Consider the following 72,089-nt stretch of genomic DNA (forward strand, 5'->3'; position numbering starts at 1 on the left):
TATTTCTAGTAGTGTTCCATGGTTGATTTAACTGTTTTAAGGGTGGGGAAATGGGGTCGTTTTACGCAGTGGTGGCTAGGGTAGGTTGGAAGGGAGCGCGGGCGGTTGAGCTAGGGTTGTGCGTAAGCGCGTCTAGGCTAGGATAGAGCGTTGGCGGTTGGGGTAGGAGAGGAAAGGAGGGCCGATGACTGGGGTTGGGATGTCGGTAGTGGTGGTGGTGCGGTTGGGTTTGTTTAATTTAATTTGGGGTTTATTTATTTGTTTAAATTTTTTAACGAATAATATAGTGACATGTGGCAATGTGTACCCCATTTAACGGATTCCATCCAAAATACATTAAGTGGTGGAAAAATCAAATTTTTTGATTTTTTGTGGTGTATAATAAAAGATTCAAATATTTGCTAGTTACTCAATCAGAGGCTACTTGAGCTATCAAGAGTTACTCGATTAGGGGTTTACTTAATCGATCAGTATCCCTGACCACACGGTGTGGCCAGCCACAAATAAGAATTTGTGAATTTGTTTATAAGCATGGTAAATTACTTCGTGACTTGTTTCCAAACAAAAAAGTGTTCCATGAATTCTTTTTTTAGAATAAAATAAACTACTCATGTATAGTACAAGTGTACAACTACAACGAGGTAAAACAAACTGGTGAAAATGTGAATTGTAATTTAAGTGGTTTGTGTAATTGTGTTTATGATACGTAGGTAGCTACTTTCATACTCCCCCCCTTTCTTGGACTTTAATATACTTGCTGTAATTTAGCTTCTTTTTTTTTTTTCCCCTTTTGCTTTTCTATTTCTTTTCATCTCTTAAAGAAGAAGAACAATAAAAGATTTCAAAGAAGTGAGATAAGAACAAATTAAATACTACTTTCGTTTCATACTTTTCAATGATTAATTATTTTTTTTTACTTACACTTTATATCAAATCGTTGCAAATAATATAAAAAAGTACAATAAACATAACAAAGTTTAAATTTGGGTGTAAATACACTGTTTTTGAAGCCACATCATATTAGCAGCCCTTGCACCAGCATTCACGGGTCGCTGGTATTAGGGGGTTAGGGTTTGGTTGGGTGGTCGCGCGGTGAGGAAAGGAGAGGATCGAGTAATGTGAAAAGGGTAGGGATGGATCTCAGCCGGCATTGGAGGTTGGGGAGGCTAGTCGCCGATGTTGCCGGTCGCTGGGAGAGGTGGCGCCGAGAAGGGAGGTATGGCTTGTCGGGGGAGGGGTGGTGCTTCTAGTTTGTTAATAATTAATTTTTTAAAAATATTTTCCTTTAATTTTGTTTAAAATTATTATTTTTTGAACCAATCATTTGCTGACACGTGTCAGGTTACTTGAAATAACAAGCTATATAACTGGATGAGACCATTCGAAGCAAATTCAGATTAAAGTTCGGATTAATAAAAAATAATTAAAAGTTGGGATTATATATTTTAAGCAAATCGAGCAAAGTTGAGATTATTCTTGTCAGATCAATATTTCCATATTACTAACCAAGTATGTAATTTGGGTGTAAATACACCACTTTTGAACCCACCTTAGATGATGGTGGAGTTGGATGTATCTGGCCCACCGCCGATAACTTCTATGACTTTACCTTCTAATTAATCTAGATCTCTTCTTCCAAAAAAAAAAAAGGGTTACTTAACCTCGGCCTTATGATGTGATCGGCCACATATAAAAATTTGTGAATTTATTTATATATACATTGTAAAGTACTCTGTAATTTGTTATTTTTTTAAAAAGTACTCCGTCATGTTTGTTAAAAATTTTAAAAAGTACTCCGTTTAAGATTGAAGATTACCAGTGTCATGATGCGTAAAATTTTAGTGAAAATGTGAATTGTAATTTAAGTGGTTTGTGTTTGTGCTACGTAGTAGCTTAGCTACTTTCATACCTTTTTCTTTTTCTCTTTTTTTTTTGGCTTTAATTTACTTGCTTTAGTTAAGATTTTTTTTTTCCTTTTTTCTTTTCACAACTTAAAGAAGAATTGCAAAGAAGTGAGAAAAGAACAAATTAAATACTACTTCCATTTCATATTATTTAATTTGCAATGATTAGAAATTTTTTACTCACACTTTAATTTATATCAAATCGTTGCAAATAATATGAAGTACTTTTGTGAAAACTACCTTATAAAAGTCAGTTTTTGTGTAAAACTGTCTTTCTAAATAAATGTTGTCAGAAACTACCTTTTATACAACAAATGTTATAAATAACTACGTTATAAAACAATTAATGTTGTAAAAATTTATCTTTTGCCAAATTTTTGAAATTGCATAAGAGACGTTTAATGTCCCATTTTCAATCATTTCATCCAATTTCTCCATAGCCCCCTTTTAACCCCTAATTCTTCTTCTCTTTCATTATTAAATTAAGTACATGATAACAATTTACAACATATATTATTTATAAGGTACTTTCTTACAACAATTTTTTTTATAAAGTAGTTTTTTCACAAAATTTGATGTATATAAGGTATTTTTTCACAAAAATCTATAAAACAATACAACAAACATAACAAAGTTTTTGTTCCATAATGGTTTGGGTTCAGCTAATTTGAATCGTTATAAGAAATAATTTATAAGCTGAGAATTAAAATAGATCATATTAAGGTAATTGATTGATAAAAATTTGTTTAAATGACAAACTTGTTTAAGTGTGAATAACCTTATAGTCAAAAATTGAAGATTCTTATTCTTTTGATGCATTAATTTGTACTCGTAGTGAAAGTGTGAATGAACAGTATGTGGTTTGTGTTTATGCTAGCTATTATTCTACCTTTTTTTTTTGCTTTAATTTCCTTGCTTTTAAGTTTCCTTTTTTTTTTTTTTTTTCTTTTTTCTTTTTCTTTTTTTCTTTTTTTGTTTTTATATTCACTTGAAGAAGAAGCAGAGCAAAAGCTTGCAAAGAAGTGAGGAGAAGAACAAATTAAAGAAGAAAGAAAAGAATAAAAAAAAAGGTTTGAGCAGTGGAGTAGAAGTAGAGAAATCATAAAATTCTTTCTATATATCATTAGCAATCATTTTCTGAGGTACGTACACAAACTACATATCCATAGCAAATACAAAGCATAGAGAGCGAGTGAGAGTGAAAGAAATAATCAATGGAGGGATACATGGATTCCCTCATGTTCCGGGCAGCCGTGTTAGGAGATACCAGCGTGCTGGAGGATGCTGAACAAGAGGAACACAAATACCTCCTAAAGACACCTGATCTTGGTAACAACATTGTCCACATTGCTGCTCAGCGTGGGCACACGAACTTCATCGAGGCGGCTCTTACAAGGTTCCCCGACCTTGTTCGACAGAAGAACAACAAGGGTGACACTCCGCTTCATGAGGCTGCTCAGTTGGGAACCAAGGATACCATCAATGTAATCATTTCTCGCTTATCAAAAGACAAGGACGGTGTTAGCAGTGGTTCTGCTTCGGGTGACACAAGTAATAATACTAGTGTGGCGTATTTGTGGGAGGTGAATAACGAGGGAGATACGCCGTATCATTCAGCGCTTAGAAGACGGAATATGGCTGCAGCTGAGGCCTTGTTTGCATCCGTTAAGGATCACCCACAACTACTGCTCATCACCAACAATTTTGGGGAGACTCCTCTGCATATTTATGTCCGATATTGCGCTGGTAATTCAATTTAACTACTCATTTTTGTTTTTGGTGTTTCAAAATATTGTAATCATTGACGGATCTAGGATTTTCTATCAAGGGTAGCACGTACGAGTAGTTATTTAAGAAATTTAAAACTGAAATTAATACCAAAACAATGGGAAAGTCCAGAATAGGGGTTCGAAACCTGACCTGTTGGCTGCTTTACAATCAAATTTTACGCTAAATTTCCTTTAATCACTAAAGCAATAGTAGACATCTTGCGTTGTTTGCAGTTTAAAACTATTTATACCAAATTTATAGGGGCGCCACTGATTGTGATTAACACTTACTTTATTACATATCCATGGTCATTAAAAATAACTAGATGAAGCCCGTGCAATACACAGTTTGTTTGAATTTTTTTTTTATTTTAAATTTATGTGCTACAATTGGTTATATATTTTAGATAAAATTCTTAATATCTAAAGATAATATTTTATATTTAATTAATTTAAATTTAAAAATCTCATTCGCCAATTTTGCTTACGTGGCATCTGAATTATTTAATTATAAAAGTTTATAATAATCTCTTATTTAATTGGCTATTACTAAGATTTATAACCCTACGTGTCGCACTAAGATCCTACGTGACTCTCTAAAAACTCGGGAAAAAACTCCCCTTAGAAAATCTGTAATTAAAAGAACAAATATTAGTAATTCGGTTAATTGTAGATCAATAAAAGCAATTTATGTTTGACGAAAATAGTATAAGTTCATAAAAAATGATTACTCTCTCTATTATTTTATTACATGACTCTCCTAAATCATATCTGCCATAGTCTGACCATTGTTATTTGGATTAATTTATTTTGGGCCACTAACCTAACATAAACCTTTTTTATGAAACCACTTTATAGATTGGAAAAGAGTATCAACCATTCAGTTTTTCGTGCGTATTAATGACTAATGAGTAGTGAACTTTGAACATTAACTTGTTAAATTGTTTGCAGGAGGAAACTTCCCAGAAGGCTTAGACCATGATGACAACAATAATGCAGTTGGCAAGCCAAAACTTATCGATGAAATGATCAACGCAAATCCATTGGCAATATTTGAACATGACTCACAACGCATGAACCCTCTAATGACAGCAGCTAAGTATGGTCGTGTCCTTGTTGTTCATCAAATTCTAGCTAATCATACACATTCAATTGAATGTCGTGATCAGAATGGAAGGAACTTTTTGCACCACTTGCGGCTACGAATGGCTGGTCTTAATGCAAGTGATAAAGATCATGCATTGTGGATCTGTGTGAAGATCCTTGAAATACCTGGTGTTGATACTCTTACAGTCTCATGTGACCAAGATGGAAACACCCCATTACATAAGGCTATTTTGGATCGAGATTTTGATCTTGCATATTTGATCCTCCAATCATGTGCTGACTATATAACAAGTGGTGGATATACATATGGAATGGGTCGATTAATAGAAAGGAAGGAGTTGATTTTGACTACAAAAAATAACGAGGGGAGGACAATCATCGATTTGATTACATCTAGTTCAGACATCCCTGCAAACCTAGTGAGTACAACTCCCCTTCTATAATTGATATGTTGCACTTTTTTTGTTATTCATGTATTAACTTTGACTATAATTTTATACCAACATAATAAAAATATAAAATTTGTTTTTTAGATAGGTATTAATATAAAGTTTCATGATATAACTTTGTTTATACCTTTCATTGATATTTAATTATATATATAAGATAAGTCAAACGTACTAGTGCACCGACATGTGTGAAAAACATGAACGTGCTAGTTGTTGTAGGACAGAGCTGAGGGAGTACATACTCTATATCATCTTGTTTCAACTTTTGAATATATATATATATATATATATATATATATATATATATATATATATATATATATATATATATATATATATATATATATATATATATATATATATTTCTTTTTTAATCTTATTTGAAAGGAAAATTTGTCTAGAAAGGACTTATATATTCACTATTTTGTCTGGAAGGAACTTATATGTTCAAAGTGGTCTAAAACGACCTTATAAGTTTGTTTTGTTGTCTAGAGGGACCTTGACTCTGGATTCTGACGTTTGACTTTTTTACTTTGGCATTGACTATTCACATGACTCTCATGTGACTTAAAAAATTACCCTCCCTCTTATTTTTTTTTATCCCTTTTTTCCCTCCATTTCTTCTTATTTGCCCAGATTTTTTTCCCAAATTCCTTCTCTAGTTTCTCCTCACAAACTGGGGTTCATCAATTTAATCCATTGTGTTCCTTAAGTTTTTGAAGAAATTCTAGCAAGAATCTTTTGATTAATTCCTTTTCACATTAGGTAAGAATATTGCTTACGGGTTTTTTCCCCAATGCCAATCTTTTAAGATTAAGTTAAGTTGTTTGCAAAATTCAATTCATGAATTCAATTAAACAAATAATTTCCCAGAATTCAACATTAAACAAATATTCAATTCATGAATTCAATTACCAACAAGTAATTCAACATACACGCATGCAACCAAACAATTTTCGTTTGCAAAAACCAACAGCGCAAAATACTCTTAAAACCCTAATTTTCGATCGCCATTTACAAAATTAAGTTTAATTTAGTTGATTTACCTAGTTTTATAGATTTTTTGGACAAAGAACATAAATTCCTTGCTAAGTTTTTTCCCCTTTTTCCCTTTCGCCATTGGAGACCAAAAAAAGAAAAAAAAATTGAAGTACAAATGTGCAACTGAAAATGACATATGCGAGAGAAGAAGATATTTAAACCTGGGCCAAGTAAGTCCTCTCTTCTCTGACTCGAATTCAATTAGGTGGATGAAAGTAATGAATTTTGGACTTAATCTTCAGTCCTTCATTGATTATTCCTCAGAGAATACAAGAGGAGAGAGAAATTAAGGGGATTAGAAGAGAGAGAAATAAAAATGGAGGGAAAAAAAAGAGGGTGGGTAATTTTTTAAGTCACGTGACTAGTCAACACTGGAGTTAAAAAGTCAATCACCGGAATGTGACGTCAAGGTCCCTCTAGACAACAAAACAAGTTTATAAGGTCCTTTTAGCTAGACCACTTTGAACATATAAGGTCCTTCCAGACAAAATAGTAAACATATAAGTCCCTTCCAAACAAATTTTCCTATTTGAAATAATTCAAATACTTTGAAATTGTTTATGAAATAATTTCTTGGAAAAAAAATATTTATTTTATCTTATCTTAAATAAGATATATAATAAAAATAAGATGAAACAAATAGGACCTAGAGATTACAATTATTTACCACCTCTATTTTATTTTTCAATTTCTCATCGCGAGTGTGTTTATTTCATCTTATTTAAAATTATTTTAACAAGTTGTGAGACACAGGCAAATTGCGTGTGCAACATAAGAAATTTATATGCATGGCTCGATTCCTTATTTTGTTTTCTTGAAATATTATCTACCTTATTCTGATAAATTGATGAAATCATTGAGGTTAAAAGGTAGGATATGAGTACATTAGAATGTTCATGCAAAATATGATTTCCCTAAAAATAAAATAAAATAAAGGTTTTTTTATATATATTTTTTTTAATGGTAGTTATATTTTAAATTATGGTAGTTTTTTCTTGAAAATTATAAAAGATGAAAGGGGTATTTAGGGAAAGTGAAATTTATCACCCAAAACTCCCTTTCACTTTATATATTACTATAGATTATATACACTGACGCTGACTGGGGAGGTAGTCCCGATGCCCGTCGTTCGACATTTTCACTTTATGGTAATATAATAAAATAAAATTGAAGTAAAACAATTTTTGACAAAATTAGATGAACTAAACATATCGTTAGTCTCAAATTTTCATAGTAATCAATCAATTTGGACAAGTATAAGTGGTTAGTGGAGCATTGAATAATTTATGGTGTTTCATTATTTTATGTAGAATTAGTGAGTTGTACAATAATGAAGATTGTCTTTTATAATTTGCATTCAAATTCTAGCAGTGACGAAATTTAAGCTAACTTGTACTTTATGCTTTGTAGAAAAATATGATGGATAGGGTCAATACGGGAAGAATTACCAATGGCGACAAATATGAGCTTGCTAGAATACATGATGATGATACTTTGAATATAAGCAAATTGATTTCTGAAGGAAATGGAAGCGATGTCATTTATATAGCCTTACTTCATGGGAAAGAAAAGTACTTTGAGAAAGCAATTGAAAAAATTCCAAATGTGATATACCAGAAAGACTCAAATGGTGATACTCCACTGCACATTGCTGCCAGGGTACCATCGGATGTAGCAAGGAAAGTGTTGATGTATTCTCTCGAGCATTGGATTGATAACAATAGGCAATCTCTAAGCATACCGCCATGGAGGGTGAAAAATTCGAGAGGCCATACAATATTCCATGAAGCCGTACGCTCCAGTAACTACTATACTCTCGACGAAATGTATAAGTTATTAGATGGGGAGACTGATCCTGATCTCCAACGCAGTCGCGATGAAGCACTGTTAGACATAAACGAGAGCGGTGAGACTGTTCTTCATTTGCTTGCAAAATACTGCTATCGTATGGAGGGTAAGTTTCTGTTCTCTTACTATACCAAACTGATGGTTTCATATACTCTACTCCCTGCGTCCCATAGCATAATGTCCATTTCACATTTTAACAAAAATCAAGAAAAGTGCAGAATAAGATATTTGTTCCAAAGATTGGTCTATTAAACGTTATTTGAGGTTACTTTGGTGGCCCTTTGATGTCAAAAGACCAAAAATTTATCGAAAATGCGTCATCTTAAGAGTTTGACGCAAAGCAAGGTATTTTTTTTCTTTTAATTTTGACCTCAAACTAAATCTAAAGTGCTAAATTAAAGTGACCTCTCGAATTTTTAACATTTTAACAAAAAACAAATGCTAAATTTTGACCAAGTTTTGGGACCAAACACGATTTTTTTTTTTTTTTTTTTTTTTTTTTTTTTTCCTAAATGGTACTAAATGTGTTGAGGTGGTGAAATTTAATATTTTGCATTTTTGTAGATAGTTATTTAAAATAGCTAAAAAAACGGATGGTAAAATCAAATTTGTTTTTTTAAGGGGTTTAATTATAATTTTTCCTTGGAAAATTTGTCAATAAATATCTTTTAATTTACTATTTTTACGAACAACTACCGTACCTTTTACTTTAAATTTTATAAACAACCACCTTATATTGAGTTTTTGTTTTCGTACCACTACCATTTGACGGATTCCGTCATAATTTCTGTTTGTGAAAAGGTGGCCTGGTATTTTATACATCAAAACAGAGTGTAAAAAATATGCAAGACAGTGCAAGAAAAGGACAGAAGGTATTTTTATACATGAAATTAGTGAGAAAAACTAGATTTATAGTAATATTTAATGTTATTTTGAATTCAATAAGTAATTATCAATTGTTAATGAGATAATTGATAAATGAAAAATATAATCTAATTGTTATTAAGGAAATTTTGATATAATTGATTTGAGATTAAACGATTTATTAAAATCATTGATTAAAAATTTAGAATTATTTGATTTAAAAAGTTGTATAATTTGTAATAGAAGATGACGGGGTACATTTATTTGTTTATCTATAGTAATATATAAAGTGAGAGGGGGTTTTGGGTGATAAATTTTGCTTCACCAAAATATCCCTCTTTTTTTTTTTTAAGTTACCATATTTTTTTAAACAAAAAAAAAATGTAACTACCGTCTTAGTTCAAAAAAAAAAAGAAAAGAAATTCTATCTGTTCTTTTAAATTTTTTTAAAGAGAAGTCAAATTTTATTATTTAGCCTACATGAAATCATCAACATTTTTTTATTATAATTTTTATCAACAATTCTTAAACCTACTAATATTTTTATTTATTAGAATAATTAAAGACATGATATTGCGGAAAAAAAATAACAAAGAATCAAGCCTGATAGATTACTTTATATTGCGTGCACACGTACGCATTGTGTGCGTCTGATCTCTTAGCTTGTGTAGTACAAAGCAAGAAGGGTATAAAGGTCTTTTTAGGTGGACATCATAACCTCCCCATATATTTTGATTTCGGGAAGGTGTTCCATATTTAAAATCTAATCTAATATATCATATACTAATAATTAAAGTCAGTACGTCTCGCACTCATGCCACGAGACAGCGACATTTGACATTCTAATTTTATGCCAATTGGACGCCATATAGGCGACAAATAGGTATTATCGTGACACATAAGATGCTAAATAATGTCGTACAAACTTTTATTATTGATATACTTATAATATTTCATATATTCAAACTTATTCATAAATTTGAATAAATATCTTACAACTCGATACTATTTTCATCATAAAATTTGTTTTTAAAAGTTCTTTAAATTAAGATCAATATATAATATATTTAATTTATTTTCATATATAATAGAGAATCGGTGAAAACTTTTATTATTGATATACTTATAATATTTCATATATTCAAACTTATTCATAACATTGAATAAATATCTTATAACTCGATACTATTTTTCATCATAAAATTTGTTTTTAAAAGTTCTTTAAAATAAGATCAATATATAATATATTTAATTTATTTACATATATAATAGAGAATCAGTGAAAACATGATTTAATAAAGAAAAATAATGTTAGGTTTGGTTAAAAAAAAAATTAGTTAAGTAAAATTAGTTAAATTCAATAAAATATAATTTTTGTTCCTAAGTCTAGATATCTTGCATTATTAAAAAGGGATAATATGACCGTATATAACATAAAATCCAAAAAGTTTATCCTAAACTTTATCAACCATTTGGGCATCGCCCTTTCCAAGTTCTTAGAGAGCTACGTAAGATGAAATTTTCTTAACCCGCCATGCAGGACTATAAACTTTATTTTTAGACACATTTGTTTTGAAAAAAAGTTTTAGACAATTAAATAAGATTTTATTAATTTTAGAATTAAATAATTCAATTGTTACGTAATCAACATTGCCGAATGAGATTTTTAAGGTTTAAATTAATTAAATATAAAATATTACCTTTGAGAGTAGCAATTTTATCTTAATATATAACGTGTGAGAGGAAATTCACAATTTATTTTTAAATAAAATATTAAATGATTGCTACGTAGCAGGAAGAAAATAAATTTTTCAAACAAATAAAAAAAAAAATTTATTTTTAAAAAATAAAAACAAATCCTACATAAGACAGGTTTCATCTAGTAGATAATAAAGAAAACTTTTCAAGATTCACATTCCAATATACAATGATGAACGCAAAAAAAGGCGGATTTTTGATGGAAATTTTTATCAACGGACAAGTAACTCCGTCAAAAATCACATAATTTCATGTGGATTTTAAATCGGTCAAAAATTATCGATGAATTAAGGAAATTTTCGACATATTGCAAATTAGAACCGACGAACAACATTTTAGAAAATTTCCAACATATTAAATCCATTGGAAATTTCCGATGGCCGTCGGAAATTATCTAAATTCCTTCGGAAAATTAAAAAAAAAATTTAAAAAAAAAACACTAAATGGTACCAACTTTCCCCTCCCATTCCTCATTTCTAACTTCTCACTTTGCTTGAACTTTTCTTCTCTCTCTCTCCCTCTCTCATGTCTCTCGATGCTCTCTTTTTTTCCACTCCCCATCTTCCTTCCAAATTGCCACCCCGCCTCGTGTAGTTGCCTCCCTAGTCCCTACCCCTACGTTGTTGCTTGCCACCCTGTCTTACTGCCTGCCCCCATCTCGTCTTCATTCTCTAGCTTTTTTTTTTCCTATTTTTACTGTTATCTTTATAAACAACTTAATGGTTTTAATTATGGTTAAATTTAAGAATTATATTGTTTTACAAAAAATTTATAGAACTCTATATATAGAATTTACATGGTTGAATTTGGCCTTAAAAAACAAAAATTATGGCTAAAATTGGTGTATTGTGCTGGAAGGTGTGTTCTTGTTTCCAAGGCAACATGCCTCGGAAACAACATTTGTGATGTCTCTGCATGTATTCAGCCTCTGCACTTGATTTGGAAAGAGTATGCTGACGCTTAGAATACCAAGAAATAAGATTGTCACCAAAAAACAGCAATATCCAGCGTCAAGTGTCTATACTAGAAAATAGGCAAGTAACGATGGAACACCATTTTTATCCATTGGAAATCTGGTCAGAGCCGGTTATCGGAAATTATTTTGTAGGAAAAACGGCCTTTTTTGACGGAATTCAGTATGTCGGAAAAGATTTCCTAGCCCAGAAAAGTCCATTGAAGATTTCCTAGCCCGGAAAAGTCCATTGAAAATTTCCTATGGACTGTATCCCGCCAAAATTTTCGACGAAAAATGCTGAAAAAAAACGCCCAACCACCAACCCTCACCACCAGCCACCACCCTACTCCACCAACCCACACCAGGCCCTTTAGCCTGTACCACCACTTACTACCCAACAACCATAACCTCCACCATCCCTTCCAACTAACCAAACCAGGCCCACCCCTAACCCTAAACAACTAGATTCCGCACCTTAACCTACCTCACCTAACCTTAATCCACCCAAATCCAGATCAACATACTACCCAAACGAACCCAAATTTACAACCCTAACCCAAGAAAATACAAACGAAAATTAACCCAAAAAAATACAATTGAAGATTGAATAAAAAAAATACAAACAACAATAAACCAAAAAAAATTACCCTAAGAAAACCAAAATTATAACAAAAGAAAAATCTAGATGTAGACTTTCACCACGAAATTGAAACAGGCTTCGAATTATATTTCACCACGAATTTGAAATACAAAACACACCTTAAATTAAAATAGGCTTCGAAATTCACCATGAATGGTCTAATTCGGCCTAAAAAACCTTTGAAAAATCAAAACCATGTAGAATCGGCCCGACATTAAGCACGTGGGCTTATCGGTGGGTTTATCGTCATAATCGGTTTGGGAGATAGAAAGAGCCCGACACTACACCCTGAAATGATGTCGGTGTTGATGTTTGTGGTTGTAATTGGTGTGAGATAGGAAAAGGGGAAAAAAAGGAGAGAAGAAAGAGGGGAAAGAAGAGAGAACAAAACAGAAGAGGAAAGATAAGAGGAGAGAGAAAGAGAAGAGAGAAAATTGGAAAGAGGCGAAGTATAGAGACAGAGAAGAGAAAGGGGAAAGAGAAGAGAAGGAAAAAAGAGAAAGAGAAGGGGAAATAGAAAAAGAGGCGGAAAACTATAAGGGATGGGGGGGGGCTTCGTTTTAGAGTTAAAGGGGGTTTTTAATTTAATTTTTTTAAAAAATAAATATTCTAATAAAAATTCCGTCGGAAACTTAACTTTCTAACGAAATATTGAGTCAGAAAGTACAAATATTCCAACGGAATATTTCGTCGGAAAGTACAAATATTCCGACGAATATAAATTCCATCGGGTATTTCAATTCGACGTTTAATTAGAATTCGTCGGAAATATCCAACGAAATATAATTCCGTCGGAAATTTCGGTTTTTCCAGACGAATTACGTGTTCGTCGGAACTAGTCTGTCATAAATAGACCTGATTCTTGTAGAGTGTCAGGACAGCTGCCCCAATCTGCATCAGTATAAGTAATCAAGTTTGTAATAGAAGGTGAAGGATATAGATGTAACCCATGATCAATGGTACCCTGAATAGGAGACATGCTAGCAAATATATTCTAATAGCACAAAGGGTTGTGCTACGTGGGCACAAGAATTAGTGCCAAGGGAGAAAGCCTGACTTTTCTTACGACGGATTTTAAGCGGGTGGCGCACGGTGCGTGACTAGGGCAAGGTAGTCGACACATAACAAGTTTCTCATACTAAGGCTATGATTGTCGTGTGGGATCAACGTCGTAAATTTAAGGCGATGTTGTTCGAAGTTACGAAGGGACAATAGCTTGGCAACAAAGGTACGTTGCTTCATTCTTATTGTGGATATAAGTATGGTTGGCGACAAATAGGCTCAAGCAAGTCAAATTGTGCAAGAGAAAGAGGATCTAACAAGGAGGCGTAAGAAGTAGGGTAGCACGAGGGGTTCGGCGAGGGATCCATTGGTGCCTAGAATCTTGACCTTTGAATTGGAATATAATCCTGCCTAATGAGGGTAGAGTTTACTATGGATGACATGCGTGATGACATTACACAAATCCCGGAATCCGAGGAGGGGTTTGAAGTAAAAGTTGACGCTGCAGACACTACAACCCAAGATCTTAGGGATGAGGCTCTAGGGCTCAACAACAATTTAAGGAGGAGTTGCTTGGGTAACTAAGGGATATCCGAGCCGAGGTGGATTCGGTAAATGAAGATGTCATTTATGCAAGAAAGCAGCAGTGACCGGGGGTGTCACTATCGAAAAGGTACTTTGACGCAATGAAGTTGAATAGCAATGCATCAAAGATCAACACTACCACATTGTATTTAGGCGAGGATGATGTTCATTGGTGGAGGTGTCGAGAGTTGGTCATCAAGAAGGGGACTTGTTTCGTCACCACATGGGATGAGTTCAAGAAAGATTTCAAGCTTCAGTTTTACCCGAAGAATGCTAGGAAGGTCTCCATGATGAAGCTACGTGACTTGAAATACACTAGCACTATCAAGGAAGTACATCAAGAAATACACATTATTGCTTATGTTTGAGATCGACGAATTATCGAAGGAAAACCAACTCATTTACTTTATCGGAAGACTACAACGATAGGCTCAACAAGAGGTGGAACTAAGGAATGTGAAGACACTTGCTAAGGCGATAGCAGCGGCGGAGCCCTTGATCGAGATCCCAAGGGAATCCAAAAGGGACAAGGGCAAAAGGGTCGAGGAAGGCGACCAAGATGATGAGGAGGCATCGCATCCAAACGCCAAGCATGCGTATCATGGCAAGGAAAAGTTCATATCTAAGTGGGAGTCCAAGGGGGACGATGGACACGGAGGTAAGCCCTCAAAACCTTCCAAGTGTTTCCTTTATGAGAGTCCTCATCTAACATTGGATTGCTCGGTGCAGAAAAAGTTGAATGCCATGATCGCAAGTGAGGAGGATCCAGCTCCGGAAATTAGTATGGGGGCAATGGTCCTGAACGAGAAGGCCCAACTAGCCCGCATGAGGCTTCTCAATGCAAAAAAGGTTGAGGAAGATGCGGCCAAGGGTGAGGCATCCTCAACAACTTATGGGATGGGCGTCAAACAATTGAGCAGTTTGATGGTCGTAGATGGCAAAGTGAAAGAGGTGTTGACAAGGCTTCTCGTGGACACGGGAGCGTCGCACAATTTCATAGCTAAGGAGGAAGCCAAGGCCTTAGGGGTGAAGTTCACAAGAGTTGATGGCGAGATGAAGGCCATCAATTAAAGGGCTACGCCGGTGTATGGAAGGGCGTGGGGAGTTCCCGTCCGCTTGGGGAAGTGAAAGGGAAAGGTCGACTTCTTGGTGGTTGACATCGATGATGAAGACGTGGTGCTACGCATGGATTTCTTCCACAAGGTCCTACCTTTTTAAGTGAGTGATGACATGATAACCCTCATATCAAAGGGGAGCGAGATAGGGACCAAGCTCGCTCAACTCAAGGAGCGGGACATGAGGGTTTCGTCCTTGAAGGCTTGGTAGGCGTCGAGGTATAGACGTCAAGATGCGGTCCATGGGAGGACCATGATAACAACGATGCTAGGGACAAGGCATCATGGTGTTTCGAGTGATGGGACAAAATGGCTCAAGTGTGGAGTCAATAGAAGAGATGGAGCAGCGGCGCAAGAAAGCATTCAAGGATCGGGGTGGTACGCTAGACCGGGTCGCGGGCACATACTCCATAGTGCGAACTTGCCGATGTCGACAAGAATTTGGGTGGGGGAGAATGTCACGGGTCATCTCCCTAGCCAACTATGGGCGTCATTTGAGTCACTAGGAAACAGGGCATAATTGTGGCTAGGGGGCTTGCCCTTGGTGCCAAACTAAGCACTCCCTCCTATAGAGCTTTATTTAGCCCATGTGGTAAAAACTTAATGAACACCAAAGTGACAATAATAAAACAATAATGGGCCATTTGGATGGGCTAATGGGATGCAAATGGGCCTTAATTTGGGAGTCTACTATACTTTGGGCCAGGAAGAACATGGTGGTGTTGGAATTCCGAGATGAGGTCCCGAAGTACAAGTTTTGATTACAGGTAGTCCGGAAAAATGCGGGAAGCTTCTAGAAGGTTCTGGAGCTATCTACAAGGTTCTTTGGAAGACTATTCTAGAGTGGATGATTCTAGAGTAATCAACGAAGGTCTGATACGTCTTATAAGTCTTCTAGGTTCTTCTATGTATGTACACAAATATGTAAAGTTTCTAGAATGTTCTAGGGTAGTCCTTAGCATTCTAGGAAGGGAGTGTTAGAAACCTCCATGTATGTATGTTCCTAAGGAGGTGAGTACTCTCTAGATACTTGTAGCCTAGAATCCTCCATTTGAGGAGGTTAGGAATATTCTAGATAAAGCTTGTAAGTAGGATGAAACACTATACATAGGCTCCAAGGCTCATTTGTACATTCAAGTTGAGAGTAATACAAAAAGCATTCCAAAAGCACTTGTGTTTTCTTGCAACTCAATCATTTCCTCCAAACACTTAGAGAGTGTGAGAAAAACCAAGGCATGAGGGTGCCAAGTGAGTGATTGGACATACTAACAAGGGAGATAGCTTGTGTGCTCAATTGTCTATGACACTTAGTCGTAAATTCAGACTAAGGCACTAAAGGTGAGTACTTAGTTCAACCAAGGGGAATTGTTAGCACCAAGGGGACGTGCTGGCAAATATGTTCTAGCAACACAAAGGGTTTTGCTACTTGGGCACAAGGAGTAGTGCTAAGGGAAAAAGCCTGACTCGTCTTACGACGGACTGTAAGCGAGTAGCGTACGATGCGTGACTAAGGCAAGGTAGTCGGTACGTGACAGGTTGCTCCTAACAGCAACAGGGCGCTCCTCATAGACAATGCGCTCGCTCCTAGCGATTAGACAAAATTGCTCATTTCAGATCAATTGATTGTATCTCTCTTATTTTACATTGAAATTGGTTATATGACCTATCGTTGGAAAGCTCTTGAGGTAATCTTTCAAATCAAGTAGAATCACTCCAAAATGTTTGTAGGTAAAAAGATATGGTTATTTGAAGCTTGATCTTGCAAACTAATCTGAGTGCACTTTTTGTTCACAATTTGTTCTATAATCTTTTATATATATCTTCAGTTTTAAGCAATTAACTTCTCCAAATGTTCCTAAATACAAGATAAACTAATAAATTTAATATAATGCAAGAAACAATCAAAATATGCAAGAAAAAAACAAAGTCGAGCAATAATGACGTTCCGCACACAGACACAACAAATATGAAAAAAGTAATTTGAATTAACCAAAAAGTTAGCAAAACTATGTAACGAAAAATAATATTTATGTCACTCATCACAAATACTACACCCTCTGTCCCTAATTTACATTCCTATTTCTAGCATTTATTTATCACATAATATAGGAAAGTAGGAAAATAAGAATGTAATTTAGGGACAAAGTGAGTATTTTATATTTCATTCTGCTACCTCCGGTTCTTGTTAATTACTTGCAACGTTGCAGACTCCTAGGCAAAATATCTTAAGCATGGTTATTGAAAAAATAAGGGTGTATACTTAAGTATTAATCCAACCCCCCCCCCCCCAAAAGAAAAAAAAAAACCAACCAATTTTAAATTAAATAACCCACCACCACCGGCACCACCTAGCTGTACAAAAATAACCTAACACCACAACCTACCATCGAACCAGCACCGACGAACCTAGCAACCACCGAACCCAACATACCAATAAACCTAGCAAATGCCGAGCCCAACACTAATGACCCTAGCAACCACCAAACCCAAAACCGCCGTACCTAGTAACCACAAAACCCACCAACCTTGTGAACCCAAAACTACCACACGCATCAACCCACCAAACCACAAACTGTCAAACCCACTAAACTCGCCAATCTAAGCCACGACCACACCAAACCCACCACAACAACTCACCGCTCTAATACACGACCACCCAAACCCACTGCATTAGCCAAGAAACCCATCGACCTCAGCTAACCCACAAACCACCCATGAACCCATCGATTTGAACCCACCGATGTGAACCCCATACTTACCACCTATGAACCCCACGATGTGAACCTACCTACCACCCAAGATTTGAAACCACCGACGAAAACACGATTGGAAAACTCCGACAAAACCCATTATGAGAATGGGGTTGGATGGAGGAGGAGAAAGAAAACTAATGGGGATGAGAGTGGAATTAATTAAGCTTGGGATTTAATCTAATGACATCAAATTTGTAGTTTAATAAGGTGATTTAAATAAAAAGTAAGGGTATTTTAGTCTAGTTCCACCTAAAAACTTAAAGAGAAAAGAAAAATAAGTGATGCAAGTAATGTGAACCATCTATTCTAGGATATTGTTGCAAGTAACAAGAAATGGAAGCAGTATAATAATTTGGTAGCCATTGTATCAAATTTAATCCGAACCCTTGATTTTCTAGCTAGATGTAATCATATCCCTTTATTGTTTTGAATGTTTATCTTTTTAATACATTGTATTAACTGTTAAATCAAAATTTGAATTAATATCATCAAAGAAAGATAGTAGAATTGATTAGCGCTTTTCACCTACATACATATGTCATGATACTTTCATTTTATTTTAATTTTTATTTTTATTGAATCCATGTGTCTTTAGTTTCTCCATCTTTAATCCATTACTTTGGTTAGATGAGGAGCCAAAAAAATTTTAGTGAAACAAACCTGATACCAATTATGGAGAGTGAAAGATTATAAAGGAAAAAATATCTCGATTTACACTGTGTTTGGATAAATAAAAGGAAAAGAAGGTGAGGGAGGAGAAGAGGAGGGGAGGGAAATGATAGGTGAGGAAAGAATGGTGAGTTTTCTTTTCAATTCTCTCCCTTGTTGGAGGGATTAATTTCCTACAATTTGATCCCTTTATTTCCCTTCTCTCCAATTCCCTTCCTTCTTCATTTGTTATACAAATAAAAGATACATCATCTCTCCATTTCCCTTTCCTTCCTTTCCCTCCATTTGCTTCAATCCAAACACACCGTATACGCTTTGTTTGAATAGCAAAGAAGGAAGAAAATGAAGGGGAGGGAAAAAGGAGGAAGGGAAGGGAAAAGAAAGGGAGGGGTGGTGAGCTCCATTTTCCCTCCAAATCTCTCCAAATTTGGAGGGATTATGCTTATTAAAGATAGAGGGAAAATGAAACCCTCCTTCTCCTTCCCCTCCCTTCCCCCCAATCCTTTTATCAAAACAAAAGAATTTTGTCCCCCGCTTTTTCTCTTCTATTCTTTTTCTTCCATTTCTTTGTATCCAAACAAAGTGTTAATGTATTTTTTTACAATTCTAACATCACAACCAGTGAAGTATAAAGTTGATACAAATTTGACATTTATAATGTTATTGATTTCATTCTGCAATCTAATTTTTTTTTGGAACGATATTCAACAGCAAATTTTTTTATTTCATTTTTATTTCATTATTTTGTTGGAACTAAGATGGTCAACAGCTTAAAACCGCTCATGGTATTCTGTTTTATGGTGCCATATTAAACGGGACGGCAATAACGTTGTACATAATTTAGCGATTTAGCCCTTTTAACGCCTTTTGGAGTTGAACAAGTATGAGAGAACCATAGCCCTTATGAGATTTTTCCTTATATTTTGATGGATAAATTATCAATGTAAGGCACCTTAAACGTTTTCTCCAAAAAAAAAAAAAAAAAAGAGAGAGAGAGATGGTTAACTAATTGGACGGCTGTGATTGTCATTTACAAATCAACGGTCATGAATGACTGTTTTATAATGAATACAAAATTGTACTAGCTATTGTAAAATTGTCCTATTATATCTATCATATAATTCTTGAATGATATCCCTTAATATTGTTGAAACAAAACTAATTCCCATTTTACATCGATTATAAAACAAACTCCCAAAATATTGTCCACATATAGGATCAATTATAAAGGGTCTTTTCTCCAAAAATATTGTCCACATAGAACCAATTATAAAGGGTATTTTCTTTTATTTTGGTTTGTAAAACCGCTAATGTTATTAGCAGCTTTATATTAAAATCGGTAATAACATTAGCGGTGATAAGGGGTCAACGAAGTTTTTTTATAGACTGAAATTAAAGACACTTGTTAAATATGAAGTCCAATCTGTTTGGATTCATCACCTAAAATTTTGGCTTTTGAGCTTGTGATTTAGTGAGTAAGAAAAGAGACCTGGTCATACTAATGACTGGTCTCTTTGATTTATTTCGTTACAAATCTACTACGAGTATGTCGTTGGCGGTTTTAAGTTGTAAAAAGTAGAAATTTATCTCCACTCCTACATGGAGTCATGGACAATACTATGTGATAAATTTTAGCCTAAAAAAATGTAACCATTATTCTTGTTGATTTTTTGATTAAAAAAAAAAAGTGTATTTACGAATAGAGGAATTATATACTTGCTTCCTGATTATGTTGTTGTAGATTCTAAAACATCGGAAATCATCTATCAAAGCGGCTTTGCTGCATATATGCGCGACGTAGATGGCTTCGCCCCAATTTTAAGAGCAGCACACTCTGGCCACACCTTAGTAGCTCGTTGGATTTACCGCCAGTTTCCTACATCAATACGTCTGGGTGATTATAGCGGAAGAACAGTGTTGCACCATCTATGCACTTCAGTCTCAAAAGACGGCATTGGTGAGTTAGAATCGTTATTAAAATATCTAGGAGACGATTCCATTGTTCTGAGTGACCTAATGTCATCACAAGATATTGACGGAAACACACCATTACATGTTGGCATCTTGAATCGTAATTTTGAGGTTGTACAATGTTTCATCAAACATTTCATCAACGCAAATTCAAGCTTTGAGATGAAGGAGTTGTTCATACACCTGAAGAACAATGATGGAAAGTCAGTATGGGACATGATTTCAAATGGATCAGACATTCCTCCAATCCTAGTAATCCATCTCATCAATCTATTTTCATTAATTAATTACCATAAATATATTGGTTTATCAATTTGTAATTCCTTTTGATTATAATAATTACAGCATGCATTAATCTTTTTGCAGAAGAAACTCATGAATCAATTACTGAGTGTAGAAACTACATTGGATGACAAGCTTTATGAGGCAGCTATACATGGGGATTATGATGTGTTTGACAATGCTACAAATAAAGAGAAGAAAGCCCAAACCCCAGATGGAAGTAATATCATTCACATAGCCCTTCGACATCATCAGTTTTTCCTCATTCAGAATCTTCTGATGACATCAACCTTTGAGTTAATATATAAGGAGGACTCAAAAGGAGATACACCTTTACATATTGCTGCGAGGCTTCAACCTTCTGATCATGCATTGAATTTCTTTAAGATGTGTATTGATAGTTGGATTACTTGGAAAGATCATAGCCCACCGTGGATGGTGAGAAATTCATCAAGAGGGGATACAATCCTTCATGAAGCAGCAAGGGCGGGTAATACTGACATTATTTCTTTCTTTTGGGGGTTGCATTACATGAACAATAAGATCACGGATCACATTATATCATCTTCATTTTGGGCGGATATTATGAAAATATGTTATTGGAATAAAGATGCGTTAAAAAATTATGACATTACGGATGTGAATGATTATGGTGAGACTGTTCTTCATGTGATAGCACGATATGCCACTTACTCAGGTATGTTTTTCTACCTCCTACATTTTATTTTTGTACCGAGTATTAAAATATACATGGAAACATATACTAAGTATATATTTATACCATTTTTTTTTTTGGGTGCACATTTTTATATCCAAAAGCTTTGTGTACATTCATCATTCTTTTTATATTAATACTAGTTTTGTGTCCAGGTAATGTTCAGATGGTTGATAAATTTATACTTTAATTTGTCAGTAGCTATTTATGTAATTATTGACTTGAGATCATTTTTATTGACCTAAACTGAAATGAAATTTTTTTTTATTAAAAAAATTATTTTTTAAATAAATAAAATATATTATAAATGAATCTTATTAAAGAATTTTTTAAAACGAAATTATTGATGGAAATAGAACCATGTTACTGGATAATTATTAAAAATTAAGATTAATTTGTGTATATAAAACATTAGAATTAACTATATACAACATTTTTATCTTAACAAATCTATCCATAATTCACTTATCATATGTGTCACGATTGGCGAAAAAACAGTTTTGTCAAGTGTTGTTGTCTCGTAGTTTGACTGCGAGACCAACTCTAATAATTAAAAATATGATATGATGCTATATGATTAGTGTATATAGAACCTTTTCAGGATAACTTTCAGTCATTTTGAGATCTTTTTTAATTTTTTTTTTAGATATCTATGTTTTTTTAATGTAAATAACCATTGAGATATAAGTTTTGTTAGGGTATTATAGTCACTTTCCCTCACTAAAATTTGATTTATACTCATTTAACAAAAAGTACTCTTATCAATAAAGCATAAATAACTTATCTATTTATATCGAGGGGACTTTTTATTCAAATTGGGGAAACTTTTATTTATTTTGGTTGTTGTAACTATTATTTATCTTTAAAACAAACTTTACAACAAAGTTACAATAATTATTGTACACCCGATTTTTTTACATGTTTGAATATTTATAATAATTACTTCTAACGATGATAAAGATAGTGCTAATGAAGTTGCTAATGTAAGATATTTTGGTTCAATGTGAGAAAAATAGGGCCCAACTTGTTTTTTAGTAAATAATATTGATTGAAGCTGCTGAATAAATTGTAAAAATTATTAAACTTATTGATATTAATAAAATATACAATATGAACGAGGAACTTTTATTTTTTTTGGTGGTGCAATCAAGATTTTGGTATTTAAAAGGTGGTTTATTAAATAAAAAAACATAAACGGTGTTTTAGTAAATAAAAAAGTTGGATAAAAAAGGTGGTTTATACCAATTTTGCCTATTATTTAGGAAATTTTGACAATTACCACATTTTGTTATGTCTATTTTAGCAATTACCACCTTCTTTTTTTTTTTGAAAATTACCACCTTCTATTTTCAAAAACATCAAAAATTACCACCTTCTTAGCCCCCAACTACCACTTGACGTCATTTTGATCCCATTCTTTCCCTTCCCTCCCTATTTCCCTCATATTTCTCATTCCTATTAAGATTCTCATCTCTCCATTCACTTTTTTTCCCCCAAACCACCAATAATTGTTCGTCAATTTTGATTTGGAATAGTGAATTGAAGTGTTTTTTATTGTTTGGGGGAAAAAATTTGAAAGAAAGGATGAGAATCGAGTTAGGAATGAGAAATGTGAGGGAAATAAGGACGAAAGGGAAAGAATGAGCCCAAAATGACGCCATGTGGTAATTGGAAAACAAGAAAGTGGTAACTTTTGATATTTTTAAAAATAGAAGGTGGTAATTTTCAAAAAAAAAAAAAATAGAAGGTGGTAATTGCTAAAATAGACATAACAGAAGGTGGTAATTGTCAAAATTTCCTATTTTTTATTCTAATCTTTTGTTGAACGAGGAACTGCTAATGATTAATGTATGTATAATCTTGTAGAAAAAGATTTTCTAGAGAAACATTCTCAACTGATGAAGTCTGTAGTTTACAAGCGTGACAAGGAAGGTTTCACACCTATTTTAAGAGCAGTACAAAGTGGCCGACTCGGGATGGCTAAGCTTCTTGCTCAACAGTTTTCTACATGCGTTGGGCTTAGAGATGATAAAGGTCAAACAATTTTGCACCACCTAAAGGCTTTGGTAGTAGACCTTGCTGATGATTTGAGAGATATATTACCTGTTTGGAAGGATTTCTTCAAGTTTTCTGAGGTTGATGGTCTTAGAATTGTACAAAATGAAGATGGGAACACTCCCTTGCATTTAGCCATTGTTGATGAGGATTATACTAAAGCAAAATTTCTCATGGAAGTGTGTCTCCAGTCAAGAAACAAACAGGAATTAAACATTGTTAACAATGATGGTCAATCAGTTTTTGATTTACTCTTAACACGAGCCCATTTGCCTACCATGGTGCGTAATGCTTCAATTCTCTCCTTCTCAATATGGGTCTTTGTGTTTATGAATTCACTTGAAGCATTTTGTTATTATAAGTGTGGTCGTACCTAACTCAAATGATAGGAGCAAAAATAAGGCTTTTTTTGTTGTTACTAAGAGTATTAATAAAAAATAAAAAAATAAAAAAATTAAATTAGTGTTTAGTTGGTATTAAATAAGAACCAATACTCTTCTTTATCAATAATTAGGTTGTCCTATTTCAAAAAAAATTAATTAGGTTGTCCAACTACTTGTGCAGAAGCAACTGCTACCATTGGTGAACAGAAGCAATGTGAAAGAGAGGGAATCAATGGATAATATGATGAATGACGAGCTCTACCGTGCAGCTGTAAATGGAAGTGTTCAAATATTTGATGCTCATACAGTGATCGATATAGAAAGTGGGGAACCAAAACTTGATGATGAGGACTACTTTTGCCGTCAAACACCAGGTGGAAATAATATTGTTCACATAGCTCTTAGACATGGAAGTGAAAATGCATATCAATTTGTTGAGATTGTTGTAAAACACTTCCCAAGTCTTAGCATGCGACCGGATAATAATGGAGACACGCCCCTTCACCTTGCTGTGAAGTGCAAGGACAGTAAGTCAGGGATATTACTAGTAAATGCATCCAAAGGTTTTCTAGGCGAGTTAGATGAAAGACAGAAAGCATTTTATGTTGCCCCATGGGCTGTGAAAAATAACAAAGGTAACTTTCCGATTCATGAGGCTTTACAGACGAACAACCTCGAGGATGCGTTCATTCTGCTTGAATGTGACGATGAGGCCGCTTCTCGTGTGAATGACTTGGGCGAGACTCCACTCCATTCTTTTGCCAAGAATGGTTGCTCTCTTGGTAAGTCTCTTAGCCAAAATGCGTTAGATTTGGAAACTAAATAATAAAGTAATACTTCCTCCGTCTCATAATACTTGACACACTTTTCATTTTTATGTGTCCCATAATACTTGACACGTTACTAAAACTGCTATGAAACCACTAATAAAAAACTTATTTTCCCACATTTTCTCTCACCTCACCTACCTCACTCTCACTCCACTTTCTGTTTTTTACGGATTACAATATAAAAATACAATAAAGAATCTTTTATATATATAATAAACAAATATTTTAAATGGACCCACTTATAGTTTTCATAAATTACGTGTCCACCTCTACGTCGTCCCAATTATTATGGGACGAAGGGAGTAATGCCGATATTTACTGAAGAAAATAATGTTAGTTGCATTCTATTGAAAATTTTTCCCTAGAGACGGATGCACGATTCTTAGTGCATATGATTTTTTTTTTAAAAAAAAGGCAAAATAAACATATAGATGTTCTCTAATGAACATATATATATTTTTTTAAAAGAACATATAGCTATTAAATGATAAAACATCACATTTAGTTGTTTTGTAATGAAACAACAGTTGTTTTCTAAAGAACATAGAACTATTTTATAAAAAAAAATCCAATTTTATGTTTATATATATATATATATATATATATATATATATATATATATATATATATATATATATATCGAACATTATTTTTATTCAACCACCATAATCTAAAAAAAAAAAATAATTCAAATAGCATTTCAAAATAAACAATTAACACAATTTACTGAACATGTAGATAATGAACATTATTTAACAGTACAACATGTTATATTCTTTACAATTTATAATATGTTATTTTTTACTTTAGCTACATGTTCTTTACATTTCTATATAAACAATGTTCTTTCCGCTTTATTATATGGAACGGATTGCGGATGTACCATGTGCACGGTATATCCGCCTCCACAACCACTTATTGGCATTCTATAAGCTATGTATATAGTTTTACAATAAGCTTAAGAAAACTAAAATGTACTACTCCCTTCCATCCCCAAAACTTTAACCCTTATGGTTAAAATTTAGTTTCAAAATGATAATCTCAATTGCATTAAAATACTCTCCAATTTACAATAATATTTGCACAAAATTATCTTTTTCATGTAAATTTTCTTTTTCTTTTACTTTTATTACTTTCTCTCTCTATTTTTTTTTCACCTCCCAAGTAAATTTACCTTTTAAATATAAATTTACCTAAATATAACTTTCTTAATACCTATGGAAATTGCCTATAAGGATCGAGCTATTGGAGACGACCAAAGGAGTATGTAAATACTAATCCATATCTTCATGAAAGATTAAACTCACTTAGAAATAAAAATGATTTAACAAAGCACTATACTATATTCTCACAAATATAGAAATGGCAATATAGCATTAAAATAAAAAATTAAATAAAAATAAAAATAAAAAAAAAAGATAAAATAAAAATAAAACAAAATAAAAACCGTAGGAAATCTAACAACGTGTGTAATTTTATACTCTGTCACATTAGGATAAGATATTATAAAATCCTTAACTCAAAAAACAAAAGTAGGCCCGTATCTGACTCAGGACAGTCGGGGCAACTGCCCAGGGCCCACGGATGGGGCAACCTTATTCTCTCGCCCTTAGGGCCCCAAAACCTCATAAACGGCCCTGAACAAAATCCAACTTGGAGTTTTTCATAATTGACTTTAGATTCTATCAACCAATTAAACTAAAGGAATATAACATGCAGATGAAGAAGCAAGCAGTTATGTGAAGAAAGCAAACATTTTTGTGGAGAAATTAAGTAAATCAAGCAATCGAGAAGCATATATACGAGATGATGAAGGCCTCACGCCCTTACTGAGAGCAGCAAGTTTAGGTCGTTTTGTGGTTGTACGAGCTATCTTAAAACATCATCCTCAATCAGCGTACCTACGAGATCCAAGTGGCAGAACATTCCTGCATCTGTTGCGATTTACAGGAGAGGACGTTGATGAGAGTTTTTCCGGAAATTTTAAGAAGACGGGGAAACAATTGTTTGAAATCGCAGAAGCAGATGCACAGAGATTGGTGCAAGATTACGAGGGCAACACACCCCTCCATTATGCCATAAAGACTGGGAATTCTATAGCTGCAATTGTGTTGACTCAAAAATGTTTAGAAACTGATGACAAAGCAGAACTTGGATTAGTTAATAAAGAGGGCCAGACAGTTTCAGATTTACTTGCAATACATGACGTCCCAAATGAGGTAAGTAATTGTATTGATTTATGATTCTAAAAAGGTTTTAATTTCACATACACTTCCTTCGTCTTATACCTGCAACACAATACTTCGACATACACTCTAAGAACTATATTAGGTTAGATAAATAGACAAATTAAATGGAATAAATTTACTACCAATATGTCCGATAAGAAGAAAGTGTTAAGTTGTTCATACTTTCTCCGTTATTTATTAAATGCATCACTTTCTATAAATGGAAGTTTCAATAAAATGCGTTAACTTTTCTAAATAGAAGTTTCAATTTAGATACATCACTATCTCTTTTAGCTAATAAATTCTCTCTATCTCTCTACTCCAAAAATTGCCTAGGAGACTACAATATCAAAAGTGATGCATTTAAATAAAATCGGAGGAATTATTTAAATTTTGCAGCTAAATCTATCTGTTGTTTATTAATGCATGTTTAAAGAACTTGTACAAAATAAAACAGGGGAATTACGATAGATAATATCAATAATAATGGAATATTTGTTTCGTTCATCCGTTGAATACACAGATAATAGAGAAAATTCAAAAGAAGATGCCAAAGGCAGTGTACTTAGCAAGAAGCTCATATGGTATCCGTAAGACAGAGATGAAAGAATCGGCCAATGCTCTTTCAGTGGTAGCTGCCCTGTTGGCAACCATAACATTTGCAGCTGCATTTCAAGTGCCAGGTGGGTTCGATGGTGATAATGGTTTCCCAGTTCTTCTTATGAAGCCGGCATTTACAGTTTTCGTGGTGGCCAACACAATAGCGATGTGCTGCTCAATGCTTTGCCTATTCTTACTCCTATGGGTGATGGGTATTGGCAAAATTCACGGCTCCCTAAAGGTGTTAGATATCTCTATCATCCTACTTCGTCTGTCGTTCTACCTCACGCTGCTTACATTCACAATGGGTGTGTTCGTGGTTACTGCTAAAAAGAGTTTTTGGTTGGCTCTCTTGGTCTGTGGACTATGCTTACTTACCTCTCTTCTCACGTGGAAGAATTCAATCAAATTTGTTGCCACTCTTGCTAACTATGGCGGACGTGTTGTCGATGCTATTCGGAAATTTAGAAAGTTTATTATGAAATCAATTCAAAAGCAATTCAACAGTAATCACGGAGTTGAGCAACAGAGAAATTGAAAGAGATCCATACTATCATAACCACGGTGTGTGTCAGGTCAGGTATGTTCCTTGTAGCGTTGCTAGCCATGGGACATTCAATTATAGTAACAAGTGTGTTAGGAGGGTTGCGTTATGTTTTTATTGTGTTTGGTGTTTCTTTTGAACAATACAATTTGAGCTCTATACATTTCTCATTTGTGGGTGTTTTCTGATTAGTTCTTAATCTTGCAAAGGTTATTGACTTATTGGCTAACTGATGTACACCCAAATTAAGGATCTTAATTGTTAACTTTTCACTTAATAATTTGTATTATTATATGTTGTTTTTCTATTTACATATTGATTATGCACACTATTTACATATATCGTCCTCTATTTTGTATTTAAATGATCTACTTTTCTTAAACCTTAATATCCGTAAGATGTCAACAATAAATGTCATTAGTAAGTAAAAGCAGTCAATTTAATAGTTAATCATAAAGTTGGAAGATTTAGGGCTCGTTTGATTCCTTGGAAAATTGATTTCCTATGAAATTGAACTTCTTAAAAAATTCTAAAAAGTGTTTGGTTAACTAAGAGAAATAGAACTCCCCATGGGAAGTTCCACTTAATTACCTAGGTCCCCCTAGGTAATTACCTTCCCCCATTTTGTGGGAAGTGGAAATTCATGCATGGGAATTTCTACTTCCCATGAATTTGTCAACCAAAAAACTTCAAAGAATTTCAATTTCTAGGATTTTCAACTTCCAATGTTTTTATTTGTCAACCAAACAACCCCTTAAGTTGGGTAAGCATAATACAAGTTACAAGTACAAACTTCTAATCTAACTGGCATTTACCAAAGATAATAATAAGAATTTTTGCAATTTACCACTGAGAAAAGTAAAAATTAAAGGTTTATCAAAGAGAATTAGTCAGTCTATAGTTATTTGTTCCACTAATCACTAAATAAACATTTTATCAAATACTTCTATTATTATAACCAGTGTTTTGACCAAGTCAAACTATTAACCACTATTTGATAAAAAGCTAGTACCAAACAAAGCCTAATTGAGGGGTCTTTTTGAAGTTTTTCATTTTGAATCTTTTGTATTATTCACATAATCCTCTTCAACTATGTTAGTGCCTTATAGATAAGAGAAAATCTTAATCATGTTGATTACTTGTTGGAATTGTTCCAGTATATAATTTCGTTCTAAGTGGTACCAACCAATTTTTAATAATTTATACTTATATATGATTGAGATATTATTTATTAAAATTTTGTACATATTGACAGACAAATGAATCAAAATGAAATGGAGTATCAAGCTAAGTATATCTCAAGGATGTATATCTTTTGAAAAATTGTTAAAGTCACTATCACAGATAAATCATGAGTCAAGGAGCAACGCAAAAATACAAAAATACACAAAAAGATTAATGTTATCAATATTTAATTATATACATAGTAATAATACGGAGTAATAATAAAAATGTCAATCTACTAACATTCTACACGAACATCCAAATTTTTTTAATATTCAATATATGTGCATCTATCCCCCTATTCTTTTAAAATATATAAAAGGGATAATTTCACACAATTCCCTTTCTTAAAAATAAATAAGACAATCTCATATACTTGTAGCTTTTTTTAACTTTCAACATCATTTTCCTTTACAATTACATAATACGAAGTATATATCCTTTTGTTAGCATAGCCGCGTAATCCACAATGCTTTATTTAAGTAAATCTTAATTGAAAAATGCTTAATATTTTAAGGGGAGTTTGAGATACCATTTTGTCACGAGAAGATTAGTCAATGTATATTATGAGATGTCCTTTATTCATATAGTAGCTTATTTTGAGATTATTACATAAACCATAGGCAATTCAAAGATACATAGGCTAGGTGACTACATAAGTCATTAGGTAGTGAATTTAGCAACCAACAAACTGGTAATTGACTTGAAGGTGGCCTTGAGCATAACCTTGACCGTTGGTGTCAAGTTGATTAAAGACATTAACATCAAGGTCTAACCCTCCGTTGCTGCATTGATCAACTATTCTCACCGTTACTTGGGCGTTTGTTGCCCTGTTCGTTACCTGCACCAGAACTTCCGTTAGAAACTTTTTTTTTTTTTCAAATAATCTCTACATTTTTTTAAAATCACAAAAACGGATAACGTCTTCAATTAAGTATTTTACTTTTTGACTTTTTCAAAGTTAAATTAGATATAATGACTATTTATGATTAGAAATTTTAACAATTATCACCTACTATTTTTTTCATTTTAGCAATTATCACCTGCTATTATATTTTTTGAAAATCACCACCTACCCTTTTATAAAGCATCAAAAATTCTCACCTACTTGCCTCCCAACTACCTTATGACGTCATGTGGACCCCACTTTTTACCTTCCCTCCCTTTTCTCATTTCTCACTCGATTTTCATCTCCTTTGACTCATTTTCTCACTCAATTTATTAAGAAGAGGAAGGGTAAAAAGTGAGGCCCACATGACGTCATAAGGTAGTTGGGAGGCAACTTGGTGGGAATTTTTGATATTTTATAAGAGAGTAGGTGGTAATTTTTGAAAAAAATAAAATAATAACAGGTGGTAATTGCTAAAATGAAAAGAATAACAGGTGGTAATTATCAAAATTTTATTTATAATTTGATTGTTTTTTAACTACTTGTCTAATTGTCACACCTCGTATTTTCGATAGCATCATACTTTGTTGGCAAATTAAATGAAAAAACTTCATAGATAAAGAAGTAAATATCTATACTTTAGTATTTAAAAAGTATAACCAAGAAACTAAGAAAGACATATGTCCCCATCCATTCTATTATACTTCTCTAACCAAGTGTCACATATCATCTTACACTATTAATTATTTATTACACCATTTTTTTTTAATTCTTTCATTAAACCTATACTTCATCTCTTCATCTTATTCTCTCCCCTTTAATTATTCAACCTTTTCCTATCCTCTCTTTAATTTTAGCACTTCCACCTTCTATTTAAGCCTCTATTTTTACCCTTTTTATTAAAGTTCCAAAATTTTAATTTCTTAAATCATGTTTCCGATTACATATTATAACCTATAATGATTTACTGATATTTCCTCACTTATCTCTCAATACAATTTTATATGAATAACTCGTGCATTGCACGGGCAGAAAGCTAGTTTATATGTAAATTATAGTAGTCGCTTAAACCATAAGCTTAACAATATGGTGGAAGGTGATTGAATCATTGAATGTATAATGTATTCCGTAGTTATTTATGTCATCTTTGACTTTTTAATGCCTAATATAATTAAAATTCATTTTTCTAATTTCTGAAATTCATTTTTTTTTCAGAAATTACATATTCAAATTTCTGAAATTCATTTTTAATTTCATAATTAGTGTCAGAAAATCAAAATTAAATTAAAAACAAAATCAAAAAATTAAATTTAAAATTAAAAAACTATCAATCAATGTTTTTCATTGTTCTTCATCCAAAATCAAAACTTTTCGAAAATTTGTCAATTTTATTCATCAATTCATCAACTAATTCAAATTCAATGTTAGGTTCGATTTATCCATGTTCATCAAATCGTGAAGTATCGTTCCATTTTTTCCAGTTTTCAATTGTTAGGTATTTGTTCTTCAAATTCTCAACCACAATCCCATTTTTAATCCTTTGTTAACGAAAAATTACTTGCATAAGTCTTGGAAAAATCGCGGAGTCCGACGTTTGAGTCATTTGGGCTCAATTAATGGTTTTTTTTAGACTGAGCAGTCGGAGAAAACAACTACTCCGTATATATATTTTTTTTTTTTTTCGCATCCCAATTTAATCCGTAAATCTGTATTATTAAAATTTATTTGTGTTACCTGAGAAAAATGTCTTACATTAAAATTCTCCAGTGTTAGTTATCTTACCAATTAAATTATAGTCAATATATAAAATGATTAAAACATGAAAAAATAAGTCTAAAAAAAACAGCAAGTTATTCATGTAACTATTTAATAGCAACAAACTAACAAACCTTTTTTGTCAGTATAGGTGGACAGTACCCATAAGGTATATGATATTATGATGAGATAAGTAAATGAAATTTCACATAATATTTGAGACTAAGTTTCACATCAAAAAAAAAAAAGTTTCACATCAACAACCTTTCAAAAAAAAAAAAAAAAAAAAAAAAAAAAAAAAAAAAAAAGTTTCACATCAACAAGATAAAATAGGATGACCAATATAGTCATATACTACATGAGAGCCTGTTGGAATAGAAGTGTGGATGCAGCATGGGCCCTCCTCATACCCTGCGCTTAATATTCCACTAGAAAGTGGGGGTGGATGAGATTCGAACCCGTGACCTTTGTGTCACGCTGGCTCTAATACCATGTTAGTGGACCAACTCAACCAAAAGTTTAAGCTGATGGTTGAGGCCTAGGAATATATTTTATACTCTATCAAACATATATAGATTTTGATGTATAGGTGTTCAAAAATAATCAAGTTAAATAGTTTATGGTCATAATCTCATAGAGACTAACCCTCATTCAAATAACCAACATTTAAATTTGACATAAAATACTATAATATGCCCATGTAAATGCACGGAATATATTACGTAGTATTTGTAAAAATTTAACAATAAAACCGTAAATGTAAAATACTTACCCTGAGACACTTTCCACAAGAAGCTCGACCAGTAGGACCAGCAGGCCCACAGAAGGCAGTCCAACCATATTTTTGGCGCCATGACAAAGGCTGGTTAGCATCCCATGTTGCACAATACACACTCGCTCTGTTATAATCCCACCCTATATTTTGTGGGTTATAGTTATTGTACGTCGCCCTCACGTTACTTGCACTTTGCGCGGCCGTGCCGACTGCCAGTGCAAGGCACACCGCAACCATCACCATAATACTCTTGCTCTCCATTTTTCACAACTTTTTTTGAAACTAATTAAACTTCAGGATTTAATAATTTGTTTGATGATTTTGCTAGAAAATATAGCCAATTTATAGAAATTAATATGGTGTAAGATTTACTTGGATGCCCTTAGAGTTGGCAATAATTGTAGTTTGGTTTGAAAAGTATACTTTAGCTTCTAGTATATTTAATGTTATTGCCGTACTTAACACGGTCATGTACATGTATTAGCAGCCTTCATATACTTTGGATGGACAAATCTTAGTCAAAAAAAGTTAATAACAGTGTACCATCTTTTCTTTCTAACTTGCCAAACTAAAAGAGGCTGCCGTGTTATATGGATAATAAACATAATCCAAATATCCAATAGCTTGTTAATGTACAAAAATCTTTAGTGTGAGTTTCAACTATTTTTTAGGGTATAGTTGGTAGCACGCTATTTTTAAGAGTTATCTTATACGTAGTACTTTTTATAAGGTAGGGAAACATCAAAGCTGATTTAGAAATTATCAAATAAAACATAAGTAAAAGAAGAATAAAAAGAAGGTGAAGTCAAGTTGCAAGAGAGGTTATGCAATTATTCAGGTAATCAACTGAAAAAACGTTTTCCTTAACTTAATAAGAACTTAATTCTTTGGTTGGTAAACTAGTACAGTATGTGAAGACTTTTGTTTGATAAGAACATAATTCTTGAATATCCTTTGTATTGATTAGAAATTAGTATTTGGACTCCAGTAACCATGTAAACATTGTGTTGTGTTTAATAAATTACACTCCTCGAAAAGTTACAATCTAAATGCCATGAAATTTATATGAAAGATATTATCATATATTTGGTTAGTGTATAATCACATCGACCGAGAATCTCTAACTTTTGTTTTTACTATGTAACCACATAAAACAAAATATAATTAACATGACAAAAAATAATAGTGATATGCGGAGTATAAAAACATGATACATTTACTTCATTCTAAAATATAGTATAATAATAAGTGTTGCAGTTTTAATAAAACAAAGTGAGATGAATCATGTTGAGAGTGGAATGGCCTCAAGTGGCACAACTTTTTGCAAAGTAATTCCAAACTTTTCTTCCAAGTCAATATCGTATGGATTTGTTCCATGACAATATTTCCAATTGAATGAATGAAGAAGGGTAGCCAACATTAGATGTGTCATTCTATAGGCAAGTGGCATTCCAGGACATATTCTTCTTCCTGTACCAAAGGGTATTAGCTCAAAGTCTCGTCCTTTAAAATCAATTTCTGTATCCAAAAATCGTTCGGGAGAAAACAATTCAGGATTTGGCCATACTTTTGGATTGCGGCCAATTGACCATACATTAACCCAAATAGTTGAGTTTCTAGGCAACATAAAGTTGCATAATTGTATATCTTTCTCAGCCTTGTGAGGGACCAAAAATGGGGCAGATGGATGCAACCTGAACGTTTCTTTCAAAATTGCTTGAATATATGGTAATTTTGGAATATCTGATTCTTTTACAAATTCATCTTTACAAAGAACTTTTTCTAACTCAATTTGAGCCTTTTGAAGCTTTTCTGGATTGCGCAATAATTCTGACATTGCCCATTCTAATGTGCTAGAGGTTGTATCTGTCCTTGCTACAAACAAATCCTATGCACAAAAGCAAATACAACAAGAATAAGAAAAGTTTGCATGTCACTCAATTATATTATATTCCAATAAGGCGAATAAAGCCCTTCACATGTATAGACAATATCTAACTACTGCGCAATAATCCATTATTTTGAAATAATTTAAAAATTTTCAAACAAAACTAATAATAATTTTTAAACCTATATATATTAATCTATTAAAATAAAAAAAAATTTAAATTAAAATTAAAAATCAGTTTTAATGTCGTCTATTTTCCACATGAAGCACTTTTATGTTTAATGTATCTCTATAAAACAATAAAGATGTATGGTCACAACAAATCTCAAACAAATCAGTGACCTTGAGTTTAAATGAAAATTGTACTGTAGCCTTTAGAACCACAATATTTAAGATTGAACGGTTGTGATTTAATGATTTAATTATTTTTAAATGATAAATTAATTAAAATTCATTTTTCTTATTTTAGAAATTAATTGAATTTTAAATTTAATTATATTAATTTTGTTTTATTTTAAATTGATTAATGAAATTACATTTTAATTATTAAAAAAATTAAAAGTCAAAAATTAAATTAAATTTTTTCAAGAAATAATTAAATTTATTTTATTCAATATTAACTTTTTAAAATAATTTTAAAACCATTAAACCTTAACTGTTCATTTTTGAAAATTATGATTGTCATTTTTTAATAATTATAGAATCATCGGAGTTTAAAAGCTAGCTTAGTGTTTAAATACTGATTTGAGTATTCTTCATTTGATAACCTTGAATTTAAGAGTCATTCTAATTGGATACATTTGTCGAATTTGATTATTTGAATTGATAAATTTATAGGTGATTGAGTTCAATTTGTTTATATTATGTTATGAGCATAAGGCGGGTCACAACCCAAGAAGGCCTCTTAGGTCCGTTTTTGTGTTAGAGAATAAAGTACTAAACTAAAAAATTTCATTTTTAAATTGCCATATACTTTGTGATTTCACATCTATAGAAATAAAACTTTTATCATTATTTCTAATTATATTTGTTATATTATAACAGTAATTAATATTAGATATTTTAAAATGTTAAGATTAATCTAATAAGAACTCATATGAAAATAGTTTTACTTAGGTACTATAAATGACAAATTACAATCAAAATAATGTTTGTGAATAGTGTTAAAAGTTTTTTTTTTTTTTTTTTTTTTTGACAACAGCAATAGTGTTAGAAGTTAAAGTGTGAAAAACTCTAGGTAATATGGAGTAATAGTAGTTCTTACCGCAAGTAAGTGTTTTACATCATCAAGGTTCAATTCATTGCTTTCAACCAGCTTAAGTAGGGTGCCTAAAACATCATCCTTACCATTTGTTGGATCTTTCAACCTTTCATCAATAATTTCTTCAAATATCTTAAATAACTTGGTGAAGTAACCCCTAGTAGTTTTCAAGACTCCTTGCAAATCCAAGTACTTCATTAATGGGAAAAAATCGGACAAATTAGGCTTTGCACCAACTTCTAACAAATGCCAAACAAGATCCTTAAATTCTTGTGATTTCGAAGAAGTATGGCTAGCCAAATCCATCGAGAAAAATGTGTTGGACAACAAATTTAGTGAGGTAGTGAACCCCGCCTTACCAATATCAACAGGCACACCCTTATCACAACATTGTTGTACATACTCAACTAGCTCTTTCACCTTCTTGTGTCGTAAAACTTGACTCCTATCAAGTCGTTGATTGGTGACCAATTCGATAGTTGCAACCTTCCTAAGGGTCCGCCACTTAGGGCACACCGGGAGCCAAACCATAGAGAATTTGTAATGGTGTTCAGCTCTCCCGGCATCTGGGACTGTCCTGCTAGAAATGGCTAGGTCATGCGTAAGGAACATTTCTTTGGCTATTTCAGGGGATGAGACAACTATTGTGGTTTTGCTCCCTAACTTGAGAGACATTATGGGGCCGTAAATTTTAGAGAGCTCGGTTACATCACGATGAGGCCTGTCGCCGAGCTTGTACAAGTTTCCTATGATAGGCCATGATTTTGGTCCCGGTGGTAGTTTGGACTTACTAAGCGATGATTTTGTGATGAGTATAGTAGTGAAGATTATAGTGATAAGTAGTAGTGATGTTGTGAAATATTCCATTTTGATGTTGGTCCTATGTTTTGGAATGTGGTGTGAAAATCGGGTACATCGTACTAGTATTTATTAGAGTTGAATAATATGGTACGTAAGGTACAACGTAATTGGGAAATAGCATGGAAATTTCGCAAGTTAACGAGCTGATTTATGCAATGACGTGGGGCCACTAGTTGTAAAACGTACTCCCTCCGTTCTTTAATGTTCTTTACGTTTGGAATTATGCGCGGTTATTAAGAAATTGTGTGAAGTAGAGGTATATTGGAATATTTCAATGATTGAAAGTACAATTTTATTGAAAAAAACAATGTAGTGCATGTGGGGTGAAGAAAGTTAAGGAGAGAGGAGAGAGAAAGTAATAAAAGTTGGCAAAAAGTAGAATAAAGATGAGAGAGAAAGTAATAATGAGTATTGAAAACTCATTAAAATATTATAAAAAGTACATTTGCACATGAAAAGTGAAGGGCAATTGAGTATTTAAATTGTAAAGCAAGGGTAATTTTGTCTAAAATCATTGACTTAAAAAGGAAATATCCTAAATGTAAAGAATAAAAAGGAACACCTTAAATGAAAACGTAAAAAACAAATGAGAACGGAGGGAGTAGCATTTATACTCTGTATAACACTATAATGCTACCTCTTGCATTAAACTTAAAGAACATTATCTACCTAAAATTATTTAGATCAAACTAAGGGTCTGTTCTCATTGACTAAACTCAGCTAGACTGAACTGAACTGAACTGAACTGAAATGAATATTTTATAAAAGAAGAAAATTAGGAGCTGAACTGAACTGAACTCAGCTAAACTGAACTGAACTGAATTGAATTTCAACGTAAGAGAACATGCCCTAACCTGGTTATGTTCTTTTCAGATTATTTTCAGTTCAATTCAATTCATAATTTCCTCTCTCATAAAATATTCAGAAATTTAGTTTAGTTCAGTTCAGTTCAGCTTCAATAATTTCAATTTAGTTCTATTCAATTCGGTCAATCAAAACAGGCCCTTAGTCCATTCAAAGTTCATTTTCTTTCTTTTTTTCTCTTTTCTTTTTTAAATTGTTCTTCCTATTTGGAATCTTATCACCATTCTTAATAAAATAAAGTAGTGTGTGGTCCTTGCGTTGTACCAAGTTGCTACTTTGATTAAACCTTGTAATGATATTGTGTAATAAATATTTATGGTATCTTTTATTTCCTTTTTTAGTTAGACCTTGTGAGTACTTATTTTCATTTTTTTTTTTAATTACACCGCTGCCTTGATTTCAAGAACGTTAAACTCTTCGTCAAAAGTTAATTAGGGCCTGTTCACATTTACTGAACTGAGCAGAACTGAACTGAACTGATTGGAGCTGAACTGAAATGAACTGAGCTTAAATGAATATTTTATGAGATAGAGAAATTAAGAGTTGAACTGAACTGATTAGAGCTGAACTTAACTGAAATGAACTGAATTGAAATTAAGGTAAAAGTGAACAGGCCCTTAGTCTATAGTATTTGTTCCACTAATCACTAAATAAACATTTTATCAAATACTTCTATTATTGTAACACAAGTCAAACTATTAACCACTATTTGATGAAAAGCTAGTGCCAAACGAAGCCTAATTGTTTTTTTTTTCTTTTTGATTGCTCTCTTGTAACAATAAAATAGTATGAATTTATCCCTTCATTTTCAGAGTGCCTCATTTTGAATGTTTTGTATTATTCACCTAATCCTCTTCAACCAATGTTAGTGCCTTATAGATAAGAGAAAATTTTAATCATGTTGATTGCTTGTTGGAATTGTTCTAGTGTATAATTTCGTACTAAGTGGTACCAATTTTTTATAATTTGTACTTATATATAATTGAGATATTATTGATCAAAAGTTTCTTCCTTTTTTTTTTTTTTTTTTTTTGACAAGATCAAAAGTTTGTGCATATTGACACACAAGATGAATCAAAATGGGATAATGTAAAAAATAAATGGAGTATCAAGTATATCTCAAGGATATATGTCTTTGAAAAATTGTTGAAGTCTGTATCACAATTAAATCATGCATTCGAATTGTTTTTAATAGTCAATATATGTGTGCATCGATCCCCCCCCCCCCCCTCTTTTAAAATATAAAAGGGATAATTTCACACAATTCCCTTTCTTAAAAATAAATAAGACAATCTTATATGTACTTGTAGCATTTTTAAATTCCAGCATCGTTTTCCTTTACAAATTCATACGGACTAATATATATCCTTTTGATAACATAGTTGCGTAATCCCTAATACTTTATTTAAATAAATCTTAATTAAAACGTGCTTGATAATTGAAGGCGAAATTGAGATATCATTTCTCACAAGAAGATTAGTCAATATAATGAGATGTCACTCCTTTATTCATATAGTTGCACATTTTGAAAATTATTACATAAAACATAGGCAAAGATACATAGGCTAGATGACTACAGAAGTCATTAGGTAGTGGAATTAGCAACCAACAAATTGGTAATTGACTTGAAGGTGGCCTTGAGCAATGCCTTGACCGTTGGTGTCAATTTGTTTAAAGACATTAACATCAAGGTCTAACCCTCCATTGCTGCATTGATCAACTATTCTTACTGTTACTTGGGCGTTCGTTGCCATGTTCGTTACCTGCATCAAAACAACACCCAAAAATTTCACAAAACCCATAAGATATATGATGAGATAAGTTAATAATTATGAAATTTCACGTTATATAATATTTGAGACTAAGTTTCACATCAACAAGATAAAATAGGATGACCAATATTGATACATAAATATGGATTACTAATCAACATCATCAATTCAATTAAAATATGAAACCTAGCTATACTACTAGCTAAGATTTAAACTTGGTCAAACTTACTTCCAACTAACGTCAGCTTGATTTAATACAAAGGTATTACTTATGGATTTAAGATACTACATATATTAGTTATAGTAACAAGTATTTAAGATACAACTACTATAGATTTTGATGTATAAGTGTTCAATAATAATCAACTTAAATAGTTTATGGTCAAAATCTCATAGACTGACGAGTCATCATTTGAATTTGTCATTAAGCACTATGAGTACTACGTATGATATGCCCATGCGAATGAATAAAATATATTATTTGCAAAAATTTAACAGCAAAAGCATAATTGTAAAATACTTACCCTGAGACACTTGCCACAAGAAGCTTGACCAGTAGGACCAGCAGGGCCACAAAAGGCAGTCCAACCATATTGTTGGCGCCATGACAAAGGCTGATTAGCATCCCATGTTGCACAATACACACTCGCTCTATTATAATCCCACCCTATATTTTGTGGATTATAGTTATTGTACGTTGCCCTCACATTACTCGCACTCTGCGCGGCCGTGCCGACTGCCAGTGCAAGGCATACCGCAACCATCACAATACAACTCTTGCTCTCCATTTTTCTCAACTTTTTTTTTTAAAAAAAAAATCAGGATTAAATAATTTGTTTGATGATTTTGCTAGAAAATATAGCCTATTTATAGAAATTAATATGGTGTAAGATTTACTTGGATGCCCTTAGAATTGGAGATAATTGAGGTTGTGTTTGAAAATTATACCTTAGCTTCTAGTACATTTAATGTTATTGCCTTAACGGTCGTGTACATGTACTTAGCAGCCTTTATATACTTTGGATGGTCAAACTTATAATAAATCTTTGTCAAAAGGGTAATGCTATACATAGCCCTTAGGGCTATATATAAGCATTAAATTTACTCTTGAAAAATGTATAAAGTTGGGAATTCATGACAAAAACACGCGCAAATCGGTGTAATTAGTGTGTTTTTGTCATAATTTTCTAAATTTAAACAATTTTCAAGAGTAAATTAAATGCTTATATGTAACATCTCTATTAGTACCATCGTTTCTTTCTATATTGCCAAACTAAAATAGGCTACCGTGTTATATGGATAATAAACGCGCGTAATCCAAATATCCAATAGCTTCTTAATTTAATATTTGAATCAAATCCGTAAAATTAAAAAAATTAGTGACCATATGAGTTCCATCTATTTATAAGGTGCTGCCTCTGATCTTGATTGTTTATAACCCTTGAAAATTAACGAATAAAGAGTAATGAACAAAAGAAAATGGAAGGAGTAGTTACTACACCCTTTAGAACTAATTTTAGTCCCAAAAAGAATGACCCATTTGCATTAAATCACCCATCAATTTGCAACAATATTTGTGCAAAATTAGCTTCCCATATAAAAATTTGATTTTCCATGTTATTTTATTACTTTCTCTCTCTATTTTTTTACAAACCCCATGTAAATTTATCTTTCCAATATATTTTTACTTTTTTTTACTTAACTTTCTTAATACCCGCGTAAGCAACCCAAATGGGTCGTTCTTTCAGGGATGGAGGGAGTACTGATTATATACTTCTTTCACTCTTTTTTACTTTGTATACTTAATATGTTATTAATAGTCAAAGACCATCAAGTTGAGGAAAGAGAAAATCAATAGGAATTGAGGGGATTGCATTTTGTTACTATGCTTACTGCTTAGTGCTATCCAAAGTCCTAGTTTGTTAAAACTCGACTTCGTTCTGTTTGTTGAAATAAAACAATTATTGATTTAACATTTAAGCAAGATAAGGTTAGATAGAAACGCAACAAATAAACTTTGACTAAATTAAATTTTTCAAGTCCTCGTCAATATATATAAAATAAGTATCAAGTCAAAAAAGTTGGGCTAACTCTTCAAATTTTTATTATTGGCTGGCTTGATCATGGCCCCAATTTGAGAAATTTCCCATTCCGAATTTCTCCATAAAAATGATGGCTGAAATAGCTATCCAAGAACATGTGAAGTATTCCCTTCATATTTATATGTTTATTCCATTTAATGTTTTTTTTATTCCCTTTATATTTATATTTTATACGTAGTAGTATGTTTATTTCGTTTAATGTTTTTTAATCGATAAAATACGAGAGAGTCTCCATTCTATCAGTGTTAGAATCCAACTCCTTTTGATGTATTAAATGCCTTTTTGATGCTTTCCTAGTTTTAGTTTATGTTTTCTAGGCCTAAGTTCCCATTATTGTGTTATCGTCAGTTCAGTGTTCACTAGGGATTCTATGCATGTACTACATTAAGCTCTTTAGAGGGCGAATGATTAATGAAATCTTAATGCCTTCTACCAAGTGTTGTCTTGCTTTTATGCTTGTTTGTTGTTAGACTTTTATAGATATTGCGTCTTACTTGCATATTAGCTCCCCTCCAACCCAACTCGATGCGCTAAGGACTCGTGGTTCGGACACACATAGAAATGGGGGCTTGGGGTAGTGAAGATTTGAACCCCCACCACTTGGGAGTGAGACGGAGAGAATAACCATCCCTGCATCTCCTAGTTCCTTCCTCTATTTATTCCATATGCAAAATGCTCTATGAGTGTAATAAGAATTGAATCAAATTAATACAAGTAAATAAGTGTATTTTTGTCCTTTTTTCCCTTATGAATGTATGCAAGTGAAATTAATGTGAGGATATGACATTATAAGGAAATGGGACAATTGTAGGACATCCCAAAATGAACTACGATTTTGGATGGGTTCAAATTGGTATATCTTTTAAGATTAAAATGGTATAGATAAGTTGGTCTTCCCTTTACTTTAAAATATACTTGAAATTGCTGATCAAATACATTGCCAATTAAACATACTTCATCCAATATGTATCAATAAAAGATTATAGATCCAATTAATATATTACGAAGTTATTAATTTCAATTTTTATATATTAGTAGAAAAAATGTGATTAACTTTTTACATATTCAAACGTAATTATTGGTAGAGGTGATTATTTGGCTTATACCAAACATTATCAAATCCAGAGGGTTATATTATACACCAATCTTAATTTAATTCTAACCCAAGGTGGAAGCTCTTTCATAGATCATTTTATTTTCCTAAAATCTAACTTAAACATTTGCAACATCCCAACATCTATATATGCCCAAGTATTCAAAATTAGGATGACCGTAAAATATTTTAAAATACCCATTATTGGATTACTTGGATAGTTTAGGCTTATTGCAAAGAAGAAAATCTGGACTATAAAGCCAATTGACATAGTCAGATGGCCCACCTCTATTGTAAGATGGCCAATTTGACCCAATCACAAACCCAAAGTTATTCCTTCTATGAATCATTATGGTAGTAGTTGGTAGTCATTTTCCCCTATAGTCCTATAGGAATGGATGAAAATAAAAATACAAAACTATAACCTCAGTTTTTTTAAAAAAAAAATTGGGAGTACCATATTGATGTTTTGCATCAGTCATACTCCCTCCGAGTTTAATAAGTGTTACACTTACCAACTTCGGTCGTGTTTTAACAGGTGTTACACTTTCTTTTTTTGCAAAAAGCTATATTAAAATATTATATTTCTCTCCTCTCATGCATGATCCCCACCCAAACCCACTACTACTTTTTTATTACTACGTATATCTTTGCTCTCACATTCATTAATTTTCAATAAACTATTAACGCCACTATCTTCCTTTTACAATTTTTTTAATACTCCAACTAGTCAATAACCCCACTTACCTCTTATTTTATTTAAGTCAATTAAATTGTCTAAAACTATGTGCCGGTCAATCTGTAACACTTAAAAAAACACAGAGGGAGTATCAATTTTGACCCCAATATTTTCATTAATATACATAATTTATAACCTGTCACTAAATTAGCACCCGCGCGTTGCACGGTGTTTGATTATTAATTTTTCTATATTTTTTTTATCTTTTATTGTAGATAACTTTCTAATATGATTTGGCTCGTTATTTATTTTTTTAAAAAAAAAATTATATAAATATAGAATAAAACATGTACAAAAATTAGTTATTATTTAATGTTGCATCATAATGTATTATATGCTATGTTATTAAATATATACTAAAATGATGAGATTTAATATATTTGTGTTGTATAATTCATTAAGCTTATACGTTTAGAGTGGAAGCTTAAAAAATGTGTATTTACTATTCAAAAAAAAAATTAAAATGTGGATTAATTTGTTCAAAAAATTTGTATAATTAGCCTAACAATATCTATGTCTATTTAATATTGTTGTATTATTAATATACAAAAGTAGTGTGAAGTATTTACAGTAATATTGCTGTCAAATTCAAGTTTTACACCTATTGGTCCTTGAATCTAGCTAGAAAAGGCAAAAAATAAATAAATAAAAACTAAAAAAACAATAAAAAAAAAAAAAAAATTGATGACATCATATGTAAAATTTGCAGGGGAAAATTTTTAATGAGTTTGACACGTAAACACTTTAATAAATTGATGACATCATCAACATTTTGTTTTATTAGTAGTTAATAGATATGTCAAAGTGATCATTGGATGGCCCGATTCAGGCTGGGCCTAAGCCTTACAAAGCAGCCCATCAACTTGCCAAATCAGCAAATTTTGACGGGCCTAGCAGGCTTTTCGGTCCAAAAAAATAACTGAAAAAGTGTAAATTACATGTCCAAGGTCGGGCCTGTATTGGTCGGTCTACTATTAATCAATTAAGCTATTAAGTTTTAACAACATACCCTTTTTTTTTTTTTTTTTTTGGTATTTTACCATGCAAGTTTTTTAAGTTGATACATCAGATTGTAACTTAAGTATAAAATAGTATGGTGCAACGAAAGCTCTTCCTCATTTTTTTTCTTTTAATGGGCATTTGATAATATTTTGCTTATAGATTCTGGCATTCTGCCACGTTTTTAAAACAATAGTGCATACAATCATTGACTCAATATATTAAAAAAAACTAATAATGCAATATGAAGTGAATCTTGTACGAAAGAGAAATCTTAACCCAACACATACAATATTAACTCAAAACGACCAACGAAACTTCTTTGTTTTAATTGCTGGCTCTACTGTTGAAAGATTGTCCAAGGGGCCAAAAGGTGTGTATCGCGATTATATGATTTGTCAAAAGATCAACTTAGCTAAAAGTTAGACCATTTGCGCTAATATGATAATATGAACTTATGATCATCCTATTACGTTAACTCTTAATTAAATAAAAAAAAAAAAAAAAACCAACAAAATAATATTTAAGGTAAATGTTGTAACTTGAAACCTTAGGATTAATTTTATACTCTATCACAATATGTAATTGAAGGTTTGAAACACATGGTGGAGATTTGACGTAGATTTTTTAATCAACAAAAACCCAAATCAGAAACACAAATTAACTCAAACCCATTGTGATATGAGCTGATGAGCATATATGTGACATATTGTTAATTATATGCAATTATAACATAGAGTAATATGTATACTATGAACATAAAGTCAAAAACTTCAAATCGCTCAAAATTGACATGAAACTAAATATGAACGTAGCTCTGTAGCTCTACTCCGAATCCAAAGGAAAGTTGAAACAGGACGAGGCGTAGAGCCCACGTTTCTAGTTTATTTCAAGGCACAAAAAGTGTACATTCTTCTTCCCTATTATATGCTCGAAAAGATGTGATTTGGTTAGTACGAGTATATCTACAAATGTCACCCAAGAACTCGATTAACACAATAAAATCTCCACTCTGAAGTTTTGATCCTAATTAGTACATTAATATAATACACATCCCTTAAATCAAGTAGTTAATCCTTATTTTAAACAACCATATCAAGCATGCACCGACTTTTGTATTAATAAAAGTAGTTGTCGCATTAAAATGAAACAAAGTGTATTAGTACTAATTAATTATAACAAAGTTGTTACATTAGGAATATATATATTTTAAAATGAAATGGAAGACTTTTATTAATGAAATTATATTGTATTAATGATTTATTCTATGATGGACATATCTTTCGTGGATGATTCCGAAGAATAAACGAAAATGAAAAAGTATGTAGCTTTGCTTCCAATTGCAATTTGCAAAACGACTAATTTATGTACATTATCACATGGCTAGGCTAGCTAAAGTTGTTGTTCCTTAAGAAAATAATTGATGCAAGTTGACATTTTTATTATTCATACACAAGTGGAGCCATTTCAAGGTGAGGTTGGTTGGAGCAATGATGGAATTGTTGGTTTATTTCTCAACAAAGCTTTTGGATGTTAAAGGATTATTGAGATATTATACTATTGCTTTTAATTATGTATGCTCAAAATAATTTGATGTAATTGAGATATTTTTGAAAAAAATTATTTTTGTATCTCACTTCTTATGTTTAGTCAATTTGTTTGATTGATTGATATTACTTTTACATGCATGTATGTAGTTTCCATTGCTAGGTCTTTTTCCGTATTTTATTACTTGCTTTATTTGCATAATTAATACTATTTATTTGACTTACTTTGACTACTGTTTGTAATTTATACATAAGAAATAATTACTCTTATAGGTACTCATTGGAATCATCTCAACAAATAGATTACTAAATTATTGAATAAAAAAAAACATCGACTTATGTGCCCAGAAAAAATAGAGCAAGTAATAAAATATGGAGTCAGTAGTTATTAGTTAAAATGAATAGCGTACATATGGTTCACAAATCACAAACGTTGGTCACTTATTAGTGAACTCCTCAATGTACTTGAATCTTTTTACATAGATGATGGTATTCAATTCCCCTCTCCATTGTCATAATAATATGCAAAGTATTTGGTATTTCCCTCAAAAGGAAGGTATACTAATGTTATTTTTCTATGATGTAAAGTTGTAAACTACCATTTTGATAAATGCTAGTATCAACTTAATTATATAACATAATACATAATCAAATTGTTGATGCAAAAACAGTAGTACTCAATTATATTAATACGCAAGATAAAAAAAAAAGATACGATCTTTCAAAAAAAAAAAAAAAGATACGAGTATATAACATCATATCATCCGACGGAAGTTGGTTATCGATTCACATTGACAAATTAAACTTACTTAATTAGGGTATGTTGTTTTCAGATTATTTTCAGCTCAATTCAGCATCAATATGTTCAGTTCAGTTCAGTTCTTAATTTCCTTCTCTCATAAAATATTCAGTTCAGTTAAATTTAGCTCAGTTCAATCAATCAGATTAGGCCCTTTGTGTATTATCGCAGCTTGCTCGCTCAATTAAACTCAAAACTTCTATATATTACTACTCTTACATATCAAAGTAGACAAGTAGTCATGACACTTATCAATGCATAATGTTTTAGAAGAGTTTATGTGTGATATTTAAGTTACATACTGTTAGTTGAAGGGGCTTAGCTTGTGTGTGTGATTGAAAGTGTTAAAACTGTATTAGGACAAATTGAGTACTTAATTGACCTAATTATACAAATTTTTAACGTACTTATTTCTTAGTTTTTAAAATTGCATGCTAACTTTGGAGCATTTTAATTTCTTCCTTTTTTAAAAAAACATTAAGATACGGGGGATCCTCTTCTATCACAGGAGGTGGATGAGGAGTCAAACCCAGGCCAGGTCATACCTGAGGGAGATGGAGGGACTAACCATCCCTCCCCTTTCACTCCTCATTTTTTTTCTTTGTTTAAAATGTCCGGCTCAACACCATGAAATTTGGTTATCTCCAATTATCGTGATTACATCTATTTCAATTATATTTTTCTCAAGTTATTAAAGAACTTCGTATGTTTCTAAAATTGGAATGAATCAACTTTTGCGCTAAGGACTTATTCTCTTTAGTTTAATTTCAGTTCATTTTAGTTCAATTCAATTCTTAATTTCCTTCCCTTATAAACAATTCAAATATTCAATTCACTTCAGTAAATTAGAATAAGCCCTTAATTACACACATTTTTTTATACTATTAGCAGAATTTATATTAAAGGAAAACACAATTCAATAATATAGGAACTCATTATTATTATTGTTGGTGTTGTTGTTGTTAGATTCGTCTCAATATGTTATAATATTAAATTTATAAAATTTTGGTTAATACATATGGTTTAGTTAAAGATAATGATATTCAAACATAAATATAAGTAATTAAGTTTTGAATATCAATGCAAAGTCAATAAATTTGAACAACAAAATGAAACGAGGATTATTTGACAACTTCTCTATGCATATTGAGAGTTTGAGACAATTCTAACAAGCATCATATAACTTAAGTTTTTGCTTGTGTACATATCATATATAAAAATCACTAATTTTAGCTTACTCAAAGTGTTATATGTAAACGGTGTAAATGTCAAACAAATTATAGTCATAAAAAAAAACAATACGAAGTAAAAAAAAATCCTCCATAAAACAATACTCCAACAGTCCAACCTTTTAATTTTGTTCCTTGGCTATTTCCAATGTAAAGGTCATGTGCAAAATCTTTAATTGCGAAGCATGTGTTTGCAAAAGTAATAAGATGTTGACATTTTTAAAAAACTTGTTGAAACAAATACTCCCTCGATCCCCTTTTGATAGTTCTTTATGGGTATTTTTCACGGGAATTAATAAACACAAATAAGAAAAGTAAAAGTACCTTGAAAAAGTAAATTGATATTGGGTATGTAAAAAAGTAGAGAGAGAAAGTAATAAAAGTACGTGGGAAAACAAAATTTACATGGAATATTTAAATTTGCACAAGTATTGTTGCAAATTGGAGGGCATTTTGGATAAAAAAATTTATATTGGTTGTTGGAAAAAACAAATGAGGTGAACATTTTGGGACTAAAATTTGCCCATAGGGAACTATCAAAAGGGGACGGAGGGAGTTTCTTAGCATGTTAGCAAAAATTTCTTTCTCTTCAAATTGAAAATAGACAAATAATTATTGAATAGAATAATAAATGGTTTAAAGAAACCACATAAATAGAGTAAACAACAACATGGTGCAATAACGGATGAACGGAATGGGAACATGAGGAACGAAGGAAGTACTCCGTACATAAGCACAAATTCACAATCCACATATTATACATTGGACGTGAATTACACCACTACTTCATCGGGTAACCCATAACCTTAGATCCAGGATGGGAATATGGAAATGGAATAATAATGAATAACATGAAATAATAAAAATAAAATATAAAACCTTGATAATAACAAATGAAAAATGATCCAACAAAAAATTTATATGACCAAACATTAAGCACATGGACTAGGTCCAAAAGAAACCAAATTTCACGGATCATAATCACTATTGTCTCCATTATTGCTAGCAATTCCAATAAATTTATACTTTTTCTAGGCTGTCTATTCTGTATTTAGACCAGAGTATCTCATTTAAAGATTTTCATGATTTTTGGGAACAAAAACAAGCTAACTGCAGACAAACTCATTATGCCCACATCACGATTAGTCTTAATTTTTCATTTTTATAATTTAAATTATGATTAGATTACAAAAATATGCTAGCTCATGCTTGTAGACTTGTCCATTTCGAATCTCTAAATTATTTATTTATGTAATTGTGATTAAACTTATCCGAATTTATTTGATTAATTATTGCTTTTATTAGTGGTTTAATTAATTTATTTGATTAATTATTGCTTTTATTAGTGGTTTAATTATGACACAACGCACTGCATCGACAACTTTTGATGCGCAGTTGTTGATAAATTAATACTCCGTACTCTGTAATTAATAAATTTTGTCCAAAACTATTAAAAATAATTTTTGATTTGAAATTTTCAAGATTAAGAATTATTTTATCAAAGATTAGCAAAAGTCAAGCAATTTGATTGGAGGAATAGTTTATCTACAATTAATATTAAGGAAAATAGTATTTTACAATAATGTACTCAACAATAAAATGAAAGAAGCATAAAATAATTTATAATCATTTGACAACTTTTCTTCACATAATTTTCAAGAAACGTTAACCAAAAATATTACACCATCCAGACATCTTGCTCGATCCCTCTCGAGCCGGTCTGCCTTCCCATCACTATTAAAATTTTATATAAGGCTTTCTTTTAACACTAAGCCAAAAAAAAAAAAAAAAAAAAAAAAAAAAAAAAAAAAAAAAAAAAAAAGAAAATTAAGAACAAGTTTTACATTTGACACAAGTTGTGCAAACATTCAACATCTTAAAAATATCTTCAAGTTCTATTCTTGCACTTCTCAACCGCCCTTGGTGCTGCAATTAAGCAAGAAATAAAGTTAATGATTGTTATTTATACACCAAAAAAATCTTAAGTTACATATTTATCTTCAATTATCAATCAAGTTATTAACAAGTTTTTCAGGAACAAACCTAGTCCAATGGCTTCTGATCCCTTCATGATTCGGAGACGTTTGCATGATCCGACGAACATCCTATTGTACACAAAGATGATCAATTAGTCATTACGCCTTAAAGACATGTAAAATTTATTACAGTAACACCACATGACAATGCAATCTCTTGTAAATGAACCTGTAACCAAACAAGTAAAATATTGTGTACAAAAGCTTGAGGAACTTACTCCCATGGAACATCGCCGACAAGCATCCAATCACCATCTTTATCTTCATATGTAGGGACGTAGTCAGAACCATTTAGAAGATCAATTAATTTGCTTTCATTCATGAAATCCTTCATTCCGTTTGATCCGCAATTACCTTCATTTATATCACCCAAAAACATAATTAGCTCAATTTCATCACATCATAGCAATATAAAATTATAACCAAAGTCTATTTAATCACAAGATTAGGGGTTAAAAAATATTATACCTATTGTAAAGGAGCTGAACATTTTGCCTAAGGCATCAGAAAGATCTTGATAACTCTTGTATAATTTCAAGTCCACCTTACGTAGGTAAGGTGCACCGTCCATGCTAACCTTCACATACGCGGCACTTGTGACCGCGTTGTTAGAAGATTTCTGGTCAGCTTGCTCATCTGAGCTCTTCTTTTGGGTCGTGGCTACGATGTTCTTCCTGAACGCACGAACGGGTGGCCAACCTACAACTTGTGTCCTGAATAAGAAGAAAAATTGGATGATTAGTTACTTGTATATGCTTGTTTACTTGATTAGACTCGACCACTTTGATTTTCTTCGTTTGAATTAGAAAATTGAACAAGTCTTTGACTAAACAAGGTTTTGGTACGCCTAATTTCAATGTCGAAACCAAACATTGACCAAATTTAATTAGGTTTTTTCCTCTAGTAACACGTTTGAATATACGAGTAGTTGCAAAAATGACGATTGTTTCATGCCTTGTGGTCGTAATTCAAGTACAAATATTAATTTACTATGTTCCCTAACAATAGACCAAAAACAATATTTGACCATTAAATAGTCAAGGTAAATGTTTACCCAATAATAATTTTATCAAAAACCCAAAGAAAATTCGTTATGCACCGCCCATACGTCATTTGATTGATCCTTTTGTTCTATTGTCTCAATTTTTTCATTTTCGAAAACAAGATCTTGAATCCTTACAAGACGAATTGACTATCCGATCAAATCGGAAGTAAAACGGTTTCATACCAATTTATTATTTATGAGACATTAAAAGTTACGATTTCATACCAATTTATTATGAGACATTAAAAGTTGCCGTGTAAACAACCTCGACATCTGAACTACCTAGAGATTTACCCCAAGTTAAACCCAACACTCAACAGACAGAATCCAACAGAATCAAGCAATCAAAAGAAGCTAAGAGCAGTAAAACAGTAAATCTAACACGGTAAAAAAAATCCGCACGGGTAAAAGGGGACCAAACTTTATAACAACAGATGTAAAGCATTAAAACCAAACTTTTAAAAGTTGAATAAAAATAAATAAGGACGTGTTTGGTGGGTAAATAAAAGAAAAGAAAAGAAAAAGGCAAAGATTCCAAATGTTGGGTGTAATTTAGTGCTTGAATAGCCGACAGCAAATGAGACCTTTGATAGACGGAATTGTCATTTTCCCTATTAAACAAACAAGACGCAACACTAACAGACGAATTTCTGACTCTTTTTTTTCTTTTCTTTTTTTTTTAAAATTATTTTTTACTTTTTTTTTTTTTTTTTTTTTCTTGTTTTGGGTTAGCAAAGTCGTCTTCTTTCTTTGTGCATGTGTGTAAAAAATAACAGTCTCGTGTTTAACCGTCTACTAACTCACCCACACGTGGCTCCTACCAAAGTCACACTTTTTTTACCTAACTTTTCCATCCTTTTTTCACAAATTTTGGCTAATCTTGGATTAGAGATTCATGAATTTTGCATGTTCATTTTGTTGCAAAATCATACTTGTAAAGTACTCCGTGGTTTCTAACTTTCTATCAAATTTCTCACAATTTCACGACTCCTACCAACTTTAAGTTAAGATTATCTATCTTTTTCTCCATTTTATAGTCTAGTTTACTAGAAAGAATCCCAATTCATTAATTTTATAGGTAAAGATTGACAGAAGACAAATAATAAAGAGAAAATAAACTCTGAACATAAATGACACCCGAAACATTAACCAACTAAACTAGTTAACATCTAAATCCCGATCTATGAGTAGAACAGGATAACTCTGCCAAATAACAACTTGCAATAAAAAATAAAACTAATAAATCATTTAAACCACATACTCCATAATAAGCATGATAATTTGTAATTTATTTTTTTCACCAAAAACTAAAAAGAATAAGAAATCTTTAATCTTACTTAGCAGCAGGGGGTTTAGCAGGATCAGCAACAGCAGCAGTAGAAGTAGTTTTAGCATTAACATCAGCACTAACTTTATCCTTCAACTTTTGATCACCTTGTTCCGCCTTGGTATCCTTTACTGAGGCGGAAGAAGTGGTGGTGGAGGTGGTGGTGGTGGTTGTGGTAGTTGTCTTAGTCGTAGTCGAAAGATTAAGCTTCAAATCAACATTGGAGTCAACTTCAGTCTCACAAAATCCTCTTTTACCATTATTATTCTTTGCTAGCTGATCCGCTAGTTGCTCACAAGATCCACCGGGAAGTCCGAGCCCGAGTCCGAGCCCGAGTCTAAGCTCCGTTTCCTCGAAATTAATCGTACTGTACTTGTCTCTTTCAGTACTCAACATCTTGATGATATGATCTTAACTTTTTGCAAAATTATAAATCAAATGAATAATTTTGCAAACTTGAGAATTTTGGGTTATGATTAATTTTTTAAAATGAAAATTGGGGTGATTTTTTCGTTGTTTGGTTGAAGAGAGAGAAAAAAGAAGAAGGGTTGGGTGTGAGTGAAGAGGAGTGATAATATAAGGAAATTGGGAAACAAGAAGGGGACTAGCAATACGATTGAGATGATGACACGTGTTGTGATGGATTAAATGGACGGTTGTCCTGAAATTAGTGAGGAAAATGACGTAAACAATGATGTCAAATATAATATTATTTTATTATTAGTTTAAAAAAAAGTGCGGAAGAGAAGGAGAGGTGTTTGGGGTAGTGGACAATGCATATTGCATTTGGCTAGTTGGCTTTTTGTTTGCCATTAACCTACACTATTTGATGCTTTAAGGAAACCTCCATATTTTGATTAATTTTAATTATTAATCTTGCTTAAGCATTTTTAAGTTTTAATTTTTTATAATTTTTTTGGGGGGTTTGCTTCAAGATTGTTAGCCAATTAGAGAGCAGAAGGTAAAGTGGAGGATAAGATTAGTTTATTTTTCTCGAGATGTGATGAGTTTAACAAAATTGTATACATGATTTATATTTTATGGTTTGATTGTGTGAACTTACGAGTTGCTCCCTCCATCTCAATTTAGGGTTTAACTAATTTACTGAATGAGCTGGATTGAACTAAACTGAGCCTAGCTGAGCCAGAATGAACTAAATTGTTTATGAGATAATGAAATTAGGAACTGAACTGAATTGAATTGTTTATAAGAGAAGGAAATTAGGAATTGAACTGAACTGAAATCAAGCTGAAGAGAACAGACCCTTAGTTTCTCTACTTTATTTTTTTACTTTAATCTATATGCTCTATACTATAGTAATAACTAACAAGTCTTTTAGTGCTTGTTTTGATCAATATGCATATCCATGAGAAATAAAAGTTTTTAAGAAGTAAAATAAAAATGTTGATTCACCCACAAAACATGTCTGATAATTCAAATGCCCATTACCTATGTAAATGTCTTCTCTGATTTGTCAAATTTCTCAATGGAGATTTGAATTTCATAACTAAATGATCAACCAAATAGTTTCTTGTATAACCTATGAAAATATTGTTTCCAAATCTTTTGTTTAGACAAAATTAGATATATTTCTCTCTAAAATTGAGTTCCATAACTAACTAAAATTTACAACAATTATACAGTTATACTCCATTTGTTCCTGAAATTTCGACTCACTTTGCATTTTCGCGTTCTCCAATGCACATGTTTAACCACAAATATCTTCAATTTATGCATACTTGAAACTTCAAACTTATATAAAGATGATATTTGAAAATTTTACACTATAGCGAATCTAATAAGATCTGACTATCTATTTTTTTTCTTTTGTACAAATTATAAAATACGTTCAAATTTATTTTATTTTGACCACATGAATTGTAAATGAATCAAACTTTCAGATTAATATCTTTTTTCTTTTTCTTTTTTTTTTTTATTTTTTTATTTTAAAGTATGCATGTGAAATTTTAGTGTGACCTAATTTTAAGTTAGCAAATTACACTGAAGTAGCTAGTTTAAGTATTGATACTTCCATTAGGATAAGGATAAGCACTTAGGGACAATAATGTTATTACCTTTTTAGTTTGGATTTGAGCGGCCATGTTCCTCATTTAAGTAGCAACTAATACAATTGGACACATCTTGATAGGATGAATTGATATAGATTTGTATATAATACAGGCAACTTTCATTTTAAAATGCATAGTAAGTGGTGATGTCAGTGTAAAATACGGAGTATATCCTTTTGTGAGTGTGAAACAAAAAATTCACAATTTTCTTTAATAAAAAGTCCCTGAAAAAAGGGACGCTAGAGTGTTAAGCCCAAACAATTACTAATACTTCCCCAATTTCATATTGGGGCCTATTCACATTTACTAAACTGAGCTGAATTGAACTGATTGAAGCTTAACTGAACTAAATTAAATTGAATAGAGTTGAGATGAATATTTTATGAGAGAAGAAAATTAGGAGCTGAACTGAACTGAACTAAACTAAACTGAACTGAATAGAGCTGAACTGAATATTTTATGAGAGAAGGAATTATAAATTAGTAGCTGAAGTGAACTAAATTGAACTGAACTGATTTGAGCTGAACTGAATTATACTGATTGGAGCTTAATTAAACTGAAATTAAGCTGAAGTGAACAGACTCTTACAATAAAAACTTATCAAAGTATATTAGTGAGTCATTTAAGCATCAATTACATAATGCAGAGTACAACTTTTGTTATCATAAAATTACACCATTTTAAATAAATTATATTCGTTGTAACTAAAATAAATAGTACTAATTAAATGACTCACTAAAATTACACCATTTTAAATAAATTAAATAAGGCCGAGGAGTAAATAATAATTATATTTATCGAAACTGAATTTTACTAATTAAATGAATATTGAATATTCTATTCTAACATAGAGAGAATAAAGCCTTAACTTAATTTTGTTGAAGTTAAACTCTTACTGGTGAAAATTTATTCTTGAAAAATTGTTATATACTTTTTTTTGAATAAATTTCACTTAATTTGATGAATTTAACTTTTTATTTAATTAACTTTACCTTATATTGTTAAAGATTATTTTAATAAGATGAAGAAAACATGTTTGAAGTATTACTTGGGAATTTTTAGTGTTGCTTTTGTTATTATTTGAAATTAATATTTTTACTAAATTCAGGAGAAGCTACTCTTGACGGAAATTAATGGTGAGGATTATGCATATATAAATACTTGTCACAAAAAAAAAAAAAAAAAAAAAAAAAAAAAAAAAAAGATATGACAGTGGCGGATGTATAATATTTAAGGTGGAGGGACACTAAATAAAAAAATAATAATAAAATGCTTGTACAAAGACTTGAATCCAAAACTTTTAACAAAAATTCAATGAATTACCACTATGACAAAACTAATTTGATGTTATTTATTGCATTAAAAATGTATTTGACTTATAAATTTACACCTTTAACTTAATAAAATCAACAAAAAAAAATGGTGGGGCTAGTACCACTCAGGCCCCTTAATAGCTCCACCACTGCATCTACCATGAGGTAACCTTATGATCGATTTTAATTAAACCTTTACTTTCTTAATTAGTTCATAAATTAAGTATTAGGAAATTAAAAGCATAAAGGGAAAATAATTATGATAATACAAATAACTTAAATACATATTAAGAAAGTGACTTGTAAGAGTTGTCACTTATTATTCCAATATTAATTTGGCATCATATATTATAAAAAGATCACAATAAATATTTATAATTCTGCAAAAGTAAAACACATAATAACCCGAGATATTATCCAAACCAATCTTAAAAAAAGGTAGTATTTAGCCTTTTATTCATTGCCTTTAGCAATAATGTAATAATCTATTAGAGATATGTTATAATAGAAGTAGTTAAGCTTCATCTCCAAATGGCAAATGCTAATTATCATCAAATTGACCTCTTTTCATATGCTTTGCGATAGACACGCAGATTCTTTTCACTCATTGCACACACTAATCATGTTTAGAACCCAACCCACAACGTGTCACTTATTAATTGGGCAGTCGTAGAACAAAATTTACTTTTAAATTAAACTCAAATTAATTTTTTTTTATAAAGAAAAAGTGGGAGCCACCAATAAAATGGTTAAGGCGCGTAGGGACAGGTCAACTCAGGGAGGGACAAACCATGAGCGGGAGATTCATTGGCAGAGAGGGTGTGTGGGACCCACATTGAGGGGTAAATTTGGAATTTCATATATGACATTCTGGCATGCTGCCTATCTCCCATCCTTCTCCATGTGCATAAATACCCCCACTATAGATACGGAAGTATACGTCGTATTGTAAACCATATCTTAATTCCTAATTACAAGTATTATCCTTGAAATTTGTAACAATTACATAAATAATGCAAGTAATTATAATAGTAATAGCAGTATAGGGAAAAAATTAGTTTACTTTTATTTGGGTTCTTATTTGGTTTTGAGTTGTATGCCTTTTCTTTGGCAATGCCAGTCTGGAGTATGCTAAGGCATATTGTCTTTTGTCTTGAAAGTTTATGTGCACTTTTGAGGTGGTATTGTGGACATATATGAGGCATCATTGCATGGCAATTCCGCTTTCTAAGACATCTCAATTTTAAGTTCTACGAAGGAAAAAAAAAAACACAATAATAACCTCCTTCTGTTTATGTGGTAGTGTCGTTTCATATTCAGTTTGTTCTTCACGGACTATAATTCATACAATACGGATCGGAATAGTATCTAGAAATGAGTTATCGACCATTTTCGATCATTTATCACCATATTTTTGGGGGTGATGAGTGAATTTGAAGCTATGGTTGATGCAATTTTTCTATCTTTTATGGAATAATTTTAAACCGTGTATAGTTGGTGGAGCTATGTAAACAAATTTAGTTTCATCGCGGCATCGCCACTTGTAACATTTTGGCTTAGTTATTTTGTACAATTGAGACATGAGAGAAGAGCTGCCTAAAATTTTCTTATATATACTTGGCCTCTCCATTTATAATAATTAGCATGTTTCATGAACTTTTTATGTTTAGAAATTTCATCAGCACGAAGTCTCTCTCAAATTTAAATGGTACTTTGTTAAAAATTTTCAGAATAATATACTTCTTTCGTTTTTTAATACTTACAACACTTTTTTAAATTGTAAATATCACAATAATTGCAGCACACTATAATTGAAAAGTTTTCTTTTAGTTAAAGTTGTACTATATTACTCTTCATTAATGTTTAAGACCACTTAATTACATTCCATTTTAAGTCTATTAAATCATGTTAGTTCCACTTTATTTTATTTTTATTTACCGTGAAAAAAGTGTGTTGTAAGTATTATAAAACGAAAGACATACTTATTATTACAATTTTAGCTGAATTTAAAGGTTGAAATTTTACCTAAAAAACCAAAGTGACTACTTCGTACTATTTCTTATTAAGTAATTTAAATGTAGTCCATAAACTCTTACATATATGTGTGATAAACCATTTCATAAAGAAGTTCCAGATCTCTTGGAACTAGAGCTGATAAACTCTAGCCCGGCCCGAAGTTTGCTCGGGTTTGGGCAGGAATATCAGGCCCGAATTCCGGATTTGGGCAAGGGATTGGAGGCCCGATTTTTTCCTGGACGGGTCCAAGCAGCGGGTCTAGCCCACGGCCCGACCCAACCCTAATTTGCCACACATGTTAACTTATCAAGTAAAAAAAAATTATAAATCCTACTTAAACTTTGTTGGATATTGGATTGAATCATTGTATTATTGTTCTGATTATTTGTTTTTATTAGTTTAGTTGAAATGGTTTAGTTTTAATGTTTTATGCAAAAAGTAAACTCTAAATAATACTAAAAAGTATTAAATTTTGGAGTTTAAATAGGCATGCCCGAAATGGCCCGACTGACCCGACTAATACGTGTTTGGGTAGCAGTATCCTGGCCAGGCCTAAAAATATGGGCAGAAAAATAAGTTGTGGTCCGGCCCGGCCCGACATTTGATCAGCTCTACTTGGAACCAGGATCGAAGCTTAGGGAAGCTCTAACCACTTGAGCTATCACTCCATCTCAGAAACTCTTGGTGCCTTAAAAGTATTATAATAAGTTTATTTTTAAGATAGGAACTTTTATCATTTACTACCTTTTGAAAAAAAAAACATTTTGATTTTAAATATGTTGTTTAAGTTTTATTGTACCTTTAAAAACCCAAAATTTTGATTTTGCTACCACTTAACGTTTTCTGTTAGGGTTTCATTAGTGGCAACGTTTTAAATATTTTTTTCCCTCAATTAGCATGCCAAAAGTTTCTGTTAAGGTTTTGGGGTCATTTTGGCTCTTAAGGGTCCAATTTGAGGCCCCGCAATGACTCGTTTTGCATGTCAAAAAACGTATTGATTTGCATATTGATATATTTTAATTTTTAAACATGCAAAACAAGATATTTACGTTGTTTTTTTTTTTTCGCGCAATTTCGAGCTCAATTTAGAGTTTGGACCCTTAAGGGCAAAAAACGACCCAAAACCTTAATGGAATTTTGTTGCACAAATCGAAAAAACAAGTTATTAAAAAGTAGAGTTTGGTCACCACTAACGGTTTTCTTGACATAAACTGCTAGAGGGTAGCAAAATTAAAAAATTTTGACTTTCAGCGGTAATTAAATAAAAAAAAAAATTATGTTAAGTTAGTTATTTTCAAAACAGTGCATTTAATAAACTTTTGTCAATAAATTATTTATTGAAATAAAGAGCAATTAAAAAAACGAAAACCAAAACGTTTTAGAGCTCCGCAGATAATTTTGAGTTGCAACTTATGTGCAATTACCCAATCGGCCAGCCTCTTAATCCATGTCATAGCCTCATAGGACTGAACTTTTTTTTTTTTTTTGAATAGTCATAGGGTGATAGGACTAATTATATACGATATCAAATAGAGTTATTTGAGTTTGTATTTACTAAAAGACATAACAATATAAGAAGTTTTTTTTTTTTTTTTTTTTTTTTTTGAACGGACAATATAAGAAGTTTATTCAGAGAACATAATAATAATTTATAAATACAGGTAATTAACATGCTACACCGTTGATTAAAAACATATACAGTAATAATTTTCTATTAAGAAAAAGAATTTTTAATTAATTAAAGAGAAAATTTAATATAATTCCCTATTTGAAAAACGCCAAAGATCATAGAATGAAAGAATACACTATTTTAAACCAGACTTTTGCATTTTCTACCATTGGTCGCATGCATGGTCGGTCTAAGTAAATAATTTTGTATTTTTCTCGAATTTTTTTGTTTGTTTTCGGTGTTTCCTTCATACATAGTGGGTATCTGATTCTAATTAAAATTGTAATTTTCCTTTTTATGATTGATGAAAAGTAACCTTTCATAAAGTGACAGCCATCAAAATGTTAGACGAATTGAATTTGATACATATCTTATTACTTGTTTTATATAGAGATATAATGCATCTTGCATGAACCCACAAGTTCATGAGTTAGGGTATGCTAATATAACCTTTATTTCATAATCAACTTACGTTATTTTTGGACTACTTGTGCATGATTCATAAAATTGGGACCATTTTATAATTTATATCTTGCCCATATTATTACCAACTTTGGTGGATATTTGGATATATATCAACATCACATAGAAACTAGAATCGGGTACTAGTAAAGTACATACTTTAGGTTTTTATTTGTCAAAAGCTATGTATTATTCAAAGAAGGTGATGACCAACTTAAGAACTACATTTACGTGCACAATGGAAGGCTAACTCGGTAGTCAAATAAGCAAATTAAATTACCATGCTGGAGAAGTATCGTATAATAACATTTCTTCTATTCATTCAAATACATATATTTTTATCATGTACAATAATTCATACTCGGTAAGAATAAAGTGGGTACATGAAATTTTTTATGGTAGATGCTATTTTACATTTGTACGTAATAACCAAACACAATGATAAGTTTCAAGAGTTGAGATTGTGTGATACACTTATTTAAAAGAGATATCTATTAACAACTCCTATAATTTTTTATTTCTATTTTTGTGTGGAGGGAAATCAGGAAATAGTTCTAAGTTCTTATTTAAGTGTACTATGTTGTTTATTCATTAATAGAATGCATTTACTCTATGTACAAATTTGTCTACGATTATGTAGAACCCACTTCATCAATTTTGACATCGATCATGCCCAATAATTCATGTACAAGTTAACTTCTTTGACTTTTAATTTTTTGCTTTTAATATATAATTAGACTTTTGATACAACCATATAATACTTGTAGGTTACAAAAGGTTGATTTTTCGGTTTTTTTTTTTTTTTTTAATAGCTCATACTGTATTAGTCTTCAAGACTACTTAGTTAGTTGGATGAATTTGGTCATAGAATACCATTTAAATAGGGCACACCTTCATTGTTACTAGCTACGATAGATTAACTTGGGTCCTTTGAGTAATTGAGTTATGTCCCGTGTTTTGTCGTTGCTATTTAGCTAGTATTTACCCTAATTGCATGTTTTTGACACAAATATGCAAAGGAAAATCTGAACATTGCACATATGAATAATAGCAAATCGGTTTATGTTGCTATTACGACATTACTTAACATAGATATGAAGTCCAACCTTAATTAGTGTGCTAAGGGTGAACCGCAAATGAGGGATGCTTCATTGTATGTTACTCCGTATATCATATCAAGCCTTAGCTTGCACCCTCAACTCCATTCATCGATCATAAATTTTATACTCCATTCGTGTGCATCGTGTCACTAATAATATTGCCTCATATTTCTAACATGCATGTGAGCTTCTTAATTAAAAGAAAGATAAATTAAACATAACTCCTTTGAAATCAGTCATATGGTGTACATATAAAAATGTAAAAGTATATCAGGTATGATTAATCATGACAAATATATATTAGAAGAAGCCCTAATACATTACCGTTAGACACAAACAAAATTGCATAACAACCTTTTATACTACTGAACATTGGAAGAAGCCCTAATACATAACAACCTATTGTAAAAGTATATCAGATATGATTAATCATGACAAATATATATTGGAAGAAGCCCTAATACATTACCGTTAGACACAAACAAAATTGCATAACAACCTTTTGTACTACTGAAAGTCCTATTAGTAGTTTTAGGACTACTGAGATGTTTTTTTTTTTTTTTTTTTTTTTTCAGTACTATTCAGAGTGTCTTTTGTACTACTGAAATCATATATATATAAGACTACTGAGAATGTTCAGTAGTACTATATTGCCTCTCAGAGTAGACAATAGTACTCTTAAAATGTCATTATTTACAAAATTGCCATTGTTATGTATTTGCTTGTACCTAATTGTGAGGCCTAGGAAGCACTCATGTATATTGTGATCCCTATGCACTAGTCAAGCTCATTTCTTACACAAAATTCATTTAGGGTGGTTGTCTGGATAAAAAAGGCTGGTCTATTTTAAGTCGTAGATATTATAGGTGATAATTTCGTGTCGTGATCCTCTAAATGACAATAAACCTACGTTATCTTCGTTTAGTCGGGTTGAATACACAATGGCATTGATGCATAACATGATTCTCAAGATAGGTTGCTTAGTAATGATCTTCTTTTGGTGCTACATAATCCTCTCCGACAAGCTACCATTGTGTATTAATTGTGATTAAGTCAAAGCCATAATCTCTCTAATAACCCTATTCAACATGGAAGTAGCATGCATGTGGTGACATGGATGTAAATAGATACTTTAATTTGTGAAGCTCCAATCTATTCAACAAACCTATGCTATATGTAGGACTCAGATCAGAGGTAGAATTCATCTTTTGCTTAACAAATCTTCATCAGTTTTTAATTTCCTTTGCTTCTTTCAGTGTTCCCATTAATCCATGATAACCTAACACAAGCATTAAATTATTTTTTTGAAAAACAAAAAGCTTGGATCATAGTAATCAAGTCCTATTCATTTTATCTTATCTTTATATGTTGAAGAATAAACCTCTCAAGTGTCACCACATATAAGTGTCCCACATTGGTTTAAGAAGAGAGAGTTAAACACTTTATAAGGATAAGGGGTTACTCCTCCTATTGCCATATGGTTTTGGGATGGAACCTCCTTGGACTTGTGAAGTGGACTCTCTCTCTTTGTTTGCGGGTGCGGCCTAGGCCCGCGTTTATCATTATACACGTACCTCAGAATAATTAAGTATTAAGGTTTCCTCCTTGGGAGGGTTTTTTTGTTTCCTCTAGGGTTTCTCTCTTGGGAGGGTTTTTCTAGCCTCCATTATTACTAGATTTATTTCCCTACTTTTTAAAAGGTTTTCATTCAATCTTCTCCTTCTCTCTCTTTCCCTTTCATCTCTTTTCTTTTGGTCTCAATTGTAAATTTTTGTAGGGGCTTCCACCGGTGGTAAGCCCCAAAAATTTTTTTAATTGCTTTCAATAAAGGATCACATCTTTATGGTGGTGTTTATTCTATTACGTTTAATTTATTTTTTTGTTTGTCTGCCAAAGGTTACAGTTCTAGGGTTTCACAATCTCCAAAAGTATCTAGAAGGCCATATGAGTTTTTTTCACCCAAACAACTATTCATCTAACTCACAGATTGTATTACTTCGGATGAAGATTTTTATAAAGGTGATCGTTGATCAAATCTGCAATGCAACTAGTTATAAGGCGAATTATATTTATGTTGAAATTTTAGATTTTCTCGGAATTATTTGTAAGTGCTGTTTGGCTATCTTTCATTAATGAAATCCCTTTTTTCTTGTCAAAAAAAAAAGAAAAAAAATAAGTACTTCGTATTAGATAAGTTTAGATAAGATGAAATATGATAAGTTCAAATATTGTTTAATAATAACAGTTAGCCAAGTTTAAATTCAATAATTAGTTATAATAAGCTTCTATCAGTTCACTTTAGTATTTGTTTGTTATCATTAAAACCTATGAAGTATAATAATCATTTAATGTTCCAATGCTCCTATCAAATCTCAACTTAATAGCATGAATTTTAGGAAAGTCATATGAAACTATTTTTTTTTTTTTTTAAAAAAAAAATAATAAATAAATAAATAAATAAATAAAAGCCTTTTGGATCATAACAAAAAGCCTATAATTAAGTGAAGTAACTCCATTGTCACTATAGATGAAATAATGAGATTCTATTAAGATAAGAGTAAAGATTTAATTACTCGGTAGATTTTCTTTTTTTTTTTAGGGGGCACAATATTTACACAAATTTTTATATGTGGCCGATCGTATCATGTGGTCAGTCATCATGCTAGTTACTTTGTTAGCGTTTCAGTGTTACCGAATCCACTTTTTTTGGTGCAAATGAGGGGCAAAGCCCCATTACCGGATCTACTTCGTTAGTGTTAAAAAAGATTATTCATTCAGTGTTATAGAGGTTTACAAGCGGCCACATAATATGTCCAGTCGCACACAAAACACCCTACTAATAACAAAAATAATTAAAGTATCAAACAAGCATAGTGGGAAATCGGCTAAAGCCCATATATTCATCATGAAAACATGATAATGTTGATGACTATTCGAGACAATCAACATTGGCATGGCCAACAATGTGGGTAAAAGATTCCAAAAATTGGTATTTCATTTTTAATTTTCTAATTTTATTTTATTTCAATCAAAAAAAGACTGACAACACAGAAAGCAAAGAAATTTATGATAAAGACGTTCCTCCTAACTTCCCACATTAGACGAAAATCATGTAGGCCCATGACAGCCCAATCCACCCGTGTGGCCCGTTGGGCCCCCACCAATCTGTCACCGTCTTTGTATGGTGGGTCCTACTACATCTCTAAAATGTTAATCTCTAGGAATTAAGGCTTTGATTAAGGGCCCAATACCTAAGCCCATAACCTCAAAACTTTCACAACCACACGTGTGCATTAAATGCTCATAAATATGGTCATAATTTATCTTTTTCCTGTGCCCATAAATTGACTTTCATGGATTTCTATTCTTGCCTAAACCATGTATTTTTCTTGAATCTTATCTATATTTTCTAAGAAATTTTATTTCTAAGGTTAATTTATGTGATGACCTAGACCTACCTTGGTGTACTATTGTGTTTAATGTGGCATATTGTAAAGCCAAACATATATATATTTATAGAGGACAATACTAATCTCATTTTCTCACAAACACACACGTACATAGTAGGTAAGGAAAATATGTTCGTTGTTAGCATCAATTAAATAAAATTAAGTCAAATATGATATCTATCTTACAATAATCCTTCAACCAATTTATGAAATATATTTCTCCACCCGTTCACAAAATAATAGCCACATAAGATGATTGATATTCATTATATAATTTATTTAAAAGATATTAGTCGTCATAATTGTTGATATAAGTTTTCTATTATGCCACTATTTAAATTAAATGTAGGTGAGAAATAGAACACACAATAGTATTAAAAAGGACATTTTTGTTTAATCATGTCATATATGTAATTATGAGGTGTTTAGATATTGTTTCAACTAATTAATTCTAGGTGGAGAGGATATGTCACAAAATAACAATCTAGAATACAATAAAGACATATTCATTATGTATTGTAGTTAGATAATTTTTATTCTAAAATAATCAATTTTACTTATAAGATAAAAGGTTATAAAAATCCCATTTAAAGGTGTTTTTTTTTTTTTTTTTTTACAAGTTAAGATTTAAACAATTTAAAATAAAGCTATTAAGTTATATTTGCAACAACTAATAAGTTCATCAATTTGAATCAAAAGTCCATTTTTTAATCAACTAGCCATTAACAAAACATACACTTTTTTTTTTTTTTTTAATTATTTGATTATTAGAAAAGGTCAAAAACAAACCAAAAAGTCAATGAATAGCCACCATCAACCAAAACTTGACCTAAATTACGTGTAATTTTTTTAGATTGATACAAAATAAAGGATAATTATGTACGCATGGCGGCCTGGGGAACTCTACCTATTACTCATTAGGTTAGAAGCTCCTTTTAAGGTCTATACATAACCAAATGACGAGGAATCATCATGGTATCAGAGCTGATGAATACTCTAGCTCTGCCTTGTTTCATACATAAGATTAGAGCTTGTTAATAAAAATAAATATGAAGATTGAAGATAATTTGATTATATATATTATATATCAAAAGTAAGAACCCAACAAAGATGAATTTGTAAGGAAAACTTGATCATGTGTTGGAGATTCAAATGATGGCCCATAGAGGAGAATATGACCTCTTTAACATGATAAAATAGATTAATATGTAACGACTGAGTTTTTTAAGATTATTATACATACTAAGCACTCCACAATGAAAAAAATGAAGAGAAAACATAACTAACATACACTACTAGAAAACAGGCCATTTCCGACGGAAAAACTCCGTCGGAAAAACCATGAAATCCGTCGGAAAACACGTTTCCGACGGAAATTCGGTCGGAACCGGTTGTCGGAAAAGGCTTCGTAGGAAAAAGCACCTTTTTCGTCGGAAATTCCGTCGGAAACACTTTTCCGACGGATTTCCGACGGAATTTTCCGTCGAAGGAGGTATTTCCGGTGCCGGAAAAATCCGTCGTAAATTTCCGACGGATACACTTCCGTTGGAAATTTACGACGGAATTTCCGTCGGAAAATTCTTTTAAGAAATTAAAAAAAAATACGCCGCGCACCACCGGCACGGCGTATCACCGCCACTAACCACCACCCATTTACCCTAACGGCCTTACCCAACTGCCCGAAGAACCCAGAAAACCCAACAACCACCTTCACCGAAACAAACCCACCACCATAACCCACCCACTTAACCCTAACCAACCCAAATCCACATCAACCACCCAAACCAAACCCAGATCTATTGTTCTAACCAAAAGACCACCCAAAAATTAAGGAAAAAAAAACAAAAAAAAAAATACAACCACAACACTACTGCCAAAAACCAGCATTACAACCAACAAATTACCAGTGAATTTTTTTTTTAAAAAAAAAATCCAAAATTCGACTAAAAAATTAAAAAAAAAAAGAAAAAAAAAATTAAAATCCGGATAACATACCTTAACACCGACTTGGATCTTGAGTTTTCCTCGAATTTGGTTTCATACGGCTAAATTCGGCCATGAAACCTCTAGATCTAGGGAGTTCATGGTCGAATTTAACCATATAAACCATTAATATGAACAAAAAAGACCATGAGCAAAGGAAAAAGAGGAGAGCGTGAGAAAGAGAACCATCGGCGCCGGCCTTCATTAAAGCTTTCTCATGGCAGATTTCAGAAGAAAAGTGAGGAAAGAAGAGAGAAGAAGAAGAGAAAAGAGGGAAAAGAGAGGAGATACGTGAGGAAAGAAGAGAAAAGAGGGAAGAGAGAGGAGATCCGGGAAGAGAGAGGAGATGAAGAGGAGCAGATCAAAAGAGAAGATGAGAGGATGAGAGGAGAGAGAAGCAGAAGAGAGGCTGAGAAAGGAGAGAGAACGTAATCAGTAAAATAAAAGGGGGAAGGGGCGCCGTCTTAATTAGGGTTTTGGGTGTTTTCTTTTTTTTTTTTTTTTAACTTAAAGTCCGTCGGAAAGGATGTAAATTCCGTCGGTAGCTTCCGACGGATTTAAATTCCGTCGGAAATTTCCGACGGAAATTATATCCGTCGGAAAATATAACATTTCCGACGAAAAATCCGTCGGAAGTGAATAATTTTCCGACGGATTACAATTCCGTCGGAGATTTACGACGGATTTTCGACTGAAATAAAATTCGTCGGAAAATTCGTACTTTCCGACGGATTTTTGTGTCCGTCGGAACCGTTCCGTCGGAAATGGCCTGTTTTCTAGTAGTGATATACCAAATGAATTTAAGACGAAATCATGTTAGGCTTATAAATTAGCCAACTAAATAGCTACTACATAACAAATAACAAACTAAAAATTCCCTTTTGATAGGTTTACAAGTCGCACCATATATGCATGTGACTCTATAACCCGACCTATTAGGTGGCTTAAATTAGATTTTTAAAATCATCTGTGTATAAGGTGTGACTCATTAACCTATCGAGTCGCCTTAAACAGATTAGGAGACTCATTAGGTGAGAGTTATAGATAACAAAACTCACATATTGAGTCGCCTAATATGTACAAGGCGACTCGACAAGTTTTCGTGTCGCACCTTATGTACAGTAGTATAAGTGACTTTGAAAATCTAATTTAAACCACCAAATAAGTCGGATTATAGAGTCGCATGCATATATGGGGCAACTTGTTAACTTATCAAGTCACCTCATATATAGTAGGCGACTCGTTAGGTGCTTTGTTAACCCCAACTTAACAAGTCGCCTAATAAAAATGAAGCGACTCAATAGGTTTATAAGTCGCACCGTATGTACAGGTGACTCTAAAAGTCCGACTTATTAGGGGTTTTTTGTAGTAGTGATTATGAACGCATGGTGGCCCGGGGAACTCTACCTATGACTCATTAGGTCAGAAGCTCCTTTTAAGGTCTATAAATAACCAATTGACAAGGAATTGTCATGGTATCAGAGTTGATGAATACTCTAGCTTTGCCTTGTTTGGTAATTGATACATAAAATTAGAGCTTGTTGATAATATTATTCTAATTAATATGAAGATTAGAGACGATTTGATTATATACATTATATACCAAAAGCAAGAACCCAACAAAGATGAATCTGAAAGGAAAACTTGACCATGTGTTGGAGATCCAAATGATGGCCCATAAAGGATAATATGACCTTTTTGACGTGATAAAATAGATTAATATGTAACAACTGAATTTTTTTGAGATTGTTATACTAAGTACCCCACATTGAAAAAAATGAAGAGAAAACATAACTAACATATAAGGGCTCGTTTGGCATTATTTTTGGTTTTGGGTTTTCTGTTTTTTTGAAAACTAAAAACCAAAAATAGGAAACAAGAAAAAGGTGTTTTCACTTTTCTGTTGTCAGTTTTCAAAATTATTATGAGTTTAATAAGCTTAAACAATTTTTGATTCATTATGGTACATATATAATATACTTTTAAAAAACAAAAATACAGAAAACCACAGGGATGTCAAACGAACCCTAAGTTTAATGTGTACTACACTAGTAATATTACCAATTGAATTTAAGCCGAAATCATGTTTGTCTAGGGCTTATAAATTAGCCAACTTTTACTACATAACAAACTAAAAATTCCCTTTGAGGGAGCAAGCGATATGTGTCAACTACTTACTAAATGGTCCTAACCATGTATAGTACTAACTAACTACACTAATTGAAATGTAACTAGCCTCCTTAGAATGACCGTACTAGATGTGTAACTTAGCTACTAAACAAAAAGAAAATAAATTAATGCCAACAAAGTAGCGTGCGTGTGTCTAGTGCATGGACCATTCTTTATTTACTTTGATGTCAATTTTCTTTCTTTCCAATTCAAAGAGAAAGCGAAAGGAGCTTTTAGCACGACGATGGAGGTAACATCATAAGTCAAAAAAAGTGGATTATAAGAATTTTGTTAAAACTTAAAACAATATAATTTGATTAATAATAAAGGAAAGCGTCTACTTGTTTAATTATCCTCTACTAAATCATGCATGTAAATTAGAATTGTATAGTTGTATACTTGTATGTGTGATAATTTGTCTTTATCATATTATTTGTATCATTACTTTAGGATAACTCTAAATGACAAGAGAAATTCAAGTGAAAAAAATTGAAAGATGCATTCGATACAATTAAATTATTTGGGACATCTAAAATATTATAATGGGACAAATAAATTAGGATAATGATATCATTGATAAAACTTAGCTAAATTTAGGCAAAGTATTGACAATATGTAGAATACTTTAATTTGATAAGTGCACTTCGAAAGTATCAAATAAAATAGGGGAAATACTTGACAATATAATGTCAAATTGTCAACTATTTGACCATTTGTACAAATTATATGACTCTTACAATTGGTACAAGTAGGCTTTCAGTTTAAGTTCAAGCTAGATTACATTTTATTTTTAATAAATAATGTGACTCCAAATTTTAATTTTAAGCCTTACTTAACACATTACATTTTTCCTTGTTAAAATACAGTTATAGACTTATAGTACACATCAAATACTTTGTTAGGAAACGTTAACCTGATGGATGGATGGATTACATAGGTTAATGGTAAAATTTTATGTATTTAAACATGCTAGCTAGTTAAATTTTTGGAACTTGTAAAAAAAAAATGTTAGATTTAGATACATAAAGATGACTCATACAAATGACATGAAATGAGACTCAATGAATTAAGGGTGAACCTCATGTATGTGGCAAGTTGAACTGCCTTGAGAACACTTTTATTATTTAGTATTGTTTCAACCAATTTTATTAAAATACATAAGTTCTCAAAAGGGGTTTTTTAATTAAGTTAGAGAGCTTTAAGGGTGTATAATTAAGGAGACGGTTTGTTAGTAACAAGACATCACTAGTCTTATACGAAAGCTCAATTATTTTATATTTATAGTGGGGTTTTCAATTAAATATATGTTAAAAGAGCTAGGTTCATAGAGAAAGATAAAGAGATAGATGAAGAGAACATTGCATATACAACGCTATTGTTTGGTCGTTTGTCCATGCAACATGACAACACCAGAGGAGCTTAGTAAACAGGGCTTATTAATTGCATAATCATGGTGTCAAATTTTCAATAACCCAAAATACTTGCGTGGACCTGGTTCACAATAATATTATTGTGGACCCGAGGTTTATCCACACGCAACTGACATTATATTGAACATAGTGACCTTTATTTTTAACATAGTAACCTTATTTTTAACATAGTAACCTTTATTAAAAGTTGTATAACGTTTAATACTATTGTGAACTTGAAGTACGACTTTATGACCCTAATTTTAACATAGTGACCTTTATTATTAATATTGACCTTATAAAAATATTTCATTAAAAAAATTAACCTCTTATAGCCTATATATTACTAAAATGACTTTTATTTTCAACATAGTGACCTTCATTTTATTATAGTGACTTTTTTTTTCATTAATAAAACAACCATAGTTCCTCAAATGTTAGTGGTTCACAATAAATTAGTATGAACCAGATCCATTTAAGAATTTGTATTTCTGTAACTAGTTTTGGGCTGAGACAATGCACCAAGTTATTACACGCTCTTCGTCATTTCAGTTATCGTTTTTTTTTTTTTTTATATAAATTGTTTTGTTTTAATAAAATCATGTAATACGAAGTGTATATATTAGTATAATTAAAATAGAGAGAAGTCTTTGTAATTTTTTTTTTTCTAAATTTACTTTACATAGTTTAAAAGTAGGAGGTGAAATACATTTAATAATTTATAAACCCATTAATTATGATATGCATACAAAATAGAAGTTAGAACCAAAACTGGAGGATATTCAACTTCTTTGGGTCTCTAAGAAATAGTTATAATTAATTACTTTGAGGTCATGCATTTTAGATCATGCTTTAGACAATAAAAGGGAATTAACAAACAACAACACGCGCACTCGTGAACTTTAGCCTCATATCTACTAAAAGTCCGGGTTAATTTAGCTCATTTGATAGATTAAACAAGTTGCATGCACATAAATTCACTTGAAATTGGGGGGCTCATGCATTCGATGAATTCTAACAAGATTACAAGTGATATTTATAGAATTTGGGCATAAGTTTCAATGGAATGTAGTAAGCGAGTAGAGCAAAAAACAAATAACGAAAATAGTATGAATTGCAAACATTAGTTAAAATCGGTCAAGTGAATATTTACAGAGTACTTATTGAAAAAAGCAAAAAGTCTTTATTTTATTATTATTATTATTGTGATAATTTAGTGAACGTAGGATTATTTGTTGAGCTACCTACTCAACCTCAATTTTTAACATGCAAGCCAAGGTCAAGCCAATTTAAATACTTTAAGACAAGACTCAAACTTGAATTGTTAGTTTAATTTGAATAATGACATGCATCGAATTAAGTGATGTTGCTTCATCTTCACATAAGCTTGGCAATGCAACAAAATTTCAGAATTTGTTATATGTAGTGAGATATATCATTTTAGTTGATGTTTTAGCCGTCACTAACAAAATAATGATAAAAGAAAAAGGATGCATGTAAAGGGAATAACAATGTAAGTTTATGCGAATTTTTAGGTTTGTAGAAACTTTCAGTTTTGACGGTTCTTCATAAAAGGTTCTTGCTTCTTATTAAAAATGAGCATATGATGATTAGTGGTTGGAAAAGTATTGAAACAATCTATCACCTCCAACTTGATTTACCATAAAATCATTTATAGATTAAGAGACATCTGCATAAATTGAAGGTAACTCATGAATTGCAATTCTTCATTGATTTCAAGGCATAATTAACTTGAAATACATTATATGAAACAAAAAAACACCATGAAGCAAACTAAGTATTGCTCAACATGATATGATTAACAAACTTGAATCCTCTACTATACCTTAAACAATATACCATATCCCTATTCCCTACTAACTTTATTTAGGGAATCAAAATGGACTTATTCCACAGGTTTGGGATTCAGATATTTTCTAATCTTCAATGGAGAAATAACAGAAGGATTACATGTAGTCTTTCTAATATGGCTCAACCTAAATGACAACCCAAATTAAGATTCCTTTTATAACATAAGGAACTTAAAATAATAAACAATAAAAGAAACTTTAAAGACTGTCCAATAACTATCATAAACAAAGTAACAACAAACAGAAAAATGACACAAAGGGCAACGTGGTCGGTTCGGGCAAACCTACCCATGCATGGTTCAGGCTA

General features: G+C 31.9%; 4 protein-coding genes and 1 pseudogene across 4 annotated transcripts; 1 reads left to right on the forward strand and 4 right to left on the reverse strand.

Moving 5' to 3' along the window:
* Positions 1–2,803: 2,803 nt before the first annotated feature.
* LOC145605110 (uncharacterized) lies at positions 2,804–28,380 on the forward strand. Its single transcript, XM_081661129.1, has 9 exons — positions 2,804–3,650; positions 4,625–5,199; positions 7,681–8,224; positions 20,201–20,682; positions 20,797–21,409; positions 23,294–23,763; positions 24,047–24,647; positions 26,415–26,914; positions 27,447–28,380. The coding sequence occupies exons 1-9, from the start codon at positions 3,119–3,121 to the stop codon at positions 28,059–28,061; spliced, it is 4,932 nt and encodes a 1,643-aa protein (XP_081517255.1). The 5' UTR covers positions 2,804–3,118; the 3' UTR covers positions 28,062–28,380.
* Positions 28,381–29,847: 1,467 nt separating this feature from the next.
* Positions 29,848–33,021, reverse strand: LOC145604503 (pathogenesis-related protein PR-4-like). Its single transcript, XM_081660389.1, has 2 exons — positions 32,708–33,021; positions 29,848–30,132 (listed from the first exon to the last, which is right to left on the reverse strand). Exons 1-2 carry the CDS (start codon positions 32,969–32,971, stop codon positions 29,968–29,970), a joined length of 429 nt encoding a protein of 142 aa, XP_081516515.1. The 5' UTR covers positions 32,972–33,021; the 3' UTR covers positions 29,848–29,967.
* Positions 33,022–33,992: 971 nt separating this feature from the next.
* Positions 33,993–36,726, reverse strand: LOC145603913 (cytochrome P450 monooxygenase 76AD131 pseudogene; annotated as a pseudogene).
* Positions 36,727–39,060: 2,334 nt separating this feature from the next.
* Positions 39,061–40,199, reverse strand: LOC145604717 (pathogenesis-related protein PR-4-like). Its single transcript, XM_081660641.1, has 2 exons — positions 39,881–40,199; positions 39,061–39,347 (listed from the first exon to the last, which is right to left on the reverse strand). The coding sequence occupies exons 1-2, from the start codon at positions 40,142–40,144 to the stop codon at positions 39,183–39,185; spliced, it is 429 nt and encodes a 142-aa protein (XP_081516767.1). The 5' UTR covers positions 40,145–40,199; the 3' UTR covers positions 39,061–39,182.
* A 9,445-nt stretch (positions 40,200–49,644) lies between these two features.
* On the reverse strand, positions 49,645–52,806 carry LOC145606326 (auxin-responsive protein IAA16-like). The gene is made up of 5 exons (XM_081662339.1): positions 52,283–52,806; positions 50,369–50,613; positions 50,119–50,254; positions 49,908–49,969; positions 49,645–49,790 (listed from the first exon to the last, which is right to left on the reverse strand). Exons 1-5 carry the CDS (start codon positions 52,666–52,668, stop codon positions 49,753–49,755), a joined length of 867 nt encoding a protein of 288 aa, XP_081518465.1. The 5' UTR covers positions 52,669–52,806; the 3' UTR covers positions 49,645–49,752.
* Positions 52,807–72,089: the final 19,283 nt, after the last annotated feature.

The sequence above is a fragment of the Chenopodium album genome, chromosome 22, assembly GCF_948465745.1.
Source record: "Chenopodium album chromosome 22, dcCheAlbu1.1, whole genome shotgun sequence".
Lineage (NCBI taxonomy): Eukaryota > Viridiplantae > Streptophyta > Magnoliopsida > Caryophyllales > Amaranthaceae > Chenopodium > Chenopodium album.

Bases quoted from the DNA above. Each gene is read 5' to 3' on its own strand.
- LOC145605110 (XM_081661129.1), top strand. From the start codon at position 3,119: ATGGAGGGATACATGGATTCCCTCATGTTCCGGGCAGCCGTGTTAGGA. The intron at 20,683-20,796 runs GTAATCCATCTC...ATCTTTTTGCAG, and splicing joins CAGACATTCCTCCAATCCTA to AAGAAACTCATGAATCAATT. The intron at 24,648-26,414 runs GTAAGTCTCTTA...TATAACATGCAG, and splicing joins CAAGAATGGTTGCTCTCTTG to ATGAAGAAGCAAGCAGTTAT.
- LOC145604503 (XM_081660389.1), bottom strand. From the start codon at position 32,971: ATGGAGAGCAAGAGTATTATGGTGATGGTTGCGGTGTGCCTTGCACTG. The intron at 30,133-32,707 runs GTAAGTATTTTA...GTTCTGGTGCAG, and splicing joins CTTGTGGAAAGTGTCTCAGG to GTAACGAACAGGGCAACAAA.
- LOC145604717 (XM_081660641.1), bottom strand. From the start codon at position 40,144: ATGGAGAGCAAGAGTTGTATTGTGATGGTTGCGGTATGCCTTGCACTG. The intron at 39,348-39,880 runs GTAAGTATTTTA...GTTTTGATGCAG, and splicing joins CTTGTGGCAAGTGTCTCAGG to GTAACGAACATGGCAACGAA.
- LOC145606326 (XM_081662339.1), bottom strand. From the start codon at position 52,668: ATGTTGAGTACTGAAAGAGACAAGTACAGTACGATTAATTTCGAGGAA. The intron at 50,614-52,282 runs GTAAGATTAAAG...CTTCTTATTCAG, and splicing joins GCTAAACCCCCTGCTGCTAA to GACACAAGTTGTAGGTTGGC. The intron at 49,791-49,907 runs GTTTGTTCCTGA...GCTTAATTGCAG, and splicing joins ATCAGAAGCCATTGGACTAG to CACCAAGGGCGGTTGAGAAG.